A 72,089-nucleotide genomic window follows, 5' to 3' on the forward strand; every position below is an offset into this window, starting at 1 on the left:
CAGTCAGCAAGAGCACTCTGCTTCAGAGTCAATATTGGCTAGTGTGGCCTTTAACCCACTCACCTTACACCACATTAAATAATGCATTTAGCATTCAGATTAACCAAACAATCACCTGCAAATTATTTATTTTCAATATATAATTATAGGCCAGTTGAGTTGGGTATTGTGTGCAAACCTGAATTTTCATGAGAGCACCTCATTTTGTGAATTTGCCAATTATTAAATATAGCACAAAATAAATCAAACAAGCTTATAGAAAAGGTATTCATTTTGTACCATAACTCAAGAAAGGCAGCTAATAGCGAAGATAAATCCAGCAAGGTAAGGAGGAAGACTACAATGGTCAGTAACATCATAAAGGTTGTGTTCTGAAGCAATGGCAGAAGATAGGAACATTTAATCCAGCTCATTTTTCCAGGAATGCAGAGAGCAGCTTTCAAAGGGAACCATTATACAACCATAGCATTATGAATCCTCATTTAGCCTGTCAGGTCAGTCATGATTTCAACATATCCAGGTCAATTACTTAATAAGCATATCCAGTAAACAAGTCATTAGCACATCCAGCTAATTATCATCCATCAAATACCCAATTAGCACATCCTGCTGATATTCATTATATGCACACACACAGTACCTTGTCCAGTGAATCACCATTTGGTAAAAACACTGCTTTAGAATTGACACTGAATCAGCACCTTGATTCAGGGAGAGCAGGGATATGTTTACGTAGGCATGTGGGGCGGAGTTTAAAAGCCATAAGATTTGCAGTCATTGGCTGAGGGGAGCGCCAGTGTCAGCTTTTGGGCCCCACCTGCTCCCGCTTCTCTGACTCGCTGTCCAGGATGGGGCTGAGGCCACAGACCCCTGCGTACGGCCGGTGGGAAACCCCATTCATGACCGAAAGGCCCCCACTGTCTATCGGGCAGATGTAGTCCGCCAAATTATCTGGGCTCCTCTTCCTCAGGTGACTGAAGTGGGTCAAACCAAGCTTCTTGGGCTGAAATAATACAGGAAGACAAGAGCTTAAGCTTGGGTCCTCTGCACACAATACGTATATTGAACAATAACTACTGTGGATTATTTCTAAAACTCTCAATAACAGCATATTAGGCAGATTCCATTACATGTACACAGTATTCACAGCACATCATACAGTAATCATGGGCCTTCTTCCATGGACACACAGCAGTCATACCCGGACTTTGGCGGCGGTAGTGAGGGGTGCATGGCCGATGGCGTTGGCATACTCCCGTTTGTCCAGAGAGGCCTGCGTCCCCACCAGGGCGGTGAAGGCAGTGGCCAGGTGGCGGCGGAGCAGGGTCTTCTGAGGGGGGATGTTCAGCAGCATGGCCAGGGTCTCAGAGCTGAACCGCAGCTCCAGAATCTAAAGTACAAGGGTAGAGGACAGGGCTGGAGCTCAATCAGGTAGGAACATTCTCCAGTCTTCTTCCAAAGTGTGTTCCTGCAGATGACTGGGGGTGTGCAACTGCACACTTCAGAAAAGTTTGAGGAATTGGGACACGTGCATGGTTCTGAGGTGCAGTCCACTCACAATGAGACCTCCATGGACCCCACTGCCCCGTAGGTTGGGTGCATACTCAGCCAGATCCACTGCCCGAAGCCACTCCATCACACGATGGTTGGACCATTGGATCACTTCTGAAGGAGAGGGGTTCCTCTGACCAGGGGAGAGAGAAATGAGAGAGTTCCTCCACTGAGCAGTAAAATCTTATTAAACAAATATGAACTAATTTCTCATCCATCTTGCCAACTTTTGCTTCTCACCTCCTCCTCAGGGTCCCTACCCTCTCACCTCGTCCCCCCACCTCAGGGTCCCTACCCTCTCACCTCGTCCTCAGGGTCCCTACCCTCTCACCTCCTCCCCCCACCTCAGGGTCCCTACCCTCTCACCTCCTCAGGGTCCCTACCCTCTCACCTCCTCAGGGTCCCTACCCTCTCACCTCCTCAGGGTCCCTACCCTCTCACCTCCCTCAGGGTCCCTACCCTCTCACCTCCTCCCCCCACCTCAGGGTCCCTACCCTCTCACCTCCTCAGGGTCCCTACCCTCTCACCTCCTCAGGGTCCCTACCCTCTCACCTCCTCAGGGTCCCTACCCTCTCACCTCCTCAGGGTCCCTACCCTCTCACCTCCTCAGGGCCCCTACCCTCTCCCCTCCTCAGGGCCCCTACCCCCTCCCCTCCTCAGGGTCCCTACCCTCTCACCTCAGGGTCCCTACCCTCTCACCTCCTCAGGGTCCCTACCCTCTCACCTCCTCAGGGTCCCTACCCTCTCACCTCCTCAGGGTCCCTACCCTCTCACCTCCTCAGGGTCCCTACCCTCTCACCTCCTCAGGGTCCCTACCCTCTCACCTCCTCCCCCCACCTCAGGGTCCCTACCCTCTCACCTCCTCCCCCCACCTCAGGGTCCCTACCCTCTCACCTCCTCCCCCCACCTCAGGGTCCCTACCCTCTCACCTCCTCCCCCACCTCAGGGTCCCTACCCTCTCCTCCCCCCACCTCCCTACCCTCTCACCTCCTCCCCCACACTGTAGTTCTCAGGGTCCCTACCCTCTCACCTCCTCCCCCACCTCAGGGTCCCTACCCTCTCACCTCCTCCCCCACCTCAGGGTCCCTACCCTCATCACCTCTCAGGGTCCCTATTCACTCCAGGCCTGCAGTCGGAGGCAGTGGGGGTTGAACTTGTTGACGTGGAGGGGCATATTCGTGGATAGCACACTTTATACTGAGGTGATGGAGCAGACTGGTCACCTTCAGGAAAAGCAGGTCATTCTGGGAAACAGTTTAGATACTGTAGTTCAGTTGGAAAGCTAGGGCATATTCACTGTAGTTCAGTTGGAAAGCTAGGGCATATTCATTGTAGTTCAGTAGGAATATTCACTGTAGTTCAGCTAGGGCATATTCACTGTAGTTCAGTAGGAAAGCTAGGGCATATTCACTGTAGTTCAGTAGGAAAGCTAGGGCATATTCACTGTAGTTCAGTAGGAAAGCTAGGGCATATTCACTGTAGTTCAGTAGGAAAGCTAGGGCATATTCACTGTAGTTCAGTAGGAAAGCTAGGGCATATTCACTGTAGTTCAGTAGGAAAGCTAGGGCATATTCACTGTAGTTCAGTAGGAAAGCTAGGGCATATTCACTGTAGTTCAGTAGGAAAGCTAGGGCATATTCACTGTAGTTCAGTAGGAAAGCTAGGGCATATTCACTGTAGTTCAGTAGGAAAGCTAGGGCATATTCACTGTAGTTCAGTAGGAAAGCTAGGGCATATTCACTGTAGTTCAGTAGGAAAGCTAGGGCATATTCACTGTAGTTCAGTAGGAATATTCACTGTAGTTCAGCTAGGAAAGCATATTCACTGTAGTTCAGTAGGAAAGCTATTCACTGGCATATTCACTGTAGTTCAGTAGGAAAGCTAGGGCATATTCACTGTAGTTCAGTAGGAAAGCTAGGGCATATTCACTGTAGTTCAGTAGGAAAGCTAGGGCATATTCGCTGTAGTTCAGTAGGAAAGCTAGGGCATATTCACTGTAGTTCAGTAGGAAAGCTAGGGCATATTCACTGTAGTTCAGTAGGAAAGCTAGGGCATATTCACTGTATGGGAACATTTTTATACTAATAGTATATTAAATGGTGATGATATCACATGAGCAGGTAAACAGGATTCACTTTCAAATATCTCATTGTTTAGCTTTACCACGGTGAGATACTGGAGCATCCTGCCATCCACTCGCCCCTCGTGGAACTGGTCCTTGTACTGAGGAAGGCCTATGTCATCCAACCATCCTGCATGTGACCAAGCAGAGCTAACCATTTAACCTCCTTTTGAACAAGGAACATTTCCCAGCAAAATATCCTACAGACAATGCAGTTGACTCATTGTGCACCTCAAATACCACACTTCTGGCAATGTCTGAATGTAGTAGATTTTAATAGTACAGCTTAAGTTGTAGACATACGTGTAACCCAAATGTGGTCTAGTTCAGAGGACTTTTCCAGGGCTTTAGTACTGAACCCCCTTAGAGCCAGCTGTAGTTTCTTCCTGTGTAGCGGGTGTTTGATACCCATTTCCTGTGGACACAGAAACATTTACATTAAAATAAGGTTCCCAAACACATGCAAGGTTTTTCTGTGGTTTCCCAAAGCCAATCAATGACGGTTTCTAACTTCAGAACATGATCCTGATTCCTGCTGTGTTACATGTTCTCCAGAGAGTATTATGACAACGGAGTGTCCATATGGAATCCTGCCGAGACTGAAAAGTTCTGAGTGAATGACTTGACCTACTTGCTACCCTGAGGCTGTCCTAATATAGGCACCATAGAAGCAACAATTTTGTATGTTTTTAAGTTCATCATGGTAGAAACCCTCTCTCCCTCAATGACCTTCTCAAAGTCCTGTGGCTTTGCGGACAGGAGCGTCTGTCCGTTGTCGACCCACTGCCGGGTCAGGTTGACGTACTGGCCCAGACCATAGTCCTCCAGCCAACCACACACCTGCTCCCTGGTCCACTGGCCGAATGGTGTGTTCATATCCCTGATAGACAGAATGATAGAAATGATATGAAGAATGTGAGAGCGAGAGAGAATACTGATGGAAAACCTTGTTTTGCATCTGTCTACATGTATTGTATTTGGCCAACTCAACATCTATACTATGTGACCAGTATACCCTATATTGAAACAGTTGCAGTAGCAAACATATGTTACTCATTTCCGTAAAGTAGGCATGTCACATGTCAATACTATACTGGTGAGATTTTTTAATTAAAATTACATATTTTATCAAAAAGCTTTTTTTGCAGAAATGTATTCTGGAACATGTGAACTTTCATGTTCCTTTAAAAACAAATGCCGTCTGTAAATGAAAATGGATTTTGTTAAATTATGAGCCTAGTTGGTTTAACCATGGAAAAACAGTACAGGGGGATAACTAATCAGTTGTACAACTGAAATCTGTTTTCTGCATTTAACCCAACCACTCTGAATGAGAGGTGCGGAGGGCTGCCTTAAATCAACATCAACGCATTCAGAGCATCAGGATTTTTAAATTGTCAGCTTGGGGATTCGATCCAGCAACCTTTTGGTTACTGGCCCAAAGTTCCTACCCGCAAGGCTACCTGCCGCTAGCCATGATTGGCAGAGATAATGGTTGGGCTGGACATGGCGAGAGAGGAGTTCTGATTGGTCTGCCATGTAGCCTGCTTCTGTCTATAACATGAGCTGCTAAGTATGTTAAGATAATACTTTCTAAAGTGGAATTTAGTGAAAGTTTTCACAAAGAACTGCAGTGTTGCTAAGGATCTTCACTTTCTGGGAGGACAGTGTTTTGAAATCAGTGGAATGCCTGGTGGAAGCAGAGTATGATCGCTAAGGAGATGGGGAAAATGCAGGCTTTTGATTGCAAATGCCGAGGGAGTCAAAGAGAACACAGAAGGCTGTAGTATACATTTGTCTGGATTACATTGTCAAACTAAGGGCAACCATGGCATTTGTGACAAAGAGGGAGAAGCGTTTATACGGTACGAGAGTCTAGCTAGCTACATTTTCAGATATTATTATCTTCTAATTTTGTTAGAACGTCATTTTTCATTGCACTTTAAAGTGCAATGGCTAATATTACATGTATGATCTGTGTAAGGATGCTATTTGTATCTCAGAGCCATTTACATCGCTAGTTATAGACTAATGTTAGCTAGCTAGCTAACATTGAACCTAGCTAGTTTGTTAGCTTTAACTACCTGTAGATTCATGCTATATGAGTATTAATATTATGAGTTGGGATTATGGTTCATTGTTTACCGAGCTATATGTCTAAACGAAAGACTGCAAGTAACCATTTCACTGTACCGTTTATACCTTCTAACAAGCTAGAAAACTAAGCAAAAACATTGTTTAGAAAGTTGCCTTTAGTTGCCTGGTTTGCTAGATTGATATATTAAATGCACAGATTTATTGGTGTTAAAATGCACCAGTTATGCTATTGTTACCTAATGTAAAAAAAACATTTCGATTGTTGCTACATAAGACCAAATCGGTTACATCTTGGGCACCCTTTATTTGGATAGTCCGGAATTCTTATCTGTAGATGCTCTACATATGGGCATACTATCAACAAGCCATCTGTTGATAAGCAACTGTTTGATACTGTAAGGTTAATAATAAGGTTTAGGGTAGGGGTTAAGGTTAGTAGAAATCTGTAGATGCTCGAAATTAAGTGTTACTACATTTTTTTTTCATGCCAATAATCTACTGGGGAATTATGTGGTGTCAAGGAGTCATACCCCAAACCCAGTCTTACCGAACAGAGCTGCCAGACTCAGGGGTCCGGGTCAATCTTGGCCCAGCTGTGGCACGCAGCCCCCCTCTCCTAAACTGGTTTGGTTCCAGGTCCTCCCCCTGCAGACCCCCTGACTGGGTCCGCCTGATCCTGGAAGAGAGGACAGTATTTGATTTCATAGACATACTGTAGATAATATACTTGACTTGGGTGTCATTCACATCCCAAAGCTTGCAATTTTAGGTGAGGTACATATGCCTAATTTACTGTATATATATTTTTTATTTAAAAAAATATACCCACTCACTTTCCCCAGAGTTTTCTGATACTGTTATTGTTCTTCAGGTGCTCTGGAGAGCCAATAGTCTGTTGACCTGACTCCGCCCCTGATGACTGGGGTGAAAGGTCAGAGGATGAGGTGTCGTCCATTTTCTCTGTCTTTCCTGTAAGAAGGGGGGAAAGAACAAAAATATTCTTTATTTTCTACTTCTTTATATCGGACATTTACATCTGTGCGAAGGTTCTGGTTTAGCTTTCATTAGAGTTGCTTTTGAAAATGAAAGAAATCAACTTGTTCAAAAAAGTCATTTCTTTCCAGGCCCGCAACACAAATAGCTGTTTCATACAGGCGGGGAACCGTCAGTCTTAATGATTGAATTATGTTTATTGCCAATAGCCTGTGGAGAGATGAGTAGCAAACATGTTAATTAACTCATGGCTAGTGTCATGGACACTCTTACGTGTGCATATCCCTGAAAGATAAGACACATGAATGTATTGGAAATTCCAAGTTGTATGCAGTCAACTTACACAGCGCTGACACACACACTTACCCCACCAGACATGTCACCAGGGGTCTTTTCACAGTCCCCAGGTCCAGAACAAATTCAAGGAAACATACAGTATTATACAGAGCCATGAGTGCATGACTCCTTCAATCTTATATAGTGCAAGTGAACAGCAAACCTGGTTTTAAAAAATAACAAGTAAAGCAACACCTCACAGCACACTGCCTGTCCCCCATGTGACCATCTTGTGTGTATGTACCGACATGTATGTGTAAGTGATTGATGATCACACACGCACTTAAAAGCATTAACATGTTTTATATGTAAATTGTAAAGTATTTTGTCTAATGTCTTTTTAGTTGTGTGTGTCAGACCCCAGTAAGACTCACTGATAGGCCCAGGGGATTGGTAGCGCTTTGCTTTCTCATGTTTGTATTGGAGGCCTTAGGCTCAAACCGACCACCCAACAGGAGTGAGAGCACATAGAAAGGCGCTCCAGCTGCTGGGCCTGTGCCTGTTTATGTGCGCAGCACAAAATCCCACCACTGCATCCATAATATATGGCACCATTTAAAGCCAGGAGGCCAAAATAGATTCATTTTGTGGGAGGATCATACACTCATGGGCTTGATTTGCCACTCCAAAGCCCAGGGTGGAGTTGGGGTGAGTGTGGTCCGTGAGAGAGGGTGGAGTTGGGGTGAGTGTGGTCCGTGAGAGAGGGTGGAGTTGGGGTGAGTGTGGTCCGTGAGAGAGGGTGGAGTTGGGGTGAGTGTGGTCCGTGAGAGAGGGTGGAGTTGGGGTGAGTGTGGTCCGTGAGAGAGGGTGGAGTTGGGGTGAGTGTGGTCCGTGAGAGAGGGTGGAGTTGGGGTGAGTGTGGTCCGTGAGAGAGGGTGGAGTTGGGGTGAGTGTGGTCCGTGAGAGAGGGTGGAGTTGTGTGGACTTTGATCATTTAGAAAGAGAAGGTGGAATTGAGGTAAGCGACCTTTGCTCTGGCTGGGACCTCTCCATTATTAGCTTTGATCACAGTGCCACTAGCCACTGATCAGAGACCTGTGTATATGCCCTGTCTCAAAGGGAGGACCAGGGCTTGGTCTGATCTACCAGGGGCTTTGTGCTCTGTGGTGTAGAAGGAGCCAGAACTAAGCACATATGTTTTCTCAGAGCAGGTCTGTCCACCATATAAACACAAGACACAGGGAAACCTACAGTATATTCTGAGGTGAAGGTGTCTGAAGCACCTATGGACAGTGTGGGGGTAGTGCTTCTTCAGACTTACTTGAGTCTCCGTCTTCACTCCCCTCTAGAGACCTCTGGCTCGGTGTCTCACTGCACTCTCCATTATGCTCTGGTAGGGAGGACTTCACCGGCAAGGTCTGGCACCTGTTATCTACAGGCCCATTCTGGAGAACAAACAGATCAATTAAACAATTAGACCAATACAATGTTTCATTTTACTTTAAATTCATTGATTTTTTTCTGTAAAATTCTGATTGTCAAGACAAAACAATGTGGTCAGAAGTGTGACCCAAACAAAGGGAACAGTAACGGTTAGATATGAAAGTGAAGAGTTTTGTTCACAGTTATAATACCGCAGTAGACACTTCAGCCTCTACAGGAATCACAACTACATGCTAGAGGTAGGAAAGGTGAGGAACAGTCATTAGATGACAAGGAGTCAGTGCTGTGATACAGATTGGGGAGACAAGTAATGCCCTTTCTAGTCAGATTTTCCTACTCTGGTCAGTAAATGTTAACAAGTGAAAATGTCTCCACTACCTTCGATGCAGATCCATTCTGTAGGTTGTCCATACTGCTTGATAAAAGTCGGGGATGCGTCCTGATAAAAATACATTATCATCTGATCATTCCCAATGAAAAATATTGATTAGTGCAGTCAATTGTGCCCTTGTGTGTGCAGTCCCTTGTGTGTGCAGTCCCTTGTGTGTGCAGTCCCTTGTGTGTGCAGTCCCTTGTGTGTGCAGTCCCTTGTGTGTGCAGTCCCGTAAAAGGTGTTCCATTCCCCAGAGTCTCACCAGATTTCTCTCCCCTTCTGGGTTGGCAGGTTGGACACAAGCTGGGGGGACGAACCGCTGAAGGACATCTGGACCAGAGGAGAGATAGAGATAAGGACAGGGAACAAGGAATATGACTTTAGCGCCACAACCTCTAGTTCAATAGAATACTTGTGGGAAAATGAGACTTCTGAACCATATTGGGCAGGATCAATCATGTTTTAATCCAAAGGCTCTTTCAACCTTCATATTATGCTGATACTGAAAACTGGAGTAATTGTCAGTGTATGCTTGGGGCTGAGAGAACAATGTGTTCCCCCATCTGAACATTCCCCTTCCTCTGACCCACCTCAGTCTTTGTGTTCTCGGGGAGTGCACTGGGAGGAACTGTCATCACCACTCCATGCTCCTCTTCTTCGCTGCTGCTCGACAGAGTCCTCTCATTGGATTCTGAGAGGATAGTGGGTGGAGCTATCAAAGAAAGTGTCTTTGCTTTATACCATCATGAGTAATGGAAATGTTCTGCTTTATTATATATTTGAATGTAAGGAATATTTTACCCTTTCAGTGGCTTTTAATAAATTAAATAAAAATCAATAACTAGAGTATGGTAGGGAAGGTTGTTACCTTGTCTTGGGGTCACAACATCTCTGAACTGTCTGCACTGGACTAAGAGCAGTGTGAGCTCCTCAATATGCCGGTCCTGTAACAGGGAGATTAATCCATACAGTACCTTTCAAAAAGTATTCAGAGTATTTCTCATTTTATACTAGAAAGTGGTATTAAAATTGAATTGTCAATCTACACAAAACGCCAAAGTGGGAAAAAAACTCAAATATTCAGCTCCAAGAGTCAAAACATGTTAGAAACACCTTTGGCATCAATTACAGCCATGAGTCTTCTTGGGTAAGTCTAAGAGCTTTGCACAGCTGGATTGTGCAATATTTGCCTATTCTTTTTTAAATAACTATCGTCACTTCTGGTTTAACATGAAACGAGGAAGAGCTCGGTTGTGTTTTGAAATGTTTCTTAGTAGCTAGCTAACTTTTTAGTTTGGATCCCGTGACACAGTTGGCATCAGTTGCTGGGACTGCTAGTCTCTGTCCAGTGATCTTGCCAACTAAGGCAAGGTCTGAGGAGCAATTTACCTAGCGGGGTTGAGGGCAGACCGCGAAGCGGTTAGCCATTGTGGCTGGGACCGCAGATCGTCCCGAGTTTGTGGCCGTCTAGATCCCTGCTGTTAGGTTCAATCGTCCCTGTGACCTGCCCTGTCTGGATCTGCGAAGAGAAACAGCGTAACCTGTGTTGCTAGCTACCATGACAAAGTTCTGCAAGCAGTTGTTACAAGAAAATAGCTTTGTGTTTTGTCAAAATACAGGTGGATTCAAGTAACTGAAGAACAGTTTGCAGTTCTCCCAGTCAGCACGATGAGTAGAAACAGAATGGTAAGATGAGTCATTGAGAGAGAGGAAGGGTCAGGACAAGTCTCTGAATGTCCTTGAGTGGCCCAACCGGAACTCGGACCCGATCGAACATCTCTGGAGACTTGAAAATAGCTGTGCATCGACGCTCCCCAAACAACCTAAGAGATTGAGAGGATCTGCAGTGAAGAATGGGAGAAAAGCCCCAAATACAGTTGTGCCAAGCATGTAGCGTCATACCCAAGAAGACTCAAAGCAATGTTTTTGCTTTGTCATTATGGGGTATGTGTAGATTGGCGAGGTTAAAAACAATAAGTATTTTTAGAATAAGGCTGTAACGTAACAATTTGGAAAAAGGAGACTATACTTTCCAAATGCACTGTATATTCAGTCATATCCCTGTAATGCTTAGAGAAGAGCTTACGTCAAATCTTATTGAAGTGTTGTGGTTGCAGGTTCACTTGGCAAATCTAAAAAACTTTATTTGGGGTGTTGCTATAGCCCACCAAGTGCTAACAGTCAGTATCTAAATGTGTAAAAAACTTGATAGTGTGATGTAAACAGAGGTCTACTTTTATGGGGTCCTGAAAATTGACTGGGATTCATCAAGCGGTCTGCTCAAGAGGAAGCTTCACTGTAACCAGTGTTTTTAATCTGGTTCAAGTTATTAAATCAACCTACGAGGGTGTTTAAAAACACCAGAGGAACAAGATCCACATGTATCGATCACATTGTTAAAATACTGTAGAACTTTCTTTAAAAGCTGTGTCCGTACCCATTGGATGCAGGGATCACACTAGTGGCTACAGTCAGGACAGCAAACTTTTCAAAAGCTAATCCTAAAATAGTGTATAAGATCATAGCAAAATATTTTGTATGACTCTTACGTGGATGTTACATATGTTTGTCTGATGTGATTAATGAAAGGAGCAACCAAACGCTGCACTTGATGAATTTATGAAATTGCTTCTTCCAATTATTGATAAACATGCACCTGTTAAGAAACCAGACTGTTAGAACTGTTAAGGCTCCATGGATTGACGAGGAACTTAAACTGTATGGTTGAAAGAGATGGGGCAAAAGGAGTGGCCAATAAGTTGTCTATGCAGCCGACTGGCTGACGTACTGCAAATTGTGACTAAACTCAAAAAGAAACTGCGTTATGAAGCCAAGATCAATTATATGAATGGAAAAACTCAGATGGCTTATTCAAAGCCATTTATTGTTGGCAATTATTTTAATGACTTTATTGGCAAAGTGGGCAAACTTTGGCAGGAAATGCCAAACAGTGAGCCATCGTATTCATGTATAAATCTATTTATTCATTTTGTAAAGTTTGAGTGGGAGAGGTGGAAAAATTGTTACCAATCAATGGCAAACTTGGCATTGACAACTTCGATGGAAAGCTACTGAGGACTCTAGCCACTTCAAAGCGGTCAGGTCAACTGTGCCTAGAGGAAAGTCTTTGTCCTCAGGCTTGGAGGGAAGCCAAAGTACACTGCTCCAAAAAATAAAGGGAACACTAAAATAACACATCCTAGATCTGAATGAATGAAATATTTTTATTAAATACTTTCTCTTTACATAGTTGAATGTGCTGACAACAAAATCACAGAAATTGTCAATGGAAATCGAATTTATCAACCCATGGAGGTCTGGATTTGGAGTCACACTCAAAATTAAAGTGGAAAACCACACTAAAGGCTGATCCAAATTTGATGTAATGTCCTTAAAACAAGTCAAAATGAGGCTCAGTAGTGTGTATGGCCTCCACGTGCCTGTATGACCTCCCTACAATGCCTGGGCATGCTCCTGATGAGGTGGCGGATGGTATCCTGAGGGATCGGGCGGGCCAGTCCATAGCATCAATGCCTTCCTCTTGCAGGAACTGCTGACACACTCTAGCCACACGAGGTCTAGCATTGTCTTGCATTAGGAGGAACCCAGGGCCAACTACACCAGCATATGGTCTCACAAGGGGTCGGAGGATCTCATCTCGGTAGCTAATGGCAGTCAGGCTATCTCTGGCGAGCACATGGAGGGCTGTGCAGCCCCCCAAAGAAATGCCACCCCACACCATGACTGACCCACCGCCAAACCGGTCATGCTGGAGGATGTTGCAGGCAGCAGAATGTTCTCCATGGCGTCTCCAGACTGTCACGTCTGTCACATGTGCTCAGTGTGAACCTGCTTTCATCTGTGAAGAGCACAGGGTGCCAGTGGCGAATTTGCCAATCTTGGTGTTCTCTGGCAAATGCCAAACGTCCTGCACAGTGTTGGGCTGTAAGTTCAACCCCCACCTGTGGACATCAGGCCCTCATACCACCTGCTGGAGGTCATTTTGCAGGGCTCTGGCAGTGCTCCTTCTTGCACAAAGGCGGAGGTGGCGGTCCTGCTGCTGGGTTGTTGCCCTCCTACGGCCTCCTCCACGTCTGATGTACTGCCCAGTCTCCTGATAGCGTAGTGTCCAGAGCATGGAGGTGCTAACAGACACAGCAAACCTTACCACAGCTCGCATTGATGTGCCATCCTGGATGAGCTGCAATACCTGAGCCACTTGTGTGGGTTGTAGACTCAGTCTCATGCTACCACTAGAGTGAAAGCACCGCCAGCATTCAAAAGTGATCAAAACATCAGCCAGAAAGCATAGGAACTGAGAAGTGGTCTGTGGTCACCACCTGCAGAACCACTCCTTTATTGGGGGTGCCCTGCTAATTGCCTATAATTTCCACCTGTTGTCTATTCCATTTGCACAACAGCATGAGTGTATTGTCAATCAGTGTTGCTTCCTAAGTGGACAGTTTGATTTCACAGAAGTGTGATTGACTTAGAGTTACATTGTGTTGTTTAAGTGTTCCCTTTATTTTTTTGAGCAGTGTATTTCCACTACCCAAGAGTGGTAAAGCAGCCTTTACAAGTCCTAATAGCACAACTATAAGCTTGCTGCAGCTCTTAGCAAATGGTTGGAGGAAAAAATAATAATAATAATTGACCAAATACAATGCTATTTCTCTAAACAAATGAAGACTTAACATGCTTATAGAGAAGGGCAATCAACATATACTGACAAATTACTGATGATAAGTTGAAAGAAATTGATAAGAATATTGTGGGAGCTGTACTGTTCAGTATAGCCTATGATAGACTATAGCCAGTTGAGAAATATTAGGATTTTTCAATCTCAGCTCTGAATCCATGACATGGCAAACTAATTGAACTCAGAAAAGCTACCATTAAAAACTCTACATTTTTGACCAAGTGTGGTGTACTACAGGGCAGATCTCCAGGCACTCTACTCTTTTTACCAATTAACTGCCACTAAACCAAGTGTCCATGTATGCTTATGATTCAACCATATATGCATCAGAAATCACAGCTAATGAAGTCAATGATCCCGTTAACAGAGTTGGTCTGTTTTGAAAAGGGTGGCCGGTAATAAACTGGTCCTGAACAGCTAGAACTAAACACATTTTTTTTTTTTTCCCAAAGACAATCACCAATGGCCTCATGGTAATATCGCTGAGCAGTGTCATTCCTGTCCTGCACCTCAGTAGGACTAAGATGTGTCTGGGTGGTTTAATAATCAACCAGATCATGCTTGAAAGACTTTCATTGTCAGATCGGTTGTTACCCATCACGACCCTTTGAGGCTTTTTGTTCTTGAAATTCAACATTTGATTGTGGGACCTTAAATGTGTGTATGGGGGACAGAGAAAGCATTAGGGGTTGACTGGATTTTTGAATGACTATTATTTCAGTGCGAGTCCAGGTAATTTGTGATATGTTAAGCCATATTTTACTCCTGAACTAATTTAGGCTTAGCTAAACAAAAGGGGATGAATACTTGAATACTCTAGATTGCTGACAATTTTAATCCCACTAAAAACAAACATTGAAATAATCCAAAGGGTCTGAATACTTTTGCAAGGCACTGTAATTGGCTTTCTCCATATGCTTTTAACATAAGAGTTGAGAAATGTGGTGTGACATGGGCACAGCTGGAACTCAGTAGTGGTAACAGAGTGCATGCATGTGTTTTGAAGTGGTGCCAGTGCCCCTGGCCTGGTCTAGTTTCTCTTAATGGACCAAACTCCAAAATTAGGTCTGGCATATCCAAGACTCATTAATTGTGGCTTTGCCTAAAACGGATGGCTGCGGAGAGAGCGAGAACGCATGGGGCCTATTTGGTCAAAGATTCCACCCGTGTGTGCAACTAAGAGTACAAAAGCTCTGTGCTGTAAACTGCGGTGCTACAGGTGTGTGGTTACGTACGACATCAGCCTTCCAGCAGCTCATGCCATTCTAACAGTGATGGTCCTGCTGTGTATGCCTACATTGCTTAATGTATACAACGGCACCCAACTGTATACACTGTACAAAGCAATGGAATCAGTCAGGTCAATGTTTTATTTTGTGACGTATAGCAAATTCTCACTACTGGACCAAGAGAGACAAACATGCATTAGTAGTAACCTTTGACAGACACCTACTCACCTTTTCATCATTGGCAACCAGCAGCGTCTCCATCCCAGTCTTTAACCTTTGGAGCTCCTGGTCTGTAGAAAGGAGTCATACTGTAGTTGCCATCTTGTACCTCATGTATGCAGTACCATAATATGACAATGTATTTGCAATCTTTCATTTTCTACCCCATTTATGCATATAGTTTTGTAAAAATCGATGGAGCAGAGCTTTTCTCAGATGGGAAAACATCTCACCTAGCCAGGGAAAAAGCAACAATATGAGCTAGGGGTCCATACAATAAAGCAGAAATTAAGTAGAGAAAGTTGACAGGCAGCCATAGGCAATGGAAAAGATTCCTGAAAATGAAACTTACTTAACCATACTTCTAGTAGCAAGAGCATGATGACATCAAGGCTGTTACTGGACACCAGTTGGCTGACATTCACAGATCAAGAGTCCCTTCCCAGTGGAAATTCTGTATTCTGATCAGGGATTCAATAATCTACTCAGCTGAAGAACATGAGCTCATAAAATGTTACCAGACCGAGGAAGCAAAGATCCATTCCTGGGTTTGATTTTCTTGGAGCCCCACAACAGGGTATGAACGAGTGAATTCATGTAAGGGACAAGATGTTGAAGCAGTGTTTTAAAGTTGTTAAAATAGTGTTAAGGCTTGTGCTTATTGTTGAGCCTTCTCCTGTACATATCCTGCAACAGTGGAAATGCAAGGTGGAGAGAGAACCATTGTTAGCACCACTCACCGGCACAGTCGCAGCATGTTATTGATCCATGACCGACAAAAGCCTATTGGCTAGTCACCAACAAAGGACATACAACCCCTTCATTACAGAATAACAAACCCTGAATACAGTTTTGAAGTGCTTACCTCTCTCGGAGGTCTCAGCAGACAGTGGTCTGGCCAGGAGCTGTGCGTGCAGGCTGTCTATCTCTGCATTCTTACTGAGCAGGAGCTGCTGGAGGTCTGATATCTGTGCCTGTGTGGGATAGGGGAACAGGGTAAGATCAGGAGCATGCATAAGATAAAAACACATACTCATAGAAAGACAAAGTCAACACTCATAAAAACCTCCACATAAAACTGTTGGAGACTAAGTTTATTGGTGGCGTAAACTGTTTAGCAGATATAATAGTAGGTGCAGAAAAATGCACCTGAAGCAGATATTTACATGATTTGTCTTGTTCATCTTTCGAGAGCAGGCTATATGTTCACAGTAACGCAGCATGACCATGTATAGCAAAACAATACATTTTAGGAAGGCTGAGCTACACTAGCAGTGATTGAAGTTAAAATGCATAGTATGAGCGAAAAGCAGATGGGACAGATGAAGCGAGTGAAAGTTTTAAAAAAATATAGAGAGAGCCAGCGAGGTATGGCAATGGGGTGTGTTAACCAAGGTATTGTAATATCGCCAAGAGACAAGGACCTAACCACCATTTAAATCCATTTCTACAAAGAAAATGGCCTGCAGATTTGTTCAGAAAAAAGCCTTTTGTGAATGACTTGTCTGTAAATGACACGTCTCCAACTGGGCAGAAAAGCAGATTGGACATAGTTTAGGAAAGCTGTAGATAGCAGAGGAAACTGGGCACTACTAGTACAGTCTAGACATAACAGGAGATGAGGTAGGCTAACATGTTTAACCTTTGCTGCTTTGAGTCTCCTCTCATACTGGGACTTCTGGTCTTCAAGATGGTCTACTTTCTCCTTGAGAAGTCTGAGCTCTTGAAGTATGACCTGGGGACATTGATAAAAGGATTTACAATTGTACATGTCATTGTCACACATGTACATCAACAGATAATGGATTGTTTAAATAGTCTGGAGACTATCAATTAGTCCATGAGTTCTATCTGCCAACTACTCAAAACACCACAGTGAAATGCCTCTTAAACGATGCAGTACAGTGCATGCAGCAACCCCCTTATCTACACAAGTCATGGGATAGCATTGGGTTTGGGTTTCATGAACTACACAAGTTGTGATGAGGGGTTCCTTAGTGCAGTGTCAGAGCCTTGGGATCATTCTATAAACACCCTCTGGGCCTGTGAAATTGTCTTGTCTAAATATGCTTTTGACCTAGTGGAGTGAGAACAGGTACCTAATCTCACACGTGTGTGCGATACTGCCACACGAAAGGAACTGTCCAGTCCATTAGAGCAGGGCATGTTATCATACTTAGAGTGTAACAACCACAGAGCTATACCTGGACTGTGGAATTATCACATGGTGTCCAGTATAGAGGATATGACATGTATGGAGAGCTGTCCACAGCTATATATAACCATGAGCTTAGGGACTCCGCTCCACAGCAGGGAGGCCTAAAAAGAGTGTCAGTGTGCGTGCGCATATTCACACACATACTATACGCTTGAATGGTCACACATGGCACATCAGAGGAATGTTCAAAGCAGAGGTTTCATTCTCTCCAGTCAGCTGTAATAATAATAATATAATATATGCCATTTAGCAGACGCTTTTATCCAAAGCGACTTACAGTCATGTGTGCATACATTCTACGTATGGGTGGTCCCGGGAATCGAACCCACTACCCTGGCGTTACAAGCGCCATGCTCTACCAACTGAGCTACAGAAGGACCTGTCATAGGGAAGGCAGTGTGTGTACATGACCAGAGCATAAAGACTATCGCAACACATGTCCTTACATTACTAAGTGTACCGAATATCCTCTACATTACAAACCACAGGTATGGATAATTTCCTGTCTAAAGGGTTGTTACCCGGGCTTGAAAGGGGTGGAGTTTCCTCATTTGGAAACCACCTGCCTCTGCAGCTCATACAATAGGCCAGTCATGATTTCATAAACATCAGGACTTGACTAAAACGTTACACTAAAAACTAAAACCTTAAACCTGTCGCCGAATTAAAGCCTACTCACCCTCAGGTTTACCCAGTCAACCATCATGGCTTCACATAGTACTGGATGTGCTCTGTGTCACAAAGGCTCTTTGACAAGTCATGTTTTTACAGTAACTACATAACTGTATCAGGTTTTGCAGTAGTTCTGAGGAAAAATGTTAGACCTTACCTTCATGTGGTGATGGGTGTAGGTAACCAAACATACCATATGGGCTTAAGCAAACACACATTTCAGGTTGAACTAAAACACAGAGCCATGACTCCATGGAGAGTAGTTTCATTCCTAGGTAGTCCAGGAAGAGGGTGGAGTACATTTTACTGTCTTTAGTGTATGTTTGTCAACATCAGCAGCATTGTTATATCTCCCAAAACATGATCAGGACTTGTACATGCACTCCTGTCATTTCCTGGCAAAGCTCACTTCACTACATATAAGTATCACAAGGGATGTGAAACAAACCCCCTCAGGGAAGCTGAATTATTTCACTACTCTATAGATGTATATATACATTTTTTTTAAATCAGTCTTGCTACAGTACAGTCTGTCTCAGGGACTCAACTCCAACCGCCTCAGTCATATATAAAAGTTTAGGATTACACTCATCACCCCTCGTGTGTATGTCCTTACCTCTGCTTTATGCTTCCTTGCTACTCCATTCATCTGTTTCTCCTCCATGTCCACCAGCTTCATTTTCAGGTAGGACACCTCTCCCATCAGGTCCAACTTCTGACTCTCCAGTGATGTCCTGCTAAGGAGCTCCTGCCACCAGGGGAGACACTTGTTAACACCAATCATGCAAATGGAGAAAAATAAAAATAATAGTACAACCACACCAAGCCCAAACAGAACTTTTACACTGGACACTAAAGAAGCTACCGTCTAGCTCTGTTAAGTTCTCTCAAAGTCAGACACTGTCCATACGGCTAAATATACTCAGCCTCTGGGCACTATTTTTACTGCCCCTCTCACAGGCAGACACACAACTACAAATCATGCAGAGGACACAGAACCCTGCACAGTTGCCATACAACTAGAAATACTGCAGAGGCTCAGCACTTGCCTTCCTATTTAAATGAGGATTGCTATCAATCTAACATGATGCTGATTAGGACCTTGCTTGGGCCACTAATTATCCCTCTTTATCAGAAAAACAGTCTGCTTTGAATGTCCCTATTTCACTCAACAGCTAACTAGGTTGATTTCAGGCAGGTGCAAAGTCTCAGAGGCTGCCCAATCTCTTTAAAATAAAAAGCTACATTTTTAAATGCCCATGGTTGGACTGCCTCAGTGCTTCAGATATTTTCTTTGGACCTTTTTAAGGCTGTGTTTACACAGGCAGCCCAATTCTGATATTTTTTTCACTAATTGGTATTTTGACCAATCAGAGCAGCTCTGAAACAGTGCTGATGTGAAAAGATCTGATGTGATTGGTCAAAAGACCAATTAGTGAAAAAAATATCAGAATTGGGCTGCCTGTGTAAACACAGCCTTAAAAAGGTCCAAAGAAAATATCTGAAGCACTGAGGCAGTCCAACCATGGGCATTTAAAAATGTAGCTTTTTTTAAAAGAGAAAATGGTTTGTTTTCTAAGGTTTCTGGGAGAGTGCACATGGAAAATATTAGAGCTGTGTCACTAATAAGAGATTTGCGGCTCAGGTCCAACGCCTCATAATGACCACGTCTCAAGGAAACAAACCCGGCCCTTCAGAACAACCCTGCTGTACAGAGTTAACCAGGGGTGTATTCATTATGGAAACCGTTTATCCTTTAACCTCTACGGGATTGGTGTCTTCCCTGTGGGACGGTTGAGCTAATGTGATTAGCATGAGGTTGTAAGTAACAAAAAAAATCTCAGGACATAGACATATCTGATATGGGCAGAAAGCTTACATTCTTGTTAATCTAACTGCACAGGCCAATTTTCATTAGCTATTACAGTGAAATAATACCATGCTATTGTTTGAGGAGAGTGCACAATTATGAACTTGAAAATGTATTAATAAACCAATTAGGCACATTTGGGCAGTCTTCATACATCATTTTGAACAGATATGCAATGGTTCATTAGATCAGTCTAAAACTTTGCACATACACTGCTGCCATGTAGTGGCCAAAATCTAAATTGTGCCTGGGCTAGAATAACTATGGCCCTCCTCTTGCATTTCAAAGATGATGGTGCAAACAATGTTAAAAAACTAGTTTTTTTCTTTTTTACCAGATCTATATCTATTCTCCTACATTCATTTCACATTTCCACAAACTTCAAAGTATGGGTATCCTTGCTTCAGGTCCTGAGCTACAGGCAGTTAGATTTGGTTTATGTCACTTTAGGTGAAAATTCTAAAGGGTTGGAACCTTGAATGGAAACAAACGGAGCAAATCAAAAGTTTATTTTGAACAAATTCAGGTAGGTCCCTCCCCATTTAATTTATTTTGCTTCTGTTTAACAAACTTTTTGCAACAGAATCGAAGTTTGCAATGGCTAGCAAATTAAATGCATTGTTGGCATTTAATGACAGTCTAACAAAGATGGCCTACTATACAGAATTTGTTCAGGGGAACTTTGGAGCAGTTGAAAGCCTCTCCCTGGAATGATGATATACTGTAGCAAAAATGCTTACTAGTATACAAAGTTTGTCCTACCTCAGTTTTCAGTTTGTATGGACTGACGATAGTCCTTTTCATGCATGTTGCTGTCATGAAGTTATCTTAGCTTAGTTGTAAAGAGGATCCTTGATTCTGACTGAGATTCCATGTCTGCTCTGAGCTTGAACTCTACTGCACCTCACAGGAGTGGGAGACATGGACACACCACCTCTACTGATGACAGATCTGTCTCTCTCTCTGTCACACTCACACACACACACGCCGGGGGGTTAGGGGTGTGACCGACTATGCTCCCTGTCCTGTGCACACATGCCCAGACAGACCAGCCCTAGAGCAGAGCACCACGACCAAACCTGCCAGAGCAGACGGCCACTGCACTCCAAGAATCAGTTCTGGACGGGAACAGACCACACTAAATATTTGAGTTGTCAGAGACTTTGGAGCCCGGCTAACTGGAATGCCAGGGAGGAATTTCCTCCTGGGAAGCTGGCCTCTCTAGGACGCAGACTGCCATGAGACTCAGCATGTCTAGACAGTCTGCTAGGAGACAGAGCATGTCTAAATCTAGGCTGCTAGTGGACTGAATATAAGACTATTGTATGAGGAGTCTTTTGTGCCATGGGTGTGTGTGCTAGTCTTAAAATACAAATTATTAGATGAAAGCTTTGGATGTCCCCTGCTCACACATGCATTATTTTAAAGCATTATAGTCATACATAAAGCAAATTTCATTATGTCAGTCTAAGGGAGAAGGCATAATAGTTGTGCTGCTGTGATGCAGACTTTCAGATCCCAAATTGAATAGAAACGGGAAGATACGGAAGTGAACCTGATAACCACACAAATCGAGGAAGTTGATATCATGCTGAAGCCAGTCTAAACTGAGACTGTAAATACGGTTGGTGCTAAAGGTTTGTATGAATGGAAGAGGAGCAGAGTGAGGTCCTTACCTGCTGCAGCATCTCTTCTGTAGAGTTGAGCTTGTGTTGGTGTTCCTCCAGAGAACTTTCAAGATCACTGATCTTTACTCCCTGAGCTTCCACCTGGTCCGTCAGAACGCTCACCTGTGTGTGTGTGTGTGTGTGTGTGTGTGTGTGTGTGGGGGGTAGAGTAGAAACTTAGTCACACCAGTAGACAGCAATACTTCAACATTTCTGACCCCTTCTTTCAATGTTGTCAACCCTCTTGACCTCTGCTCATCCTTCATTCCCACACTCTCTTTCTCCCTCCCTGGCTCCATCCTTTACTCCTCCAGACCTGGGAAGTTATCTAACCCCACCATCCATATGCACTTTCTCAAAGTCATTCAAATCACCTCTCTTTGCCTGCCATCCATTTCGCAACATATCAGCTCCTTAATTGATATAGACTTAACACTGCCAAATTAAACAGTGCAAATATTTCCAAAGCTGAATGAAGGACTCTTTGTCCTTCAGGAGTTTTTCTCAGTTCAGCCCATCAAGCTGGCTCTGCACTACTCATGATGTGGATAAAGCTGTTGAGAAAACAAACTAGCGAAAGAGCCAATCAGTTACAAAAGGCAGAGCTCAACCAGCCAATCAGATGGAGTTTAGTGGAGGAATGTGGTAGTATGTACATGAGACCTATACACAACAACAAGACATCGCATCTGTCAATGAACAGAGGTGTGTTGTAGCCAGCAAGTCTGGACCTGACTGCAGAAAAACCCTTACTCAACAGCCTTGAGAACTAGTGTACACACACACACACACACACTTAAGAAGTACTGCCCTTGTACCTAACCCTTGTTGACAACAAAAAAAAACAGCAATTAAGGCCAACCACTGGATTAGCACCCCACCTCTCATATATTTACATATATATATATATATATCTTTCTCTCTACATCTCTCTCTCTGTATCTTTCTCTGCCACCCTATCTTTCTATCTCCTTCCCTGTTCCTCTCTCTTTTTCTCTCTTCCTCTCCCTCCCTCCCTTTCTTATGACTGATACATGATAGAGATACTACTGTTTATATTTTATAGAGGGCACCAAGGGGCCAATGCGGTGTAATGTATCCTCTTGTATTGCAGTAGGCTCAAATTCAACTCTCTCCGTCTCTCTCTCTCTCTTCCTCCCTCTCTTATGACTGATACATAAGGGGGCCAATGCAGTGTAATGTATCCTCATGTATATCAGTAGGCTCATATTCAACTCGGGGGATTCAACTTCAGCTGAATTTAAATCATTTCTGTAGGTGAAGAATATATCCATTAACACAACTCTTATTTTTTTATCCGTTATTTTACCTTTGACTTTGACTGAGAACACGTTCTAATTTGCAGCAACGATCTGGGGAATAGTTACAGGGGAGAGGAAGGGGATGAATGAGCCAATTGTAAACTGGGGATTATTAGGTGACCATGATGGTTTGAGGGCCAGATTGGGAGTTTAGCCAGGACACCGGGGTTAACACCCCTACTCTTACGATAAGTGCCATGGGATCTTTAATGACCTCAGAGAGTCAGGACACCCGTTTAACGTCCCATCCGAAAGACGGCACCCTACACAGGGCATTGGGATATTTTTTTTAGACCAGAGGAAAGAGTGTCTCTTACTGGCCCTCCAACACCACTTCCATCAGCATCAGGTCTCCCATCCAGGGACTGACCAGGACCAACCCTGCTTAGCTTCAGAAGCAAGCCAGCAGTGGTAGGCAGGGTGGTATGCTTCTGGATATATGCTAATGTGCAGCAAAACACACTATTCTCTCCCATACAAACACACAAATGCAAAACATACACATGCATGCACTGTTTATGCCATAAGGTAATCTTACCTGGAGGACAAGGAACTCTTTGTCTCCCTCTAAGCGTGTCAATCGTTCTTGGTTAGTCTCACCGTTCACAGGGGACCGCTGGTTTACCTACAGAGGAGTGGTCAGCTACTGGTCAATTTGTGGTCAGTACAAATACAACTGTGAAGTGAGAGGAGTTACCCACAGTGTCAGCTCTACCTTGAACCAGGGCTCTCTGAAATGAAAGCTCAGACTCTGGAGAGAACAACAAGAACACACACAGCACTGGTATCACATTTTAAATAACCTATTGTGGCCGTGAGTGTGGAATTCTGTAAGAGGTTTATGCTTCTTAAGCTTTCATCAAATGATGTTGAACCTTTTAGCATTCTAATAATTTGATATTTGCTTCTCGGCCAAGTGTGCAAGACCTCGGGCCTTCCTAAATAATGGCTTAGCCGTTCATATAAAGAATGAAACAAAATTAGAGAAAATTGCTGAGAAATCCAAACTTTTTTAAACCACAACCATTGTAAGTTTGTGGCGCAGTGACCATGAGGACTATGTAAGAATAGACTATGTAAGAACACTCTTCAGATCTAACTGTTTTAGATTCAGAATCCACAGCATGTGGCTGGAGTTTAACTTCCTTCACGGGTCATAGGAAAAAGAAGACAAAGTATGCATATAGCCATATATCTTTTGAACAATAGAATATGCAAATACATTCTCTCTTCAGCTATTTCAAGTGCTGCAAATAACACATTTCTGCGCAACATAAACATCCTGTAAACAAGTCCAAATTAGCAAGTTAGTTTGGTAAAAGAGAGAAAGAGACTTCGTATATAATCATCTATCAGGCCATTTTGTGTCCAAGTTAACCCCGTAACAACGAGGTCCAGATGGTACGAGCCAGCAAAGAGTTAATCACATCTCCCTAATGACAACAAGATGGTGAAGGAGAATTCAGGAATGGGCTGATCGTAACTGCATCCAGTCTCGTCCTATCAGGTCTATTTCAGGTGCTTCCTGTACTGTACCTCCCAGAGGAAGGACAAAGTCTGAAGTGAAAACACATGTTGCCCATCCATTCATCTATTCTCCTCAGGTACTATGACCTCTTGACCTGTCTGTTGTTTATCTTTCACACATTCCAGTAGGCACTTCTCCCGACACATGTTTCCTGCCCCTAATTGGTGATTGGTCACTGGGACCTTGATTGCTGATTGGCCACAGGGACCGTGAAACAGGTTAAGCCTGGTGCACAAGCTCACCATACCAGATCTGGTTCCCATTTAGTGACTCGGTTAAGTATGTTCCTCCTATCCTAGATAACATCCATTCAGCCACAGACTCAGATTAGCCTACACATTCTTCACTGAAATGCAGTAAAAGTTCCTCAACAGATGGATTGACAGATTAGCCATATAGCTATTTGAACCATACGGAAATGAAATGTTCCTGTTATGGTACCATGTATGAATCGCCTGCAGAGTTATGGATATAGTTCCCTTATGGAAAAGCACCTTTAGTCTGTTTTCTCTGTGAGAGCTTCCCATGCCTGGAACCCACTGTCATCAGACACGCATAACTGCACCACCTATCCCACCTTCACAAAAAAACTAAGAAGTGGTTAAAGGCCAATCAGACTTGTGAACATAATCCCCAGCTGTGTATTGCTGCTTTCCATGTTGTATGTAGCATGTGAGGTGTGGAAACACTTGCTTTTATGCATTTTGTTTTGTTGCTTTTGGTGCTATTGTTCCATGTTGCTCTGCATGTGCTCACTGCTCATTGTGTGTCTGTATTGTAATTGTTTTAAGAACCTGCCCAGGGACTGCGGTTGAAAACTTTTACTGAATCGTTGATTAATGTGCACTGTCCCTGTAAAAATACAAATGAGCTAAACATCTATTAGTAAAATATTATATTATTCCTGTTCAGTAAAGAAACACAGGGAGAGTTGGGTCCTGTGTGACTCAGTTGGTAGATGCCAGGTTTGGATTCCGATGGGGGACCAGTACGACCAAGATAATAAACAAGGTATGGAAATGTATGCTCTCACTACTGTAAGTAGATACGAACGTCTGCTTAATGACGAAAATGTTCATGTAAATGACAGTTCAATGTTTTTTCCATAAAGCTGGTTACCATGTTTTATTGAATACTACCTGTTGCTCTTCAACAATTCCCAAGCTTTTCCCTATACCGGCCTTTTCTGTGAAGGTGTAGAAATTACAGACAACAGAACAGGTGAGTACTATGCTGCCCTATCAAGCAAAAAGGCAGTAGCTGCTCATTTAGTTGAAAATTAGTTCATGTAATTTCTTGCTACATTAAATACATGATTAATCATGTGGACAAGTATCCTGCCTCTATTGTATTGTGTTATGGAGAAAATGGGGGTCATGTTAGTAGTAAATGCATAAAGTTACTGTGAAACCAAGGTAAATAAAAGCCATTTTTCTCAGTTTCACGCTATTAGCATTTACTGCCTTTATGCTTTTTAGGACAGCATGACGCACAAATTTCCAGTTTACGGTCAAAACAGGTGAGTCTGTACTATCAATGTTGCCAACTGTGTTACAATGAGCAACTCCACAATACACGTCTTTCTCCATGTGCATCACCAGTATGCAAGGAATTTCACTGTCTGTGTACAATAACAAAAAACAGATTCCTCTATACAGATGTATAAGCAAGGTAAATATATGAAAGTGAAACCTCAAAAAGCCTCTTACCTTTTTCAACCAGGCAAAATGCTTATAACAATCGATGTTATACTCCATTCTGTTGGCCCATTGTAGCTTTGACTATTTCCTTCCTCAAACTCTACACTGCAACTTATCCCGGCTAGGCAGTGAGGCTCCACACACACAGAGAGAGAGAGAGAGAGAGAGAGAGAGAGAGAGAGAGAGAGAGACAGAGAGAGAGAAACAGAGAGAGAGAAACAGAGAGAGAGAGACAGAGAGAGAGAGATAGAAAAGAGAGTGATTCATAAAGTAGGGATCAGAAAGAAAGATACTATATCACTGTTAATCTCCCTGAAACCTTCTATGTTCTTCTTCCCCTCCTTCCCTCTCTCTTGCTGCAGAGAGACTGTAGTGGAGACCCTATGGTGTGCTGTGTCTGGTTCGGACCCTGGCTGTGTGGTCTGGAGCCCAGACAAAGGCAGGCTGAGAAGTGGCTAGTCTCTAATATCAGACTGCAGCTCTACGACTCAAGACCACGCCAGCTGGCTCCTCTCCCTCCCTTTCTTTTCCCTTTTCTCCTTCCCTCTCTCTCTCTTATTCTCTTTCTCTCTCTCTCGCTCTCTCTTACACACACACACACACACACACACACACACACACACACACACACACACACACACACACACACACACACACACACACACACACACACACACACACACACACACACACACACACACACACACACACACACACACACTCTCTCTCTTTCTCTTGCTTTCTGTCTGTCTCTCTCTTTTTATGCCTCACCCTCTCCGTCTCATACACAAACATTAAGACTTTGTTCTTTTGGCTCTCTCCCCCCCTCTCCTCTCTCCCTGAAGTACCCGTCGATGTAACTACTTTTGTGATCTCTCTAAAAGGGGCACGGGAGAGAGGGAGCATTCTGCTACACATGTCACAGATGTGGTACAGACCAGGAGTGGTAGGTAGACAGAGAGGAGGGGGAGGAGGAAGAGAATGAGGAGATTAAATAGGCATGAGGAGAAGGATGGAGGGTAGGTGAGGAGAAAGAAAGGTGAATAGGAAGTGTAGTTAGGTGGGAAGATTATTAGATGTTCCTTTCCTTACCCTGAATGTGCATGGTAAGTATGTGATAAAGTTTATGTGCAAATAAAATCAACATCAAAATGCAAGCAGGAAGGAGTGGATAAGGAGAAGAAAGAGGAGGAAGGGATGGAGGAGGGGAACTAACTGCTCCCAGTCTGAGCAGCAGCAGCTACCTCTGGATCTCATTACAAGTGGCAGATCAGAGACCTCTTTTCTGGCTCCTACTTCTGGGTGGAGAGGAGATGGGAGGGGGCATCCACCCCTGAATAAAGACCACCACAAAACAGACCTTATGCCTTCATGTACCCTATAAATACTGTACATGATCTATAGTTTTGTTCACCCAGAGATTTTGCCTCATAGTGGAGATACAGCCATCAGAGGCTCAACGCTAGCTATCCCAGAGTCTAGCAATCCATTTTGACTTGTTTTGATTTTCTGAAATCGGATAACTATAAACTGTTCGGTGTTGAATATATTGTATGTGACCACTCCACAAACAGGCTGTCAGGATTGCTGAGTGAAAGTATTATGTGCTGATGAATGTCTCATGTAGGTTTGATGTTACTGAATACATCAACATACTGTGTGAAATAATTGAAAACATCCAACTGCTACCTAGCCAGACCACTAGAGGGCACACTCTCACTACAACGCTATCTTCTACAGTGCCTGAATGCTGTCAGCTTTGAAAGTGTTCTCTATAGGGATATTGTAAAGACATTGTATGTTGTATTGACCGCCTCTATGAGTAAATGCAGTGGGTCAAAGTGCTGTGCTCTGATGGTATTTTAAATATTACACGGGTCTGCACAGATATATATTCATGATCTCATGTCACCTTAGTTGTAGCCCTATTCCGGGAATTGCTAGAATTTTCATTATTAGCATTATGCTAGCCTGTATTACCATCTCTATGGGTGATGTCACTGTTTTCTCAGTCTTAGAGCAGTCTGCTGGGGGTCATTAGAACTATGCTATCTTCATTATTAGAGCCGTGTGTCTTGTGCCCCTTACGGGAAAGAGAGTGTGTGTGTGAAAATATAAATCAAACCTTACTGTTGTATTTGTCGTTCTTGCAACGATTTTGCTGACAGCTGCTTTACTGAGGAGCGTTTTTACATTCTATGACTATGACATGTGATGTTATGGACCTTAGTTGAAGCAATTGTAAGTTGCTCTGGATAAGAGTGTCTGCGACCAATTGGGCCAGTGTCGTCCTAAATGTAAATGCAATAAAAATGATAGAGTATAAATGGAATAGATCAGGTGGGGGAAGAAGAGAGGCAGCTTCAAAGACAAGCAGAACGGTTGATGTACAGTAGCCTACTCTAGCCTAAGATATCCCTCTAGTGGTGTGGGGGCTGTGCTTTGGCAAAGTGGGTGGAGTTATATCCTGCCTGTTTGGCCCGGTCTGGGGGTGTCCTCGGATGGGGCCACAGTGTCTCCTGACCCCTACTGTCTCAGCCTCCAGTATTTATGCTGCAGTAGTTGATGTGTCGGGGGGCTTGGGTCAGTTTGTTATATCTGGAGTACTTCTCCTGTCCTATTCGGTGTCCTGTGTGCATCTAAGTGTGCATTCTCTAATTCTCTCCTTCTCTCTTTCTTTCTCTCTCTCGGAGGACCTGAGCCCTAGGACCATGCCCCAGGACTACCTGACATGATGACTCCTTGCTGTCCCCAGTCCACCTGGCCGTGCTGCTGCTCCAGTTTCAACTGACCTGAGCCCTAGGACCATGCCCCAGGACTACCTGACATGATGACTCCTTGTTGTCCCCAGTCCACCTGACTGTGCTGCTGCTCCAGTTTCAACTGTTCTGCCTTATTATTATTCAACCATGCTGGTCCTTTATGAACATTTGAACATCTTGGCCATGTTCTGTTATAATCTCCACCCGGTACAGCCAGAAGATGACTGGCCACCCCACATAGCCTGGTTCCTCTCTAGGTTTCTTTCTAGGTTTTGGCCTTTCTAGGGAGTTTTTCCTAGCCACCGTGCTTCTACACCTGCATTGCTTGCTGTTTGGGGTTTTAGGCTGGGTTTCTGTACAGCACTTTGAGATATCAGCTGATGTACGAAGGGCTATATAAATTAATTTGGTTTGATTTGATTTACTGTCAAGGACCATCTTATCAAAACCTGCAGTTTCCCCCAGGAAATATGCTCTAGTTGTAACAAACTCAATCCCAGTATCTCAAACTTCAAAATCACAAGAGGAATTCCTCATTTCATGTAAAATCTAAAGTACACAATTTTTTAGATTATGCATAGAAAGAACTGAAGACATTGTAACATTCCTACTCTAAGTTAATCTATTTAAAACTCAATTAAACCTTCAACACATTATCAAATACCAGTCTAGAGAGAGCAGTAATTGCAAACCGGATTGTCTTTGAGGAGGTCTTAATAAAATTTGAAACTTACATTTGCTCCAAAGCTTCCTCCAGCATGTGGCTGGCATCTGACGCCATGGCAACGGGCTACTTCATACACTGTTACTCACCAGATCACCATGCACTGGTAGGAGAAATTGAAATAGAGAAAGAGAGAGAGGGGGATGGAGGGAGTGAGAGTAGAGCTGGAGAGAGGAAGGTTTGAGAGAGACGGAGAGGGGCAGAAGGAGCAGAAGGGAGGGGAGTAAGAGATGGGACAGTTTACAATCATGAACTAAAATGCAAAACCAGTCAAAAAGATTCTAATCAGCACTCAGATGACTGCAGCTTTAAGGAGTACTCTATACCTCCATTTACAGCAAAACAACAACAGCTTTTTCCCCCATGTAAATATCCTCCATGGATGTGGCTTTTGACTTTTCTTGCCATTGTCAGCAGTCCTATCCAAATGGGATGGGAGCGCAACCTTGGCATTATTTCTGTTTTTGTTTTTGTGGGCCTCCCGAGTGGCGCAGTGGTCTATCGCACTGCTAGCTGTGCCACTAGAGATTCTGGGTTTGAGTCCAAACTCTGTTGTAGCCGGCTGTGACCAATTGGGCCAGTGTCGTCCACTTTTGGCAGGCACCAGCGACTCCTGTGGTGGGCCCAGGTTCAGTGCACGCTGACATGGTTGCCAGGTGTATGGTGTTTCCTCTGACACATTAGTGTGGCTGGCTTCTGGGTTAAGTGGGCATTGTGTCAAGAAGCAGTTTGGGTTGTGTTTCAGAGGACGCATGGCTCTCGACCTTTGCCTCTCCTGAGTCCGTACTGGAGTTGCAGCGATGAGACAAGACTGTAACTACCAATTGGATACCATGGAAAAGGGGTGGTTAAAAATGTTTTCTTGTTCAAGTACTCCATTTGTCTTCCCTTTATTCTCTTTATGTCCTGAAGGTAACTGAACTAAATGACTATCGCTCTGTAGCCCTCTCATCTGTCATCATGAAATGCTGTGAGAGACTAGTCAAGGATCATATCACCTTCACCTTACCCGACACCCTAGACTCAATACAATTTGCATACCGCCCCAAAAAATCCACGAATGACGCAATTACATTCGCACTGCACACTGCCCTATCACTGCCTGGTATAGCAACTGCACTGTCCGCAACTGCAGGGCTCAAGAGGGTGGTGCGGTCTGCCCAACTCCTGGTGGCACAATGCCTGCCCTTCAGGACAACTACAGCACACAGAGTCACAGGAAGGCCTAGAAGATCATCAAGGACCTCAGCCACCCGAGCCACAGCCTGTACACTCTGCTACCATCTATAAGGTGTAGACAGGTACATCAAAGCTGGAACCAACAGACTGGAAAACAGATTCCAGGCCATCACACTGTTGAAACCTTAGTCACTGTTACTAGTCGGCTGCCATCCAGTACTCCACCCTACACCTTAGAGACTTATATTCCCGACTGACATTGCTCGTTTTAATATTTCTAGATTTCTTAATTGTCTTGTGTTTCTTTATTTTTTCATGTCTGGTATGATTCTTATGGCTGTTATTTGGCCCTTAGGCTGAGAATACAGAAGTTATAAAATACTGTCTTACTGGAAACAAGGTTGAATAAGTATAAAGATGGTACTGACCAGCAGGACGGACATACAGTAGGAGGACAGGATGACAGATAGTTGGATACTGATAACCAATGCAAGCATGGACCAGTGGCTGTCATAACAAAGTCCAAGTGAAAACCCTATGGGTGGTGTAGACAGAATGGTGAAACTATTTGCAGTATAATTACATGCAAACGCGTACACACACAAACCTACTCACAGGAAAATGTATATAAATCTTTAAACCTAATGCACATTGTCACATTATATTACATCCTCTGTTCACAGATGTAATAATATAATCCTCTTATTTCATCTATATACAAATCAAATCAGACCTTACCGTGGAATGCTGACTTACAAGCCCTTAACCAACAATGCAGTTCAAGAAATAGAGTTAAGAAAATATTTACTAAATAAGCTAAAGTCAAAATAAAGTAAAAAGTAACACAATAAAATAACAATACTGAGGCTACATACAGGGTGTACGTGGTTGCAAAGGGCATCAGTGTCTTATTAACAGCGCGATTTACCAAGGCAGGATACTCTGAGCGCAGCCCAATCCAGAAATCTGGCAGTGGCTTCTGATTCAATTCAATTTTCACAGAACCGCTTGTTGCAATTTCGATGAGTCTCTCTTGTTCAGATATCAGTAAGTTTCAGGGCATGAAAGGGATAACAATCCAGTTGTTTGTGTCATCCGTTTTGGGAAAGTTGTGCACCCAACTCACTCAGGTGCTTCGCGATATCACATTTGACATTGTCTGTAAGCTTGAGTTCATTTGCACACACAAAATCATACAATGAAGGAAAGACCTGTGTGTTGTCCTTGTTAATGCAGAAAGAGAAGAGCTCCAACTTCTAAATCATAGCCCCAATTTTGTCCCGCACATTGAGTATAGTTGAGGTGAGTCCCTGTAACCCGAGATTCAGATCATTCAGGCAAGAAAAAACATCACCCAGATAGGCCAGTCATGTGAGAAACTTGCCATCATGCAAGCGGTCAGACAAGTGAAAATGTTGGTCAGTAAAGAAAACTTTAAGCTCATCTCTCAGTTTAAAAAAAAGTGTCAATACTTTGCCCCTTGATAACCAGCGCACTTCTGTATGTTGTACAAGCGTTACATGGTCGCTGCCCATATCACTGCACAGTGCAGAAAATACACGAGAGTTCAGGGGCCCGAGAGTTCAGGGTCCTTACTTTAACCTATTAGGGGTCAGTGTTCGGAAGTTTGGATAAATGACGTGCCCAAAGTAAACTGCCTGTTACTCAGGCCCAGAAGCTAGGATATGCATATAATTGGATAGAAAACAATCTGACATTTCTAAAACTGTAAAAATAATGTCTCTATAACAGAACTGATATTGCAGGCGAAAACCCAAGGAAAATCAATCCCAAATGTTTTATTTTGAGGTCACTGTCAATCTCAACGCTTGTCTATAGGATATACACATAAATATCTCCCATATTGCAGTTCTTATGGCTTCCACTAGATGTCAACAGTCTTTAGAAAGGGTTTCAGGCTTGTTTTTTGAGAAATTAGCTAGAATTTGTAGTTTTTCAAGGTGGATGTCATTTGGACTGTAGTCTTGATTTTGATCCCGTTAACGGGATCCGTGCGCTAAGATGAAAAAAGTTAACCATTTAACTGTAGTGTCCAAAATGTAAATTATGTAGTCAGGCATTCCCTTGGCAGCAAGAGCCTCTCGGTGGACGATGCAGTGTACCCAAGTGGCGTCGGGAGCAACTGCTTGCACGCGCGTTACCCCCCACCATATCTCCCTGTTATGGCTTTTGCGTCATCAGTACAGATACCAACATGAGCAGCAGCTACGATTGGCTACATACGGACCTTTAGTGGAATTCCTGCGAGAGAGTAACGGTTAATGTGATTGGATCTTAATTATTTGACTCGGCTACCAGTATTTTACATTGTGTTGTTACTTTGCTGGACACTAGATGGTTTCATTTTATTTTTGGCAGTGAAACGAGGCTACTCAGGCAAGAAAAAAACCTCACCCAAATGTTGGAAAATATAAATTGACTATTTGATTAAAAAACAAAAAATATGAATCAAAAAAAAAAATTGGCGTACCCCCGACCCCAGTTTGGGAATACCTGCTCTACAGGATTGGTGTCCCCCTACGTGGGAAGGTAGAGTTCATGCAGACTAACGTGATTAGCATGAGGTTGTAAGAAACAAGATAATTTCCCAGGACATTTCCCAGACATCAAATTCGACAACATCCGGTGAAGTTTGAGAGTGCTAAATTCTAATTATAAAATCGTAATATTAAACATTCATGAACATACAAGTGTCTAACATAATTTAAAAGCTTAACTTCTTGTTAATCCAACCGCGTTGTCAGATTTCAAAAAGGCTTTATGGCGAAAGCATACCATGCGATTACCTAAGCACAGCGCCCAACATCAAAATACATTTTCAAACCAGCACAGGCGTCAAAGAATCACAAATAGCGATGAAATACATCACTTACTTTTGAAGATCTTCCTCTGGTTGCAATCCCAATGGTCCCAACTACACAATGAATGGTCGTTTTGTTCGATAAAGTCCTTCTTTATATCCAAAAATGTCAGTTTAGTTGGCGCCATTGATTTCAGTAATCCACTCTTTCAACATGCATGCAAACGATTCCAAAAGTTACCGGTAAAGTTCGTCCAAACAAGTCAAACGATGTTTCTAATTAATCCTCAGGTACTCTAATATCTAAATAAATGATAATATTTAAGATGGAGAATAGTATGTTCAAATGGGAAGATAAATAACAAAGAGCATGCGCCTCATTCACACGCATAACAAGACTCATTTTCTAATGACGGACACCTTGGATAAACTACAACTACTTGTTCATTTTTCAAGAAACAAGCCTGAAACCCTAGACTGGTGACATCTAGTGGAAGCTATAGGAACCGCAATCTGGGTCCTATTTATTTGTATATCCCATAAGCTAGCATTGAAATTTCCGGATGGATTTTCCTCTGGTATTCGCCTGCCATACAGTTATGTTATACTCACAGACATTATTTTAAACGTTTTAGAAACTTTAGTGTTTTCAATCCAATGCTACCAATTGTATGCATATCCTAGCTTCTGGGCCTGAGTAACAGGCAGTTTACTTTGGGCACGTCAGTCATCCGAACTTCCGAACACTGCCCACTGCCCAATCAGTTGTGTTGTGACATGGTAGATTGCGGTTTCTATACAGACGACAGCCCTATTTGGTAATGTTTGGTCTATTTGGTAATAGACCGAGTCCATATTATGGCAACAGCTCAAATAAGCAAAGATAAATGATAGTCCAGACATGAAGACATGAAGGTCAGTCAACATGGAACATTTTAAGAACTTTTAAAGTTTCTTCAAGTGCAGTACCAGAAACCATCAAGCGTTATGATGAAACTGGCTCTCATGAGGAAACCCCACAGGAAAGGAAGATCCAGATTTACCTCTGCTTCAGAGGATAAGTTAAATAGAGTTACCGGCCTCAGAAATTGCAGCCCAAATAAATGTTTCACAGAGTTCAAGTTACAGACACATCTCAACATCAACTGTTCAGAAGAGACCGCCTGAATTAGTTCTTCATGGTCAAATTTCTGCAAGGAAACCACTACTAAAGGACACCAATAAGATGAAGAAACATGAGAAATGAACATTAGACTGGTAGAAATCTGTCCTTTGGTCTGATGAGTCCAAATTTGAGATTTTTGGTTCCAACCGCCGTGTCTTTGTGAGTAGGTGAACGAATAATCTTTGCATGTGTGGTAATGGAGGAGGAGGAGGAGGTGTGATGGTGTGGGGGTACACTGTCTGTGATTTATTTAGAATTCAAGGCACACTTAATCAGCATGGCTATCACAGCATTCTCCAGCGATATGTCATCCCATCTGCTTTGCACTTAGTGGGACATTGACAGGACAATGACCCAACACATCTCCAGACTGTGTAAAGGCTATTTGAAGGAGAGTGATGGAGCGCTGCATCAGATGACCTGGCCTCCACAATCACCCAACCTCAACCCAATTGAGATGGTTTGGGATGAGTTGGACCGCAGAGTGAAGGAAAAGCAGCCAACAAGTGCTTAGCATATGTGGGAACTCCTTCAATACTGTTGGAAAAGCATTCCAGGTGAAGCTGGTTGAGAAAATGCCAAGAGTGTGCAAAGCTGTCATCAAGGCAAAGGGTGGCTAATATATAAATATATTTTGATTTGTTTAACACCTCTTTGGTTACTACATGATTGCATATGTATTATTTCATAGTTTTGATGTCCTCGCTATTATTCTACAATGTAGAAATAGTCAAAATTAAGAAAAACCCTTGAATTAGTAGGTGTGTCCAAATTTTTGACTGGTACTGTATGTTTGCCAATGTGTTGTAATCACACACACCCAAGGGTCGATACGTAGACTACTTACTGAATCGCAGACAAGGTTGTTATTTCATAGCACTCTGGCTCCATAGTGGCAGAGATGCAATCCCTGGAGGAGTGATAACCTACCAACTGAACTGCACCACAACAAAATGTATCAGATTAGTCAGATTATATCAAGTCCTTGACAAGAACCAGAGTACAGCATCATCCTACCACCCCTATCTTGTCGTTAGTTCAAGGTCTTTGGTACACTATTAGAAAGAAAAGTGCTATCTAGAAACTAAAATGGTTATTTGGCTGTTGCCATAGGAGAACCCTTTGAAGAACCTCTTTATTTTCCAATTAGAACCCTTTCCACAGAAGGTTATACATACAACCCAAAATGGTTCTGCCTGGAACAAAAAAGGGTTCTCCAATGGGGACAGCTGAAGAACCCTTTTTTAAACTTTTTTTCTAAGAGTGTATAATGAACATTTCGACTTGTAGGCCTATTTTAGTCATAACCAGTCAGTTGTTGGCAAAATAAAGGCTTTTTGTCTTGTCAGGGAATAACAAAAGCACGTTAATGATATGGTACACGCACTGTGTTTTCTCCCACAAACCTCTGCACCGCTCAACACAATCCAAGAGGAAAGAAACAACCTTCTGGGTGTCCTGTGAAAAACACAGCTCCGCTAGCTGTTAAAGTGGGAAGACGGCATCATAACATTGTTCTACAGTTGGAGAGGTTGAGATATTATCGACACACCCTCCCCTACCACCTGCTCTATCCCTTCCCTGTCCTCTCCCCTCTCCGGCCCCGCAGGCTCGACAAAACATACCTTCTGCTGTTTCATCTCCAGTTGACTTTCCTTCCTTTCAAGTAAGTACATTGAATCCCATTCCATACAATGTAACCATGAATCTGTCTTTGGGAATTGACTGAAATGCATCATTTCTATTTGATTTGACCTACATTGACATATGCCGTTGGGAGAATGTTCACTCGCCGTGATATTGCCCCATGGTTAGCATCTGTTGGGGGCAGGATGGCTCATTAACAGTGTTATAATGTACATTTAGCCAGCGGGCTGCTACAATTAATGGTACATTACACACTATCGCAACATACTGTATGTTGATCTGTTTATCTTCTGTAGTGTAATGTGTTCACATAACCCAATTGAAATGGTATTGTGTTGCAGATTCATTTGTAATAGAGCATTTATGTTCAACTGTTGCTTCTCTGTTCCATTTGCATTCACCTGTGTGTTCATTTGACAGTGTCTCATTAGCAGAGATCGTAGAGAAAGCGAAACATCTCACAGGCAATTTATTTTCTGATTGGGCAGGGTGGGGTGAGCGGGGGTGAAGGGGGACGAGGTAGACCAGAGCCAGCTGTTATCTGGCAGATTCCCGTTGAAAACAATTGTGAAGGTTCCTGTCTAAGTGGGCGTTCCCTCTCCTTTGTGACCATCTTTGAGAATGCACGGCGGAAACGCCCACTTACACAGACAGGAACCTTGACCTTTTTGTTTTTATGCTAAACAGCCTTTATGTAGCATCTTCATTACCCACCATCTTTGCTATCTGTATAGGAGAGCATGGGGAGGCAGTGATGTGCTGCTATGCCTTACAAGGCCACCAGAGAGCATCAAATCACTGCATACAGTATGTCAATGACCAAATGTTGTGTGTATGGCAATCATGAATGGTGTTCTGTCTAATATACCGTTTAGCAAAAAACACATCATAAAATAGTCTAGACATCATAACATAGGCTACACATCATAACATAGGGAACACAACTGCAAGATGGAGTGGGGTAACTGAATTTATTTGCTTAAAAAATGTCAGTCCATTTATCCAATGAATCCTCCTATTCTCTCTCTCTCTCTCTCTCTCTCTCTCTCTCTCTCTCTCTCTCTCTCTCTCTCTCTCTCTCTCTCTCTCTCGCGCGCTCTTGTGCTCTCGCTCTCTCTGTCGCGCTCTCTTAAATGGTTGCACACAAAGATTGGCTTGGAGAGATCAGACTGGTGCCTCCTGGGTAGTGATGATGTACAAACCTTGGCCTTTCCTGAAGACCATAACAAATGCCGTCATCCTCCAGCCAAGACCATTAGCAGCCAGATACATGCAGGGTGTGTGTGTTTCATATGGGTTTACATGTGGGTGTGTTGGTAGGAAGTGTTTTGTAGAGGGACGACGTGTGTTTTCTTCTATGTGTGTCTGTCAGTGTGTTCATGCACTCTACCCAGTCTTCCTTTCAGACCTATAGACACTTGTATTGCCACAGGGTGTATCCTGATGGCTTATTGGATTCTTTTTAGTGATGGCCATTAGCTAAACAAATAAAGGCCATGTCTCTGTGTTACGACCTCCACCACTGTGGTCACAGGCATGATCCACCGTTGATCACAGGATCAACATTTTAACTTCATACATGAAACCAAGCAGAACTAGGTCGGGTGAGGAATCATATACAGGTGCTTCTACACCTGCATTGCTTGCTGTTTGGGGTTTTAGGCTGGGTTTATGTACAGCACTTTGTGACATCAGCTGATGTAAGAAGGGCTTGATAAATACATTTGATTGATTGATACTGTACCTTGGGACTATCCTTGGTCTAGAGGTGTTATCTCAGTGAATGTTGCAAAGTGTTGTAATAACAGAATCAATACACAAATATATCTGTGTGTGTGTAGTCATGTCTGCTTATCTGCCTGCATTTGTGCGTGTGTGTGTGTGTGTGTGTGTGTGTGTGTGTGTGTGTGTGTGTGTGTGTGTGTGTGTGTCTGCCTGCATTTGTGTGTGTGTGTGTGTGTGTGTGTGTGTGTGTGTGTGTGTGTGTACGTGCATGTGTCTGCCTGTGTGATTGACTGCTGGGTTGAGTGAACTTGACGTTCCGTCATCATGATGACACTGACCTTCTCTCCACAAATGTGTTCTGGCTAATGCAGTTCCCAGAGAGTGGAGAAATCAATTGCTCAGTCAGGACAGGATGTGGACTGGTTCACGATGGTCAGTTTACTGACTGCTGCACTGAGCACAGCGTATCCCCTCTTGATTTGATTTGATTTATTAGGATCCCCATAAGCCAACAGCAAGGTTGGACAGCTAGTTTTACTGGGGTCCGACATATAATGAACAAGATATTACAGACAAAATACTTTACAATTGACATACATTTAGAAACATGAACATGTAGTGTGTGTGTGCATCTATCAGTTACACTTACATGTCAGTACAAACACACAACAAGTAGGTCACATGGGGAGATGCATTGTGCTATGAGGTGTTGCTTTATTTGTTATTTTAAACCAGTTTTGCTGTTCACTTGAGCTATATAAGATTGAAGGAGTCATGCACTCATGGCTCTGTATAATACTGTATGTTTCCCTCAATTTGTTCTGGACCTGGGGACTGTGAAAAAAACTCAGGTGTCATGTCTATAGGGTAAGTGTGTCAGTGATGTGTGTACAATGACTATACAAACAATTTGAAATTTCCAACACATCAATGTTTCTTATAAAAACAAGAAGTGATGCAGTCAGTATTTCCTCAGCCAAGAGAGACTGGCATCCATAGTATTAATATTAGCCCTCTAATTACAATGAAGAGCTAGATGTGCTGCTCTGTTCTGGACCAGCTGCAGCTTAAATAGGCCTTTCTTTGCAGCACTTGACCATATGACTGGACAATAATCAAGATAAGATAAAACTATAGCCGGCAGGAATTGCTTTGTGGAGTGTGACGTAAAAAAAGCAGACCTCTATCCATCTTTACAACCATTGAATCTATATGTTTTGACCATGATAGTTTACAATCTAAGGTAACACAGAGGAATTTAGTCTCCTCAACTTGTTCAACCGCCACATCATTCATTACAGGATTCAGCTGAGGTCTGGAACTTAGGGAATGATTTGTACCAAATACAATGCTCTTAGTTTTAGAGATGTTCAGGACCAGTTTATTACTGGCCACCCATTCCAAAACTGACTGCAACTCTTTGCTAAGGGTTTTAGTGACTTCATTAGCTGTGGTTGCTGATGCGTATATAATTGAATTCTCAGCATACATGGACACACATGCTTTGTTTAATGCCAGTGGCAAGTCTTGGTATGAATAGAAAAAGGTGAGAGGGCCCTGCGATACACCACACTTTACATGTTTGACATTATTTTTAATTTTTAATTTTTAATTTCACCTTTATTTAAGATAAAGGCCAAGATAAAGCAAAGCAGTTCGACAGATACAACGACACAGAGTTACACATGGAGTAAAACAAACATACAGTCAATAATACAGTATAAACAAGTCTATATACAATGTGGGCAAATGAGGTGAGAAGTGAGGTAAAGGCAAAAAAGGCCATGGTGGCAAAGTAAATACAATATAGCAAGTAAAACACTGGAATGGTAGTTTTGCAATGGAAGAATGTGCAAAGTAGAAATAAAAATAATGGGGTGCAAAGGAGCAAAATAAAGAAATAAATTAAATACAGTTGGGAAAGAGGTAGTTGTTTGGGCTAAATTATAGGTGGGCTATGTACAGGTGCAGTAATCTGTGAGCTGCTCTGACAGTTCGTGCTTAAAGCTAGTGAGGGAGATGTGTTTCCAGTTTCAGAGATTTTTGTAGTTCGTTGAAATCATTGGCAGCAGAGAACTGGAAGGAGAGGCTATGGTGACCAGCGAGTTGAGATAAGGGGGGTCTTGTAGATGACATGGAGCCAGTGGGTGTGGCGACGAGTATGAAGCGAGGGCCAGCCAACGAGAGCGTACAGGTCGCAATGGTGGGTAGTATATGGGGCTTTGGTGACAAAACGGATTGCACTGTGATAGACTGCATCCAATTTGTTGAGTAGGGTATTGGAGGCTATTTTGTAAATGACATCGCCAAAGTCGAGGATTGGTAGGATGGTCAGTTTTACAAGGGTATGTTTGGCAGCATGAGTGAAGGATGCTTTGTTGCGAAATAGGAAGCCAATTCTAGATTTAACTTTGGATTGGAGATGTTTGATATGGGTCTGGGAGGAGAGTTTACAGTCTAACCAGACACCTAAGTATTTGTAGTTGTCCACGTATTCTAAGTCAGAGCCGTCCAGAGTAGTGATGTTGGACAGGCGGGTAGGTGCAGGTAGCGATCGGTTGAAGAGCATGCATTTAGTTTTACTTGTATTTAAGAGCAGTTGGAGGCCACGGAAGGAGAGTTGTATTGCATTGAAACTCGTCTGGAGGGTTGTTAACACAGTGTCCAAAGAAGGGCCAGAAGTATACAGAATGGTGTAGAAGCTTCCATTAAAGAAATATCTCTGGAAGAAAGAAAGAAAGAAAGAAAGAAAGAAAGAAAGAAAGAAAGAAAGAAAGAAAGAAAGAAAGAAAGAAAGAAAGAAAGAGAGAAAGAGAGAATTAGAGAGAGCATACTTAAATTCACACAGGACGCCGGATAAGACAGGAGATATATTCCAGATATAACAGACTGACCCTAGCCTCCCCAACACATAATCTACTGCAGCATAAATACTGAAGGCAGAGACAGGAGGGGTCGGGAGACACTGTGGCCCCATCCAACGAAACCCCCGGACAGGGCCAAACAGGCAGGATATAACCCCACCCATTTTCAATGTGTTGTCAGTAGTATCCCCCTGAGGATAGACTGGTCACTTAAACCAATGATGGCCCAGGTCAATGGATACTCGTAGCTCAGGATCTAGAATAGCCGTCGGCATAGATAGCCTACCGAAGTGTGAAAAGAGTATGGATCTCTATTAATGGTCCTCACTGTAGTAATACGTATCTAACTGTGCAATCATATGAAAAGTACTTGGATTAAAATGATGATGTAGTCTTTTTGTTTCACAGACTTGTTGGAGACCTCATCAATGTTACAGTCTCTAGAGGAAAGAAATGGCTTCTCTCAATGTCCTTGTAACTAGATCACTGTGATTCCCTGACGACTTCATGTGGTTTGAGCGTGTGTGTGTGTTTTTGTGTGTGTAGGTGTGTGTACGTGCATGTCTGTGTGTACATCTGGGTGAGAGACACTTATGTTCTGCATCTTTTCTAGATTAACAATCATCAAAAATGTACAGTATCTATGTTATGTTGATTTAGTTCCAAGTCCACTTTGTCAACAGTATGTTGATGTCAGGCTGATCTTTATTGTGGAGAGTGCACTCATGTACAACTAGGGGGTTTCTCAGGTGAGGGACAGCTTGGCCCTAAACGATGTGCTGCTACTACTGCTTCTCTCAGCTCATTATCCATGCATGTAGGCCACTGGAATATGCACTGGAATATGTCTGTACAGCTGGTGACCACAGGCATGACAGAGACAGAAAAGTGCAGTTTGACCGAAATCTTCCCCGTGAGAATTCATAAAATACCTAAATTCTCAAAGTGATTTTCTAGCGGAGTATTATTCACCTGGTATTTTTTATTTGTATTTTATTTCATTTTGTATTTTTTTGCAGGAAAAAAGTTTAATCACAACGATAAAAATACTGTAGGATTTTACAATAGTGGTGATTGAACACCAGTTTGGACAGGTTAACTTTACAGTTAAACAACAGCTTACTTTGGGTTAACATCTCGAACCACATACCTCAGTCCCTTTAACCAAAATGTGACCAACAATGATTGTCACATATAGAGCAGAGAATCTCATGTATTCTGAGTTCTACAGTCTAAGAATTGACATGTCAACAGCTTCAAAATGATAGGGTAGTACACCAGTGGTCAGCATTAGAATGACACATTTCATGAACAAATTCAGTGATATCTGCTAACCAGACGCGTAGACCTCTCATTAAGCGATGGTCAGACGATGGTCTTGTATTGCTAAAGAATTCATTTATTAAGGGCTGGGTTTCATCCATATCGCAGAAGATCCAGCTTCAAATGTAAAGGTCATTTCCGATTGCGTCGACGTATACAGTGTTTACTGTGAATGCAGTCTCCGCAAACGCAGGAAAATTCACTAACTTTAGATTGAGAAATAACTCGGATCTTCAACCATACGGACTGAACCCAGTGATCAGGCAGAATTACTAAACATCAACGTCTCTGGAAAGAAGTTTTGATTCATCTTAACTCATCCCGAAAAACTTGAAAACATAGCCCGTCACACCCTTCTTCATCGAGCACAGACAAGGCCTTCTGCCTTCGAGTCCATTAGTGTGACAGAAATCAAGACAGACTGGATTCTAGCGTTCAACAACCATCCGAAGACCAAGAGAGAAATAGGCACGGTTCCAAACAAGCATAATTCAGTTTCTCTAAGAACACTATAGCTCTTCCAAGCAAGGTTGCCAACCTAACCTGGTAATTTAACACTTGTTTCAAAGCTCTCTATTCTGTCACCATTCAAGGTGATAAAATGACACATACAGTATGTGTGCTAATCAATTACTCTGATGACACCAATATATCCTCCCCTCCTGTAATATAGGCAAAGAGAATGATGAGGATGTTCCCACTATCCTTATTTAGGTTGACTTACTTAACCAATCTCCCTGTAATCTGTTGGAAACCCACCAGTAACAAAGCATCTTCAGGTGGCTCAGATATGTGGTGACAGGAGGACTCTATTTGATGTATGTGTAACAAAGGTAATTAGGACCTGAGTTTGCGAGCTGTTATTAAAATGCTAAACAGTTTAAGGGCTGGATAACATGACGATCTAAACCTGATCAGGATGTGGGAGGGAAGGACAGAGGGAGAAAATAAAACACGTCTGATTTGTATTCGCTGTGGGTGAATGTTATTTCATACATTACAGAATGCAATATGCTTATGGATCATTATTGTCCAAATGAACTCTATGCTGATATATTCACTCTCCCCTACCTGTAGTGGTTTGATTTTTCCCTTGGCAGTAATATTTATTATTTTTGATGAATTCAAACAAATAGGTCTAATCTAAACATGCTGCGTCACATATCAACAGTAGTGAAAATTCGCTGCAGAAAAAATGCTTTATTAATTGATCAAAGTATAGCTTTTGCTACATTGAAATGTTCATTAGGCCTATTGGCTCTTCAGAGATGCAGAGGCAGCTCGGTCTCCACTGTCAACATGTAATCAGTCAAAAAGTGCTGCAATCTCCAGCAGCATTGCATCCTCATTGTCATTATCAGTAGCAGGGGTAGCGGAGGCAACCATACCCTTCAGCTCATTGTCATCTTCATACTCAGCGATGAGGTCTTCCAGGCTGGTCTCACTGATGGATTTCTTCATAGAGGTGTCTGTTAGGGTGGAGATCAAATCTTTAGCAGAGTCATCCTTCACATCCTCATCAGTAGTGATCATGTCCTTAGTGCTCTCAGGGGTCAGTGCCATGTCAAGAGTGGAGGTCTGGGTAATGGAGTCTGACGTGTGAAGATCTATCATGGTCTCTGATGAGACCATGGAGATCTGGCTCTGAGAGGTAGAAGTGATCCGTGTGTCTGTGTTCATATCTGATGTCTGTGTTTCCATCTGCGCATGTGTCGAAGTGTTGGTAGAGGATGGCATTCTCTCTGTCCTAGTTGCCATAGACGAGGTGGGCAGAGGGACTCCGGGTAGCTGCCAGTCCAGCGGGAGGATGGCCAGGTTCCGAGCCAGGGAAAACTGAGAGAGGGAGCTCTACCCGGAGGAAAAGGGTGGTGAGGTTGAGGTCAGAGGGGAAATTGTCTAGATCCTTTAATCTCTGTCTGTCTGTATAGTAATTTAGGTTTCAGAAACTTACGTGGGCACATGGTAGAGTCGGAGAGTCAGGTCTTATGTTAATTTCCTCCACAGGGGTCTTCACTTGCCGGCGTGTCCTTCGATTTTCCTGCACAACACAATTATAACACCCAATGATAACACAGCATTATCAGAAAGATATTTTGCTCACAATAAAATGATACAGCGTGTTTGGTTGTCTCACAGAGTTAGGTCTTTGTCCTGAATTAGTTCCCTTGTCTGTTTCTGGTGTTGTACTTACGGGTTCGTGGTCCTGAGATGATTTCAACAGCTGAACTTTAGTCTGGTCTTTCTCCCTCCCCACCTTTCCATTAATCTTGTCCTTGACCCTTTTGGTTGTAACATCACCTCCAGACAAGTCTGAACCTGTGTAGATTAGACATTGTGATTTTGAAGACACGTTCTTCCAAGTGGAGCCAATCTCATTCTATATCTAATCAGCAGACACCCCATAACACTCACCAGTATCAGATGCATTATCTTTGTCCTGGTCCTTTCTACTCTGTCTGTTCTGAGAGGGACGAGTCTTCCTCAGCTTGACTTTCCCACCACAGCAGAAGAGAGTGAACAGCTGCAGGGCCGCCACAGCTGGATGGATGCTCTTCTTCTTCTCTTTCTGCTGGGTCTTCTTTGCTTGCTCCTCAGGGAGACCTCAGTGTCGCAATCAGTAAGTACATCAGTTAGAAATCTACTGACATTTCAAACTACAATATCAATGTTGAATATACGTAGCCAATGAGCTCTCGCTTGATTGGCAACAAATAGTATTTCCTAAGTGTGTTTCCATGTGAAAATGTTACCCCATAATAACTAGGGTTAGTGCTGTCCGTGATCCTTGGGACGTCCCTACCCTAAACCCTAACCCTAACCCTTACCTTAACTATTTCAATTTCAACATCAAAGGTCAGAGTTGGGACGTTCCATGGATTCTGTTTAGACTGTTCCTAATAACTATTAGGGCCTACCCCATCCGAAGGGCATTGTGACATTATCACATTTGTCAAGCCATGTCAAAGAATCAGATTCAACACAATATGCTGTGTTTTCCTTATCAGTTGTCAAATGCATTGGTTAATCCTCATTTATAAGCAAGTTTGGATGTCTTACCGAGTTAGGTCTTTGTTTAATGTCGTTTTCTTTTTCTTTTTCCTGTGTCGTTCTGCATTTGTGGTCCTGAGATTCAATGCTATGTTTCTCTCCCCCAACCTTTCCTTTACTCTTGTCCTTGATCCTTTTCACGTCACCTGCAGAGTAGTCCAAGCCTGTAAGTGAAACATTTCTAAGACACATGACCTGTTTTTTTCCAAGTGGAGCCTAGATAATTGTACAATGTAGCAGCACTAATCAATATACACCTCCTAACACTCACCAGTATCAGAGTAATTATTGTTGTTTGTATCATTTATCGTTGTTCCCTTTCTCCCATCACCACTCTGGGAGGGATCAAAGGGTGTTTTCTTCACCTTGATGCAGCTCAGCAGTGTAAACAGCTGAAGAAAGGTCAGGGCTTGAGGGATCCTCTTCTCCTTGGGTTTATCTTTATGTTCCTGTGTCTCCTTTGGTTTCTCCCTATGGGATACCTCAGGGACAGGGTCACTTAGTCTCTGACCCATGTCACGACAAGGTAGTGTACCGTTGTAATCAATCAAATCAGTTATAGGTTGGGAGATCGTTCGAATGTAGCTAATGCGCTCTACCTGAGCTTGTCTGACCGTTTTAATGTGGTCTGAGATTATGACATAAGTGTGTTTCCGTGGCAACATGTTACCTCATAATGTTCCCTTATAACAACTAGTTCTCCTTCCCTGGTAAAGGGGCATTGTGACATCACCACGTTAGTTACCTTCCACATATCCACCCAGAACACTGGAACAGCCTATTTCTATGGACCATATGAGTGGACCAAGTAATAGGGCGTCACTCTAAAGCGGGAAGGTGGAATAAACGAGTCAGGAGTAGGTTTTCTTGATTTAACACAGTTCTCTATTGAGGGCATTTGGTCAACAAAAACATTTCAACATAATCAATGAAAATCTTCCAAGGAAAAAAACATACATCTTCTTCTCCAGATGAAACAGGAACACAATAGGATTATCTTTAAGCTACAACAAAAAGTCACGGGCTTGTCACCGTCTTAGTGGTTCTTCCTGGATGGCTCCTCTCTCTCGGTGGCCATCTTCCAGAGATAGTTTTTTTCTCTGCTGGTTCCATTCTCTCTCTTATAGGGGAAGGAGAGTATGTCATTAGTACCGTCAGCTGTGATTAATTGCCTCTGGTTACCTTGTCTCCCATGCCTTGTTGGGCTACTATCCATGAGCCCAGCCTGCCCTCTGGTGGTCCTTCCAAAACCATGTCTGCCTGTATGTCTGTATTTTCCTGCTGGATCAAATTAAGAATAACTGTATGTCTGTCTGTCTCTCTCTCTCTCGGTCTGTCTCTCTCTTTCCTTCTCTCCACCTCTCTCTCTCTCTGCCTGTACTCATATTCAACCTCTGCCTTCACCCTATTGCAGCAGTTGATTTTCTCATAATTTGCCTGCATCATGTTGCAAGGAGAGAGTGGCTGAGCACAGGTCAATCACTCCACAATGAGTATGATTATTCAGTTGATTATCAAGTGCCACATTCAACAGACTACTACTGTTGGCAATCAGAATACAATGTTGTTGTAGTCCAAGAGTCGACTCATTGAATACATGCAGCCCAGTGGGCAAGAGTCATGGCAACACGTCTATTCATACCTCCTATATGTTTGCACTATTAAAAGCAGATCGCCGCCACATGTAGCATTAGAGACAGCAAGCCTCCTTGGCTCAGCACCTGTTAGTGTCAGCTTTTAAGTGCTACATGTCAGCCTGATAATTACTCTGTGTGTCATCAGCTGAGGTGATTGGTGATAAAAGCTCACAGAACATGATATGCTAACACTTCTGTAGGCACCTGGATGAATCACAGTAGTTTATCCATTTCACTCAGACCACTAACGATAGGTTTGCAGGAATGCAAGCACACACACACACACACACACACACACACACACACACACACACACACACACACACACACACACACACACACACACACACACACACACACACACACACACACACACACACACACACACACACACACACACACACACACACACACACACACACACACACACACACACACACACAGACAGACGTTATGCTATTCTATCCCCATGACGACCTAAAATTAATTTCCATTCAAAATCCTATTATCCTTAACTCCTAACCCTAAACCTTACCCTTACCATAACCCTAACTTTAACCTTAACCCTAACCCTAACCCTAACCCCCCACACACACACACACACACACATACACACACACACATTTATGTGTTTGCAACCACACATTCATTTCTAGGAACGCATGCACACACACATTACTGCAGACACGGACACACACACACTGTCCATCATGTCCTATTAGCAGGGTAAAGACAGGGCCAGCAAAAACAGCAGCTGACAGACCGTAATAGAGCCTGTCTGTCAAATCAAATGTATTTATAAATCAAATCAAATTTATTTATAAAGCCCTCCTTACATCAGCTGATATGTCAAAGTGTTATACAGAAACCCAGGCAAAACCCCCAAACAGCAAGCAATGCAGGTGTAGAAGCACGGTGGCAAGGAAAAACTCCCTAGAAAGGCCAGAACCAAGGAAGAAACCTAGAGACGAACCAGGCTATGAGGGGTGGCCAGTACTCTTCTGTTTGTGCCGGGTGGAGATTGTAACAGAACATAGCCAAGATGTTCAAATGTTCATAGATGACTGTCAAAGGTGTTTATCGGGAAGCAAAGTCAGGTGCAGGAGATTAGAGTATAGTGAACAGGCACACTTTAATTACTTCCCAAAATACATAGCACATAAAAACAATAATGTGCCAAAGACACGGAACATGACATAAGTAATAATCAATCCACAATACCAAACAAACAATTACACACAAGACAAAACAAATGGATATATGAAAAATGGAGAGTTGGTGGCTAAAGAGCCGGTGACTTCAATCGCCAAATGTATCCCAAATAAGGAGAGGAAATTACTTCGGCGGAAGTCGTGACAGTACCCCGCCCTTGACACGAAGTTCCAGTGTCGCGCCTACACCGGCCTCTGGGACAACCTGAAGGGCGAGGTGAAGGGCGATCCGGCAACGGTGAAACTCCCGCAGCAGTTCAGGATCCAAAACATCCACAACCAAGAACCCAGCACCTCTCCTCCAGACCCTACCCCTCCCATTCCACGAAGTACTGAAGGCCCGACACCTCGAATCTAGGATGGAACGAATGATGTACCCTGGGGCCCCCTCGACCCCCTTTGAGTGGACCAGCCACAACCGGCCTGAGGATAGACACATGGAATGAGGGGTTAATACGGTAATCAGAGGGAAGCTGTAATCTGTAATATACCTCATTCACCCTCCTCAGGACTTTAAAGGGCCCCACAAACCGCGAACCCAGCTTCCGGCAGGGCAGTCGGAGGGGCAGGTTACGGGTCGAGAGCCAGACCCGGTCTCACTGTGGTGACGGTCCGCTCTAGTTATTTGTCAGCGTGTGGCTCGCTGGAGGTGTACACGGGTGGCCTCCCACCGCAGGAGCTTCGGTCTGACCCTGATGCCATGGCGCCAGAACCGGCTGGTACCCCAATATGCACTGAAAGGGGGAGAGGTTAGTGGAGGAATGGCGAAGCAAGTTCTGTGTCATCTCGTTCCAGTGCACGAACGCAGCCCACTCCCCCTGCCGGTCCTGGCAATAAGACCGCAGAAACCTGCCCACATCCTGGTTGACTCTCTACCTGCCCGTTACTCACGGGGTGAAAACCTGAGGTAAGGCTGAAAGAGAACCCCAGACGTTCCATGAACGCCTTCCATACTCTTGACGTGAACTGGGGACCCCGATCTGACACTATATCCTCAGGCACCACGTAGTCCTGGAAGACGTGAGTAAACAGGGCTTCCGCAGTCTGCAGGGCCATAGGATGACTGGGCAGAGGGAAGGAGGAGGGAGGATGGAGGAGGGAGGAGATGACAGGACTTAGAAAAACGATCCACAACGACCAGGATCCAAGTGTTCCCCTGTGAAAGAAATAGATCTGTTAGGATATCCACTGACAGATGTGACCAAGGTCATTGTGGAATGGGTAAGGGATTAACTTACCTCTGGGCATGTGTCTTTGAGCCGTACACTGGGCACACACTGAGCAGGAGGAAACATAAGCCCTCACGTCTTTTGCCAAGGTGGGCCACCAGTACTTTCAAGTCAGACAGATCACCGTCGCCACTTGCGGTGGTCAGTCCAGATGAGGAAAGGGTGTTTAGCCCCCTCAAGCCAATGTCTCCACAACTTCAATGCTTTAACCACAGCCAACAACTCGCGGTCCCCCACATCATAGGTACGCTCCGCTGGGATGAGCTTCTTCGAGAAGAAAGCACAGGGACGGAGTTTCGGTGGTGTACCCGAGCGCTGTGAGATCACGGCTCCTACCCCAGCCTCGGACGCGTCCACCTCCACTATGAATGCCAAAGAGGGATCCGGATGGGCCAGCACGGGTGCCGAAGTAAACAGAGCTCTTAGCTGCCCAAAATCCCTGTCCGCCTCAGCCGACCACTGCAACCGTACAGGATCCCCTTCAGCAATGAGGGAATGGGAGCAGCAACCTGGCCAAAACCCCGGAAAATTCTCTGTTAGTAACTGGCAAACCCTAAAAACCGCTGCACCTCCTTTAGCGTGGTGGGAGTCGGCCAATTACGCATGGCTGCAATGCTGTCACTCTCCATCTCCACCCCGATGTGGAAATGCGAAACCCTGGGAAGAAGACGGCCTGCTGAAATAACAGGCTCTTCTCGGCCTTGACATACAGGTCATGCTCCAACAGTAGTCCAAGTACCTTGCACACCAATGACACATGCTCGGTGCGTGTAGCAGAGTATTTCAGAATGTCATTGATATACACCACTACACCCTGCCTGTGCAGGTCCCTGAACATCTCGTCTACAAAAGATTTGAAAACTGATGGAGCATTCATCAACCCGTACAGCATGTTGAGGTACTCATAATGCCCTGTGGTGGTACTAAACGCTGTCTACCACTTGTCTCCCTTCCGGATACGCACCAGTTTATACGTACTCCTGTGATCCAGTTTCGTGAAGAAGCGCACCCCATGCATTGACTCAATCGCCGTGGTGATAAGAGGTAGCGGCTAACTGTATCTCACCGTGATTTGATTGGGTCCTCTATAGTCAATGCACGGGCGTAAACCTCCATCCAACTTCTTCACAAAAAATAAACTTGAGGAGGCGGGTGACGCAGGGATTCAGAGACATATGTATCCATAGCCACTGTCTCCGCTTGCTACAGGGGATACACGTGACTCCTAGGAAGCACAGCTCCGCCGGGCCAAGGTCCGGAATTCCAGAGCAAATTCCTGGGCGCTCCTTGTCCCCTGCCTCAAATGGAAGAGCCTTTCTCCCGCCGCTCTGCCTTCGGGTGGATGGACGTAGACGGCCCGGAAGCAACGGGTGAACTCCTCGAAGTGGTCCAACGCCGCGTCCTCCTCTCTCCACACGGCGTTTGCCCACTCCAGAGCTCCTCCTGTGAGACAGGAAATGAGGGCAGCTACTCTCTCCCTTCCTGAGGGAGCTGGGTGCACAGTGGCCAGATAGAGGTCCAGTTGAAACAGGAATCCCTGGCACTTTGCTGCCATCCCATCATACGCGTATCAAATCACATCAAATCAAATTTTATTTGTCACATACACATGGTTAGCAGATGTTAATGCATGTGTAGCGAAATGCTTGTGCTTCTCGTTCCGATAATGCAGTAATAACCAACAAGTAATCTAACTAACAATTCCAAAACTAATGTCTTATACACAGTGTAAGGGGATAAAGAATATGTACATAAAGATATATGAATGAGTGATGGTACAGAGCAGCATAGGCAAGAGACAGTAGATGGTATCGAGTACAGTATATACATATGAGATGAGGATTGTAAACAAAGTGGCATAGTTAAAGTGGCTAGTGATACATGTATTACATAAGGATGCAGTCGATGATATAGAGTACAGTATATACGTATGCATATGAGATTAATAATAATAATATAATAATAATGTAGGGTATGTAACATTATATTAGGTAGCATTGTTTAAAGTGGCTAGTGATATATTTTACATCATTTCCCATCAATTCCCATTATTAAAGTGGCTGGAGTTGAGTCAGTGCCAGTGTCAGTGTGTTGGCAGCAGCCACTCAATGTTAGTGGTGGCTGTTTAACAGTCTGATGGCCTTGAGATAGAAGCTGTTTTTCAGTCTCTCGGTCCCAGCTTTGATGCACCTGTACTGACCTCGCCTTCTGGATGATAGCGGGGTGAACAGGCAGTGACTCGGGTGGTTGTTGTCCTTGATGATCTTTATGGCCTTCCTGTAACATCGGGTGGTGTAGGTGTCCTGGAGGGCAGGTAGTTTGCCCCCGGTGATGCGTTGTGCAGACCTCACTACCCTCTGGAGAGCCTTACGGTTGTGGGCGGAGCAGTTGCCGTACCAGGCGGTGATACAGCCCGCCAGGATGCTCTCGATTGTGCATCTGTAGACGTTTGTGAGTGCTTTTGGTGACAAGCCAAATTTCTTCAGCCTCCTGAGGTTGAAGAGGCGCTGCTGCGCCTTCTTCACGATGCTGTCTGTGTGAGTGGACCAATTCAGTTTGTCTGTGATGTGTATGCCGAGGAACTTAAAACTTGCTACCCTCTCCACTACTGTTCCATCGATGTGGATAGGGGGGTGTTCCCTCTGCTGTTTCCTGAAGTCCACAATCATCTCCTTAGTTTTGTTGACGTTGAGTGTGAGGTTATTTTCCTGACACCACACTCCGAGGGCCCTCACCTCCTCCCTGTAGGCCGTCTCGTCATTGTTGGTAATCAAGCCTACCACTGTTGTGTCGTCCGCAAACTTGATGATTGAGTTGGAGGCGTGCATGGCCACGCAGTCGTGGGTGAACAGGGAGTACAGGAGAGGGCTCAGAACGCACCCTTGTGGGGCCCCAGTGTTGAGGATCAGCGGGGTGGAGATGTTGTTGCCTACCCTCACCACCTGGGGGCGGCCCGTCAGGAAGTCCAGTACCCAGTTGCACAGGGCGGGGTCGAGACCCAGGGTCTCGAGCTTGATGACAAGCTTAGAGGGTACTATGGTGTTGAATGCCGAGCTGTAGTCGATGAACAGCATTCTCACATAGGTATTCCTCTTGTCCAGATGGGTTAGGGCAGTGTGCAGTGTGGTTGAGATTGCATCGTCTGTGGACCTATTTGGGCAGTAAGCAAATTGGAGTGGGTCTAGGGTGTCAGGTAGGGTGGAGGTGATATGGTCCTTGACTAGTCTCTCAAAGGACTTCATGATGACCGAAGTGAGTGCTACGGGGCGGTAGTCGTTTAGCTCAGTTACCTTAGCTTTCTTGAGAACAGGAACAATGGTGGCCCTCTTGAAGCATGTGGGAACAGCAGACTGGTATAGGGATTGATTGAATATGTCCGTAAACACACCGGCCAGCTGGTCTGCGCATGCTCTGAGGGCGCGGCTGGGGATGCCGTCTGGGCCTGCAGCCTTGCGAGGTATAACACGTTTAAATGTCTTACTCACCTCGGCTGCAGTGAAGGAGAGTCCGCATGTTTTCGTTGCAGGCCGTGTCAGTGGCACTGTATTGTCCTCAAAGCGGGCAAAAAAGTTATTTAGTCTGCCTGGGAGCAAGACATCCTGGTCCGTGACTGGGCTGGTTTTCTTCTTGTAGTCTGTGATTGACTGTAGACCCTGCCACATGCCTCTTGTGTCTGAGCCGTTGAATTGAGATTCTACTTTGTCTCTGTACTGACGCTTAGCTTGTTTGATAGCCTTGCGGAGGGAATAGCTGCACTGTTTGTATTCGGTCATGTTACCAGTCACCTTGCCCTGATTAAAAGCAGTAGTTCGCACTTTCAGTTTCACGCGAATGCTGCCATCAATCCACGGTTTCTGGTTAGGGAATGTTTTAATCGTTGCTATGGGAACGGCATCTTCAACGCACGTTCTAATGAACTCGCACACCGAATCTGCGTATTCGTCAATGTTGTTATCTGACGCAATACGAAACATATCCCAGTCCACGTAATGGAAGCAGTCTTGGAGTGTGGAGTCAGCTTGGTCGGACCAGCGTTGGACAGACCTCAGCGTGGGAGCTTCTTTTTTTAGTTTCTGTCTGTAGGCAGGGATCAACAAAATTGAGTCGTGGTCAGCTTTTCCGAAAGGAGGGCGGGGCAGGGCCTTATATGCGTCGCGGAAGTTAGAGTAACAATGATCCAAGGTTTTTCCACCCCTGGTTGCGCAATCGATATGCTGATAAAATTTAGGGAGTCTTGTTTTCAGATTAGCCTTGTTAAAATCCCCAGCTACAATGAATGCAGCCTCCGGATAAATGGAATCCAGTTTACAAAGAGTCAAATAAAGTTTGTTCAGAGCCATCGATGTGTCTGCTTGGGGGGGGCTATATACGGCTGTGATTATAATCGAAGAGAATTCTCTTGGTAGATAATGTGGTCGACATTTGTTTGTGAGGAATTCTAAATCAGGTGAACAGAAGGGAAGGGAGAGATGCATCCCTCTGTAATTCTCTCCGGATGGGACGGGTGGAGGCAATCCCGGTTGTACTGGTCGAGGCGCTGGATAGACTCCCTGTCTCTCCCATGGTTTGAACAACGCGATCCATCATGGCACCAGGTTGATTTAACATTGCCAAATGTTCCTGGACGCGTTCCTCGACTCCTCTAACCGGTATACCTTCTCCTGCTGACTACATGGTTTGGTGTGTAATTCTGTCAAATGTGTGTAAGAGAGGCAAAGTCAGGTGCAGGAGAGCAGAGTGTAGTGAACAGGCACACTTTAATTGCGTTCCAAAATACACAGCACATAAAAACAATATCGTGACAAAAACACGGAACATGACAAAAGCAAAGCGCCCGACAATAATCCACAATGCCAAATAAACAATTACACACAAAGACATGATAGGAAACAGAGGGCTAAATACATGTAGAATGATTAGTGAATGAAAACCAGGTGTGTATGGGACAAGACAAAACAAATGGATATCTGAAAAATGGAGAGGTGATGGCTAGAAAGCGGGTGATGTCCATCGCTGAACGCCGCCCGAACAAGGAGAGGAGCCGACTTCGGCAGAAGTCGAGACAATAACCAGCAGGGTCAAATAATAGCAGCAAGGCGTCATCAGGCCAGGTAGTTCTGAGGCATGGTCCTAGGGCTCAGGTCCTCCAAGAGAAAGAAAGAAAGAAAGAAAGAAAGAAAGAAAGAAAGAAAGAAAGAAAGAAAGAAAGAGAGAGAAAGCGAGAGAGAATTAGAGAGAGCATACTTAAATTCACACAGGACGCCGGATAAGACAGGAGAAATACTCCAGATATAACAGACTGACCCTAGCCCCCCGACACATACTCTACTAGAGCATAAATACTGGAGGCTGAGACAGGAGGGGTCGGGAGACAATGTGGCCCCATCCGACGATACCCCCGGACAGGGCCAAACAGGCAGGATATAACCACACCCATTTTCAATGTGTTGTCAGTAGTATCCCCCTGAAGATAGACTGGTCACTTCTTGTTGGAGACCTCATCAATGTTACAGTCTCTAGAGGAAAGAAATGACTTCTCTATATGTCCTTGTAACTAGGTCACTGTGATGCCCTGTCACGACTTCTGCTGAAGTCCTTGCCTCTCCTTGTTCGGGCGGTGCTCGGCGTTCGACGTCACCGTTCTTCTAGCCATCATTGATCCATTTTTCATTTGTTTTGTCTTGTCTTCCCACGCACCTGTTTTCAATCCCATTCATTTACCTGTTGTGTATTTAACCCTCTGTTTCCCCTCATGTCTTTGTCAGAGATTGTTTTATTGTCAGTGTTGTTTATTGTTGTATTGGTGGGCGACGGGTCCTCGTACCCATGTTTGTTCATGTCTGTACTTTTAGTGTTATGGAGCATGTTCCGTGGACATTTATTAAAAGACTCCATTTACACTCCATTTTGACTCTCCTGCGCCTGACTTCCCTGCCACCTATACACACGACGCTGACACCCTGACCACTTCATGTGGATAGAGGAGTGTGTGTGTTTTTGTGTGTGTAGGTGTGTGTACGTGCATGTCTGTGTGTACGTGCATGTCTGTGTGTACATCTGGGTGAGAGACACTCCTTATTGGGTAAATTAATATTTGAATTCATAGATGGATACATCTCACCATCCCTCCTACTGTCTCTCCTCTATATCCACCCAGTCATCCCCCTCTCTTCTCTCCCTCCCCTTTCAGAGTTAATATGTTCTGCATCTAGATTAACAAGTCTCAAAAATGTCATGCTTAATTACATACATGTACAGTATCTATGTTATGTTGATTTAGTTCCAAGTCTACTTTGTCAACAGTATGTTGATGTCAGGCTGATCTTTATTGTGGAGAGTACACTCATGTACAACTAGGGGGTTTCTCAGGTGAGGGACAGCTTGGCTGTAGCCCTAAACGATGTGCTGCTACTACTGCTTCTCTCAGCTCATTATCCATGCAGACCACAGGCATGACAGAGACAGAAAAGTGCAGTTTGACCGAAATCTTCCACGTGAGAATTCATAAAATACCTAAATTCTCAAAGTGATTTTCTAACGGAGCATTATTCACCTGGTATTTTAATACTTAATTCAATAGTTTCAAAGCTCTCTATTCTGTCACCATTCAAGGTGAATAAATGACACATACAGTATGTGTGCTAATCAATTACTCTGATAACACCAATATATCCTCCCCTCCTGTAATATAGGCAAAGAGAATGATGTGCTGTAGTATGAGGATGTTCCCACCATCCTTATTTAGGTTGACTTACTTAACCAATCTCCCTGTAATCTGTTGGAAACCCACCAGTAACAAAGCATCTTCAGGTGGCTCAGATATGTGGTGACAGGAGGACTCTATTTGATGTATGTGTAACAAAGTTAATTATGCCCTGAGCTTGCGAGCTGTTATTAAAATGCTAAACAGTTTAAGGGCTGGATAACATGACAATCTAAACCTGATCAGGATGTGGGAGGGAAGGACAGAGGGAGAAAATAAAACACGTCTGATTTGTATTCGCTGTGGGTGAATGTTATTTCATACATTACAGAATGCAATATGCTTATGGATCATTATTGTCCAAATGAACTCTATGCTGATATATTCACTCTCCCCTACCTGTAGTGGTTTGATTTTTCCCTTGGCAGTAATATTTATTATTTTTGATGAATTCAAACAAATAGGTCTAATCTAAACATGCTGCGTCACATATCGACCGTAGTGAAAATTTGCTGCAGAAAAAATGCTTTATTAATTGATCAAAGTATAGCTTTTGCTACATTGAAATGTTCATTAGGCCTATTGGCTCTTCAGAGATGCAGAGGCAGCTCGGTCTCCACTGTCAACATGTAATCAGTCAAAAAGTGCTGCAATCTCCAGCAGCATTGCATCCTCATTGGCATTATCAGTAGCAGGGGTAGCGGAGGCAACCATATCCTTCAGCTCATTGTCATCTTCATAATCGGCGATGAGGTCCTCCAGGCTGGTCTCACTGATGGATTTCTTCATAGAGGTGTCTGTTAGGGTGGAGATCAAATCTTTAGCAGAGTCATCCTTCACATCCTCATCAGTAGTGATCATGTCCTTAGTGCTCTCAGGGGTCAGTGCCATGTCAAGAGTGGATGTCTGGGTAATGGAGTCTGACGTGTGAAGATCTATCATGGTCTCTGATGAGACCATGGAGATCTGGCTCTGAGAGGTAGAAGTGATCCGTGTGTCTGTGTTCATATCTGATGTCTGTGTTTCCATCTGCGCATGTGTCGAAGTGTTGGTAGAGGATGGCGTTCTCTCTGTCCTAGTTGCCATAGACGAGGTGGGCAGAGGGACTCCGGGTAGCTGCCAGTCCAGCGGGAGGATGGCCAGGTTCCGAGCCAGGGAAAACTGAGAAAGGGAGCTCTACCCGGAGGAAAAGGGTGGTAAGGTTGAGGTCAGAGGGGAAATTGTCTAGATCCTTTAATCTCTGTCTGTCTGTATAGTAATTTAGGTTTCAGAAACTTACGTGGGCACGTGGTAGAGTCGGAGAGTCAGGTCTTATGTTAATTTCCTCCACAGGGGTCTTCACTTGCCGGCGTGTCCTTCGATTTTCCTGCACAACACAATTATAACACCCAATGATAACACAGCATTATCAGAAAGATATTTTGCTCACAATCAAATGATACAGCGTGTTTGGTTGTCTCACAGAGTTAGGTCTTTGTCCTGAATTAGTTCCCTTGTCTGTTTCTGGTGTTGTACTTACGGGTTCGTGGTCCTGAGATGATTTCAACAGCTGAACTTTAGTCTGGTCTTTCTCCCTCCCTACCTTTCCATTAATCTTGTCCTTGACCCTTTTGGTTGTAACGTCACCTCCAGACAAGTCTGAACCTGTGTAGATTAGACATTGTGATTTTGAAGACACGTTCTTCCAAGTGGAGCCAATCTCATTCTATATCTAATCAGCAGACACCCCAGAACACTCACCAGTATCAGATGCATTATCTTTGTCCTGGTCCTTTCTACTCTGTCTGTTCTGAGAGGGACGAGACTTCCTCAGCTTGACTTTCCCACCACAGCAGAAGAGAGTGAACAGCTGCAGGGCCGCCACAGCTGGATGGATGCTCTTCTTCTTCTCTTTCTGCTGCGTCTTCTTTGCTTGCTCCTCAGGGGAGACCTCAGTGTCGCAATCAGTAAGTACATCAGTTAGAAATCTACTGACATTTCAAACTACAATATCAATGTTGAATATACGTAGCCAATGAGCTCTCGCTTGATTGGCAACAAATAGTATTTCCTAAGTGTGTTTCCATGTGAAAATGTTACCCCATAATAACTAGGGTTAGTGCTGTCCGTGATCCTTGGGACGTCCCTACCCTAAACCCTAACCCTAACCCTTACCTTAACTATTTCAATTTCAACATCAAAGGTCAGAGTTGGGACGTTCCATGGATTCTGTTTAGACTGTTCCTAATAACTATTAGGGCCTACCCCATCCGAAGGGCATTGTGACATTATCACTTTTGTCAAGCCATGTCAAAGAATCAGATTCAACACAATATGCTGTGTTTTCCTTATCAGTTGTCAAATGCATTGGTTAATCCTCATTTATAAGCAAGTTTGGATGTCTTACCGAGTTAGGTCTTTGTTTAATGTCATTTTCTTTTTCTTTTTCCTGTGTCGTTCTGCATTTGTGGTCCTGAGATTCAATGCTATGTTTCTCTCCCCCAACCTTTCCTTTACTCTTGTCCTTGATCCTTTTCACGTCACCTGCAGAGTAGTCCAAGCCTGTAAGTAAAACATTTCTAAGACACAGGACCTGTTTTTTTCCAAGTGGAGCCTAGATAATTGTACAATGTAGCAGCACTAATCAATATACACCTCCTAACACTCACCAGTATCAGAGTCATTATTGTTGTTTGTATCGTTTATCGTTGTTCCCTTTCTCCCATCACCACTCTGGGAGGGATCAAAGGGTGTTTTCTTCACCTTGACGCAGCTCAGCAGTGTAAACAGCTGAAGAAAGGTCAGGGCTTGAGGGATCCTCTTCTCCTTGGGTTTATCTTTATGTTCCTGTGTCTCCTTTGGTTTCTCCCTATGGGATACCTCAGGGACAGGGTCACTTAGTCTCTGACCCATGTCACGACAAGGTAGTGTACCGTTGTAATCAATCAAATCAGTTATAGGTTGGGAGATCGTTCGAATGTAGCTAATGCGCTCTACCTGAGCTTGTCTGACCGTTTTAATGTGGTCTGAGATTATGACATAAGTGTGTTTCCGTGGCAACATGTTACCTCATAATGTTCCCTTATAACAACTAGTTCTCCTTCCCTGGTAAAGGGGCATTGTGACATCACCAAGTTAGTTATCTTCCACATATCCACCCAGAACTGGAACAGCCTATTTCTATGGACCATGTCTGCCTGTATGTCTGTATTTTCCTGCTGGATCAAATTAAGATCCTACCACTGTATGTCTGTCTGTCTCTCTCTTTCCTTCTCTCCACCTCTCTCTCTCTCTGCCTGTACTCATATTCAACCTCTGCCTTCACCCTATTGCAGCAGTTGATTTTCTCATAATTTGCCTGCATCATGTTGCAAGGAGAGAGTGGCTGAGCACAGGTCAATCACTCCACAATGAGTATGGTTATACAGTTGATTATCAAGTGCCACATTCAACAGACTACTACTGTTGGCAATCAGAATACATTATTGTTGTAGTCCAAGAGTCGACTCATTGAATACATGCAGCCCAGTGGGCAAGAGTCATGGCAACACGTCTATTCATACCTCCTCTATGTTTGCACTATTAAAAGCAGATCGCCGCCACATGTAGCATTAGAGACAGCAAGCCTCCTTGGCTCAGCACCTGTTATAGTGTCAGCTTTAAAGTGCTACATGTCAGCCTGACAATTACTCTGTGTGTCATCAGCAGAGGTGATTAGTGATAAAAGCTCACAGAACATGATAGGCTAATGTTACGCCCCTGAAAACAGGGGAGAAATAATCACGAGAGTGATACGTTGTTGTATTCTCAATTCAATGTTTAGTTCAATGAGAAAAGTCCGCGATTTCCCCAGGAATATGGGTGGAGACCAGAGCAATCGATCTCCGGCTCATAGATTAAGAGCATTTCGTAGATCACAGATTAACACTTTTTGGCACCACAAAATAAAGTAATCAATATAATGTTTTCACATTACTCTCACAATTCGTACTCCTTGTACACTTGACGGATTTTAACACAATTATATGAATGTTATCAATCTCTATCAACTAATACTGAATGCATCTTTTTAACCTTAGATGTTTTAAAATCCTCACATACTATGAATTTACTAATACCTTTTAATGTATAACAGGCTATGAATATTTCCTTTAACCTGTCACACTCTCCCAGACAAAATAAATGTTGTCCCAACATTACCAACATTGTCTTCTTCAACAGTCCGTATGCACTGGACCAAGTGGTTAGAGTGTTGGACTAGTAACCGGAAGGTTGCAAGTTCAAACCCCCGAGCTGACAAGGTACAGGCAGTTAACCCACTGTTCCTGTTCCTAGGCTGCCATTGAAAATAAGAATTTGTTCTTAACTGACTTGCCTGGTTAAATAAAGATCAAATAAATAAATAAAAAACTTGGTGCAACTCAGGCAAATTTTCAGCAGGCAAGTCTTTAACTGTTGTTGTCTCCTCCAGCCGCTTTTCAACAAGAGGCTGTGCTGGTAGCATATCAGGGACTGGCACTGCAACTGTCTGTCTCACTGCTGGGGGCCTGTGTTCCCACTCTCTCGCTGTTTCAGCATTCCTCTCCTCAGGTACTGAAGGAGATGTCGGAACCTGTAGCGGCTCATGATGAAGGTCATATTCATCCCCGCTGTCTTCATCAGAATCTAGAGGCTGTGATGCAGGCTGGTGTCTCCTCCTCCTCGTTTTCTGACATTTGTCCACTTTGGTAATTTCTGGTTGTGTCTCAAAAGGTAAGTGGTCACAGGACATGAGCAGGTTTCTGTGCAGGACCCTGGAGCGTCCCCTACCCCTTTCTGGTCTCAATTCATAAATCGGCAAGGCTGAACCCATTTGTCTCACCACTGTGTGAATTGTATCTTCCCAATAGTTACATGGAGTTTTCCTGGTCCTCCTCTTGGTGTCAGGTTTTTAATCAGAACTCGCTCGCCAGGCTGTAGCACTGGACTCCTAACTTTAGTGTCATAGTACTTCTTACTTCTTTCAGCGGCTTTCTGAGCATTTTCATTTGCAATGGCGTATGCTTCTTCCATCCCTCGTTTCCAGTTCTCCACGTATTCTCGCTGGTTACTGGAATCTGCCTCTGTGCACAATCCAAAGAGCATATCAACTGGAAGCCTGGGTGATCTCCCAAACAGAAGATAAAATGGTGAATAGCCAGTCACTTCACAACGGGTGCAGTTATAGGCATAAACCATTTTGTTCAGAGACTCCTTCCAATTTGACTTTTGTGTCTCAGTTAGTGTCTTTAACATTTGCAACAATGTTCTGTTCATGCGTTCCGCTTGACCGTTTCCCATCGGGTGATAGGGTGTTGTTCTGGACCCCGCCATGCCACTGAGTTTCTTTAACTGATGGAACAACTGGTTTTCAAATTCTCCCCCTTGGTCATGGTGGATGCGGGATGGGAACCCAAACTTCAGGGCAAAGTCATTGAAGATGAGATTTGCAGCGGTTTTACCTGACTTTGTTGTGGTGGCGTAGACTTGAGTGAAACATGTCAAATGATCAACAATCACGAGGATGTACTCATATCCCCCTTTGCATCTGTCGAGATGAAGGAAGTCTATACATACCAGTTCAAATGGCTGTGTTGTCACAATGTTTGTCAGAGGAGCTCTTGTTGCATGGGCTGGCTTTTTCTGTTTGACACAGCTTCAAGTTTTAGTCACATAGTGCTCAATGTCAGATTGCATATATGGCCAGAAGAAGCGGTCACATACTAGTGGTACAGCGTGCGGTCAGTACCTTGGTGTCCCATGTTATTGTGCAACTCTTCCATCACTTTACCTTTGTACTGCTCTGGTAGAACTAACTGCTTGCGGGCTTTAGTGATTCTGTACAGAATGCCATCACTGTCTATTGTCAATTTGTCCCATTCTCTGAATAGGCATTTTGTCTTTGGACTGAATTTCTTTTGCTCTTTAACTGGCGGTTTGGAACCAGACAGTTTGAAATTGAGCACAGGACGGATGACCGGATCAGATTCTTGTGCTTCTCTTATCCCATCTTTTGGGATCGAGCTGGTTGTTGCAGTGGTTGTCTCACCTAATTTTTAGAACACACTCAAGAACCTCCAGAAGCTAACCAGCTAACTAGCTACAAGCTATTTCGTCATTGTTAGTTTTTTTAACCTGGATAACACTCGCCAGTCCAGCCCCCCTGCCCCATCCACCGCTGCCCCCTGGACTCTGATCACTTGGCTACATAGCTGATGCACGCTGGACTGTCCATTAATCACGGTACTCCATTCTGCTTGTTTGTTTTATCTGTCGGCCCCGTTGCCTTGTCAATGCCATTTTACCTGCTGTTGTTGTGCTAGCTGATTAGCTGTTGTCTCACCCACTGCTTCAGCTAGCTTTCCCAATTTAACACCTGTGATTACTGTATGCCTCGCTGTATGTCTCTCTCAAATGTCAATATGCCTTGTATACTGTTGCTCAGGTTAGTTATCATTGTTTTAGTTCACAATGGAGCCCCTAGTCCCACTCCTCATACCTCCTTTGTCCCACCTCCCACATATGCGGTGACCTCACCCATTACAACCAGCATGTCCAGAGATAAAACCTTTCTCATCATCACCCAGTGCCTGGGCTTACCTCTGCCGTACCCGCACCCCACCATACCCCTGTCTGCGCATTATGCCCTGAATATATTCTACCATGCCCAGAAACCTGCTCCTCTTAATCTCTGTCCCCAACGCTCTAGGCGACCAGTTTTGATAGCCTTTAGCCGCACCCTCATACTACTCCTTCTCTGTTCCCTCGGGTGATGTGAAGGTACACCCAGGCCCTGCATGTCCCCAGGCACCCTCATTTGTTGACTTCTGTGATCGAAAAAGCCTTGGTTTCATGCATGTCAACATCAGAAGCGTCCTCCCTAAGTTTGTTTTACTCACTGCTTTAGCACACTCTGCTAACCCTGATGTCCTTGCCGTGTCTGAATCCTGGCTCAGGAAGGCCACCAAAAATTCAGAGATTTCCATACCCAACTATAACATCTTCCGTCAAGATAGAACTGCCAAAGGGGGAGGAGTTGCAGTCTACTGCAGAGATAGCCTGCAAAGTAATGTCATACTTTCCAGGTCCATACCCAAACAGTTCGAACTACTAATTCTGAAAATTACTCTCTCCAGAAATAAGTCTCTCACTGTTGCCGCCTGCTACCGACCCCCCTCAGCTCCCAGCTGTGCCCTGGACACCATTTGTGAATTGATTGCCCCCCATCAAGCTTCAGAGTTTGTTCTGTTAGGTGACCTAAACTGGGATATGCTTAACACCCCGGCAGTCCTACAATCTAAGCTAGATGCCCTCAATCTCACACAAATCATCAAAGAACCCACCAGGTACAACCCTAACTCTGTAAGCAAGGGCACCCTCATGGACGTCATCCTGACCAACTGGCCCTCCAAATACACCTCCGCTGTCTTCAACCAGGATCTCAGCGACCACTGCCTCATTGCCTGTATCCGCTACTTTGCCGCAGTCAAACGACCGCCCCTCATCACTGTCAAACGCTCCCTAAAAACTTCTGTGAGCAGGCCTTTCTAATCGACCTGGCCCGGGTATCCTGGAAGGACATTGACCTCATCCCGTCAGTTGAGGATGCCTGGTCATTCTTTAAGAGTAACTTCCTCACCATTTTAGATAAGCATGCTCCGTTCAAAAAAATGCAGAACTAAGAACAGATACAGCCCTTGGTTCACTCCAGACCTGACTGCCCTCGACCAGCACAAAAACATCCTGTGGCGGACTGCAATAGCATCGAACAGTCCCCGCGATATGCAACTGTTCAGGGAAGTCAGGAACCAATACACGCAGTCAGTCAGGAAAGCTAAGGCCAGCTTCTTCAGGCAGAAGTTTGCATCCTGTAGCTCCAACTCCAAAAGTTCTGGGACACTGTGAAGTCCATGGAGAACAAGAGCACCTCCTCCCAGCTGCCCACCTGCACTGAGGCTAGGGAGCACGGTCACCACCGATAAATCCATGATTATCGAAAACTTCAATAAGCATTTCTCAACGGCTGGCTAGTAAAACCAAATGCATGCTTTTCAACCGATCGCTGCCTGCACCCGCATGCCCGACTAGCATCACCACACTGGATGGTTCCAACCTTGAATATGTGGACACCTATAAGTACCTAGGTGTCTGGCTAGACTGCAAACTCTCCTTCCAGACCCATATCAAACATCTCCAATCGAAAATCAAATCAAGAGTCGGCTTTCTATTCCGCAACAAAGCCTCCTTCACTCACTCTGCCAAGCTTACCCTAGTAAAACTGACTATCCTACCGATCCTCGACTTTGGCGATGTCATCTACAAAATTGCTTCCAACACTCCACTCAGCAAATTGAATGCAGTTTATCACAGTGCCATCCGTTTTGTCACTAAAGCACCTTATACTACCCACCACTGCGACTTGTATGCTCTAGTCGGCTGGGCCTCGCTACATATTCGTCGCCAGACCCACTGGCTCCAGGTCATCTACAAGGCCATGCTAGGTAAAGCTCCGCCTTATCTCAGTTCACTGGTCACGATGGCAACACCCATCCGTAGCACGCGCTCCAGCAGGTGTATCTCACTGATCATCCCTAAAGCCAACACCCCATTCGGCCGCCTTTCGTTCCAGTACTCTGCTGCCTGTGACTGGAACGAATTGCAAAAATCGCTGAAGTTGGAGACTTTTATCTCCCTCAACAACTTCAAACATCAGCTATCTGAGCAGCTAACCGATCGCTGCAACTGTACATAATCTATTGGTAAATAGCCCACCCATTTTCACCTACCTCATCCCCACAGTTTTTATTTATTTACTTTTCTGCTCTTTTGCACACCAATATCTGTACCTGTACATGATCATCTGATCATTTATCACTCCAGTGTTAATCTGCAATATTGTAATTATTCGCCTACCTCCTCATGCCTTTTGCACACATTGTATATAGACTCCTCTTTTTATCTTTTTTTGCTTAATTACTGTGTTATTGACTTGTTAATTGTTTACTCCATGTGTAACTCTGTGTTATCTGTTCACACTGCTATGCTTTATCTTGGCCAGGTCGCAGTTGCAAATGAGAACGTGTTCTCAACTAGCCTACCTGGTTAAATAAAGGTGAAATAAATAAATAAAATAAAACCTTCAGCAGATACTGACATAGATGCAGCTGAAAGTGACCAAGGTACAACAGCCTCTTTCTGTACCTCAACTGCTTGTATCGCGGCGGCAATGGTGTCTGGTGGAAGCTCCTCAGAACATTCTCTCGTCAGTGACTCTACATCCAGTGGCATCCTTGACAAAGCATCTGCATCACCGTTCTTCTGCCTGGCCTGTACTTTATTGTAAAGTGGAAATCAGCCAAGTCTGCAACCCATCTGGAAGTGGTTGCGTTCAGTTTTGCAGTAGACAGAATGTAGCAGAGCGGGTTGTTATCGCTGTATACAGTGAAGGTCGGAGCATAGTACAAATACTCATGGAACTTATCAGTGATTGCCCATTTTAGAGCTAGAAATTCTAGCTTGCTCGAGTGGTAGTGATAGTTCTTCTTAGCTGCTGTTAAAGTTTGAGAGCCATAAGCAATGACCCTAAGCTTCCCCTCTTGCTTTTGATAAAGAACTGCTCCCAAGCCTTGGTGTGACGCATCAGTGTGTACAACAAATGGTTGAGTGAAATCAGGGAAACCTAAAACTGGTGGGTGAAGCAAACACTCAATCAGCTGTTCAAGTGCCTGTTGATGCTGGTCAGTCCACAGGATTGGCTTGTTTGAGGGCACCACATGACTTACTTTATTTGCTTTTGTTTTCCGAGGGTGGTCAGGTAATTTCTCTGAATCTGCTTTCAGGATGTCATACAGGCAGCGGGCACTTTGATAGAAAAGTCTTTGGTACTGTCTGTAGTAAGTGAGTAAACCAAGCATTTTTCTGAGCTGGCCCACAGTCTCTGGTCTGATTTCTTTCAATGCTCTTACTGCTTCAAGATCGGCTGGGTCAACTCGGCTGCCCTCTAAAGACACTATTCTGCCCAAATAACGGACCTGGGGTTTAAAGAGATCACACTTACTTGGTTTGCGTTTAATGCCATACTCTCTGAGCCGCTGCAAAACTTTTCACACATCATTCACATGGCTGTCGAATGTTTTACTGAAAACTAGCGTGTTGTCCAGATAAAATGCAGATGTTATCCCGAGCCATTCCAAACACTCCTCCATACACTGCTGAAAAGCTGCAGGAGCGTTCATGAGGCCGAATGGCATACGTATCCACTCATAGAGTCCCCATGGGGTCACAAATGCTGTCAGTGGTCTGCTTTCTTCAGAGATGAACCCCTGGTGATACGCTTTTCCCTGATCTAAGAGGGAGAACCAGGAATTACCACCTAAACTGTCCATGATGTCTTGGACCCGAGGGATGGGCTGGCGGTCGGGATGTGTCTTTCTGTTCAGGTCTCTGTAATCTATACACAACCGGAGGGTCCCGTCCTTCTTACGAACGCACACGACAGGTGAAAAATATGAAGAGTTTGACTTCCTAACCCAGCCCTGGACTATGAGGTCATAAATGTAACCCTTCATCTCCTGATACAGTGGCCTGGGCACTGACATGTATGTGCGCTTTACTGGTTCAGTTGAGAAATAGTCATTTTCAATCGTTCAATGCAGCCAATGTCATTGTCTGATCTGGAGAAGGAGAAGACACTCTTCTCTAAGCATTTGCCTAACAACCTCTCTGCTCTTCAGTTAGGTGAGTTAATCCTACTGGTGGATCCCACTGTTCAGTAGCAGTACATGGGGTTCGAACGCTGGTGTGATTCACTGTGGCTGGGGTGACAGTTTTTCAAAGACTTGGGCAGTCATAATGGTTTGTACTGTATCGATTATTGTGCGTCCTAGCAGGGCAATGTCGTGGTCAGTGGGGTTAGAGACATCAAGCAGGATAACTGGAAAAACACCTTTCCTGACTCTGACTAGCGTGTCAAAGAACTCAAGGTCGTCTGGCCACTGCGGGTTCAGGTCTGGCTGGAAAAGCATTGTCATGTCATCTTTGAAAGGCTGGGAAGCTACACAGGCACTCAATCTGAATGTTACTGTGTTTTCCTGCAGCAACCTTCTCTTTCTTGGTTTTCACAGCATTCATCTGTCTGTTCTGCGCTAACAGCCTGTATAAAAGCTCTCACCTTGTTTCTTTTGAGGCTTGGGAAAGCTGTTTTTACTGTACTGTTCGTTTAGTCTTTTCGGTCATTGTCAGGATGTGCTCCTGATAACATTGAAAACTATGATGGGATGAGATAGGTGACAGCCTTTCATTACCAGCACCGGGATGATCAGTTCCTTTGTTTGGTCAGTTTCAGAGGCTAGTCGAAAGTTGTTTCAATCCATCCCAGGTTGACGGCATTTCCGTCCCATTTGCTGCAGTCAACCTTAGATCATCAGGTGAGTTCATGATTTCTGAAACATCTCTCAGCCTTGCGTTTGGGAGAGATTCCTCTTTAAGATCCTGTGTCCCATAGAGCTTGGAGGTGGTGGAGATTCAGGTGACACTCAATAAGGCACTGTCTGCCGACTTGCAGAAGAGAGTGACCACGGGGGGCAACCTTGAGCTAGGGATGGTAAGGAGTGGGAATTTTCCTCTGTGCAGGAAAAACCTTTCACTATTAGAGTCAATTTTCAGGTGAGTGCATTTTTCCTCATGTTTAGTCCAATGTTGGTTTTGACATACTTTGGAACAGTACAGTGTCTCTTTACATGATGAACATTGTTTCAGGTTCTCAAATGACTCTTCTCTGGCACAATTTGCACATTTCTGGGACTTTTTTGGTAGCTACGGAAAATGTTACCTCATCAGTAACCCGTTTCCGTTTAAAGTGGCCTCCTTGATGGTCTGGCTCCCGGATTTTACATCCAGCTTGAAAATGTTCTCCACTCCCACATCGGAAGCAGTGTGTGCAGCGTGCATCTGTTCTGGCCTGCTGGCAGACAAAACACCTCCTTGGAGCTTGAGCAGAGTGGTTGGTATACCGGTTAGGTGAATATTGATGCTGCGCAGGGTCAGGTGCTTGGGACCGACTGTAGTTGCTGTAATTCTACTGCTGGGAAACAGGTGGCTGGGGGTCCCTATTTCCTAACTGGGGTGGGGCATAGGCACAAGGCGGTGACTGAAACATAGGCTGCTATAATGTCTCCTTAATCTGAGCAATCTCTGCACTGAGACCTGTAGAGAAGCTACACCTGTCTTAAGTTCAGCTAACTCTGTTAACAGTTCTGTGGGTATCTTAGCTTTGGCTTCCTTCACAGGACACTGCAGATGGCGTATCTTCTAACTGGACTACACTTACACTTGTAGCAGGCTGTGGGGCATTAAACCACTTTTTGTTTCGTCTTTCTATCTCATTAGCACAAGCAATGTTAAGCTTCTCTAGCAAAACCTCATCTGATGTTTCACTCTCTAGCAGGAGAGGCTGCATGTCTATCCTGATACTGTCACTCTGGAGACCTGTAAGGACTGTGTGTAAACACATGCTCTGGACTAGAGCAGGGTCATACTTAAGCCCTGATTCTGACTCCTGGGATGCAAACAGTACTTTCTGTCTCAAATCTAAAACGCGCATCAGGAAGCTTTGAGGGTCTCCTTGCTATGCTGTGCTTCTGAAGCTAGCTGTTTGTAAAGCTCTGTTGCACTCTTCTCTTGGAAGTGGGAACGCAGGAAACATCTAAGTGTGGGAAGAGTTAGTTGGGGTTTACCTTCCAAGTAGCTGCGTAGTTGTGAGCCTGGAGAAATAGCCCTGACTACTGCATCTACTATTTCTACCTCAGGATAGCCTCTGTTAAGTCCATTCTCAATCTGATGGGCAAGGCTGGAAAAAATAAGTTTTTCTTTCTGGCCCGGTTCACCTATCTGACCAGAAATGTTTAACTCTTTGCGCCAGTATGAGCTGGGCTGTGCATTGGGTGAGAGCACGCTCACCTGAAGATTGGCATGGTGTTGGGGTTCGCAGAGAATCACTGGCTTTGGCTGCAGAATCTGCTCAGTTCCCACCCTTGTTTTTACAGTTCTCAGTACCTCTATTCTGTGATGTGTTCCGGCTGGTTCAATATCATGGTCAATTTGCCCTGTTTTGTTATCTATGCCACTGATCATCTCTGTCATTTCGTCTCTAAGTAGCAACAATTCTGACATTCCGCTATCTTCTAACTCTGCGACTTCCTCTCTTTCAAGGAACATCATAATGTGAGTCATTAATGATATGGGGATTTGTCTTTAACATCTCTTCTCTGTTCGCCTGATATTTCAAGGAAATCACATATCTCTAGTAATTTACCTCTTCCTGGAGTTCTTCCAAGGCGCTTGCTTGTCATGTTGACAGAACAGGAGGAACTTTTACTGTGCAGGAGTTGACTCTGAATTAGATGGTCCTTACTGTCTCTGATGGTCGATCAATGGCCTCAGTTGACCCGCCACATGTAACTACGAACTGCCAGCTTCCTCGAACAGCAACACTTTCCTCACTGCAGCCTGCCTGAGTTGTTATGCAGGGATTTAGCTGGCTCGGAATTCAGCGACCAGGATGTGGAAACTGGACATCTGAGCAGCTATCTCAGCGGAGCCTCCAAAATGTTACGCCCTGAGAACGGGAGAAATAATCACGAGAGTGATACGGTGTTGTATTCTCAATTCAACTTTTAGTTCAATGAGAAAAGACGGCGATTTCCCCAGGAATATGGGTGAAGACCAGAGCAATCGATCTCCGGCACATAGATTAAGAGCATTTCGTAGATCACAGATTAACACTTTTTGGCACCACAAAATAAAGTAATCAATATAATGTTTTCACATTACTCTCACAATTCGTACCCCTTGTACACTGACGGATTTTAACACAATTATATGAATGTTATCAATCTCTATCAACTAATACTGGCATCTTTTTAACAAAAAAAGAATTTACTAATACCTTTTAATATAATGTATAACACACTCTCCCAGACAAAATAAATGTTGTCCCACAACAACATTGTCTTCTTCAACAGTCCGTATGCACTGGACCAAGTGGTTAGAGTGTTGGACTAGTAACCGGAAGGTTGCAAGTTCAAACCCCCGAGCTGACAAGGTACAGGCAGTTAACCCACTGTTCCTGTTCCTAGGCTGCCATTGAAAATAAGAATTTGTTCTTAACTGACTTGCCTGGTTAAATAAAGATCAAATAAATAAATAAAAAACTTGGTGCAACTCAGGCAAATTTTCAGCAGGCAAGTCTTTAACTGTTGTTGTCTCCTCCAGCCGCTTTTCAACAAGAGGCTGTGCTGGTAGCATATCAGGGACTGGCACTGCAACTGTCTGTCTCACTGCTGGGGGCCTGTGTTCCCACTCTCTCGCTGTTTCAGCATTCCTCTCCTCAGGTACTGAAGGAGATGTGGGAACCTGTAGCGGCTCATGATGAAGGTCATATTCATCCCCGCTGTCTTCATCAGAATCTAGAGGCTGTGATGCAGGCTGGTGTCTCCTCCTCCTCGTTTTCTGACATTTGTCCACTTTGGTAATTTCTGGTTGTGTCTCAAAAGGTAAGTGGTCACAGGACATGAGCAGGTTTCTGTGCAGGACCCTGGAGCGTCCCCTACCCCTTTCTGGTCTCAATTCATAAATCGGCAGGGCTGAACCCATTTGTCTCACCACTGTGTGAATTGTATCTTCCTGGTCCTCCTCTTGGTGTCAGGTTTTTAATCAGAACTCGCTCGCCAGGCTGTAGCACTGGACTCCTAACTTTAGTGTCATAGTACTTCTTACTTCTTTCAGCGGCTTTCTGAGCATTTTCATTTGCAATGGCGTATGCTTCTTCCATCCCTCGTTTCCAGTTCTCCACGTATTCTCGCTGGTTACTGGAATCTGCCTCTGTGCACAATCCAAAGAGCATATCAACTGGAAGCCTGGGTGATCTCCCAAACAGAAGATAAAATGGTGAATAGCCAGTCACTTCACAACGGGTGCAGTTATAGGCATAAACCATTTTGTTCAGAGACTCCTTCCAATTTGACTTTTGTGTCTCAGTTAGTGTCTTTAACATTTGCAACAATGTTCTGTTCATGCGTTCCGCTTGACCGTTTCCCATCGGGTGATAGGGTGTTGTTCTGGACCCCGCCATGCCACTGAGTTTCTTTAACTGATGGAACAACTGGTTTTCAAATTCTCCCCCTTGGTCATGGTGGATGCGGGATGGGAACCCAAACTTCAGGGCAAAGTCATTGAAGATGAGATTTGCAGCGGTTTTACCTGACTTTGTTGTGGTGGCGTAGACTTGAGTGAAACATGTCAAATGATCAACAATCACGAGGATGTACTCATATCCCCCTTTGCATCTGTCGAGATGAAGGAAGTCTATACATACCAGTTCAAATGGCTGTGTTGTCACAATGTTTGTCAGAGGAGCTCTTGTTGCATGGGCTGGCTTTTTCTGTTTGACACAGCTTCAAGTTTTAGTCACATAGTGCTCAATGTCAGATTGCATATATGGCCAGAAGAAGCGGTCACATACTAGTGGTACAGCGTGCGGTCAGTACCTTGGTGTCCCATGTTATTGTGCAACTCTTCCATCACTTTACCTTTGTACTGCTCTGGTAGAACTAACTGCTTGCGGGCTTTAGTGATTCTGTACAGAATGCCATCACTGTCTATTGTCAATTTGTCCCATTCTCTGAATAGGCATTTTGTCTTTGGACTGAATTTCTTTTGCTCTTTAACTGGCGGTTTGGAACCAGACAGTTTGAAATTGAGCACAGGACGGATGACCGGATCAGATTCTTGTGCTTCTCTTATCCCATCTTTTGGGATCGAGCTGGTTGTTGCAGTGGTTGTCTCACCTAATTTTAGAACACACTCAAGAACCTCCAGAAGCTAACCAGCTAACTAGCTACAAGCTATTTCGTCATTGTTAGTTTTTTTAACCTGGATAACACTCGCCAGTCCAGCCCCCCTGCCCCATCCACCGCTGCCCCCTGGACTCTGATCACTTGGCTACATAGCTGATGCACGCTGGACTGTCCATTAATCACGGTACTCCATTCTGCTTGTTTGTTTTATCTGTCGGCCC

The 72,089-nt window shown here is 44.1% G+C and overlaps 1 protein-coding gene and 1 pseudogene across 3 annotated transcripts; both read right to left on the reverse strand.

Moving 5' to 3' along the window:
- Nucleotides 1-383: 383 nt before the first annotated feature.
- LOC118360024 (liprin-beta-2-like) lies at nucleotides 384-24,402 on the reverse strand (annotated as a pseudogene).
- An 18,979-nt stretch (nucleotides 24,403-43,381) lies between these two features.
- On the reverse strand, nucleotides 43,382-59,962 carry LOC118362884 (DNA ligase 1-like). 3 transcript variants are annotated; one of them, XM_035743605.2, is made up of 6 exons: nucleotides 58,666-59,962; nucleotides 58,404-58,540; nucleotides 57,758-57,947; nucleotides 57,537-57,661; nucleotides 57,297-57,383; nucleotides 43,382-44,037 (listed from the first exon to the last, which is right to left on the reverse strand). In XM_035743605.2, the coding sequence occupies exons 1-6, from the start codon at nucleotides 59,057-59,059 to the stop codon at nucleotides 43,495-43,497; spliced, it is 1,476 nt and encodes a 491-aa protein (XP_035599498.2). In that variant the 5' UTR covers nucleotides 59,060-59,962; the 3' UTR covers nucleotides 43,382-43,494. The 3 variants fall into 3 exon arrangements, with proteins under 3 accessions (XP_035599498.2, XP_052338795.1, XP_035599489.2); XM_052482835.1 differs by having other exon boundaries at nucleotides 58,404-58,558; XM_035743596.2 differs by lacking the exon at nucleotides 43,382-44,037 and adding an exon at nucleotides 56,564-57,193 and having other exon boundaries at nucleotides 58,404-58,558.
- Nucleotides 59,963-72,089: the final 12,127 nt, after the last annotated feature.

The sequence above is a fragment of the Oncorhynchus keta genome, chromosome 2, assembly GCF_023373465.1.
Source record: "Oncorhynchus keta strain PuntledgeMale-10-30-2019 chromosome 2, Oket_V2, whole genome shotgun sequence".
NCBI classification, from domain to species: domain Eukaryota; kingdom Metazoa; phylum Chordata; class Actinopteri; order Salmoniformes; family Salmonidae; genus Oncorhynchus; species Oncorhynchus keta.

What these genes read in the sequence shown, in the direction of transcription:
- LOC118362884 (XM_052482835.1), bottom strand. Translation starts at nt 59,059, where the DNA reads ATGTTGCCACGGAAACACACTTATGTCATAATCTCAGACCACATTAAA. An exon ending in CAATAATGACTCTGATACTG is followed by an intron (nt 58,559 to 58,665) that starts GTGAGTGTTAGG and finishes TTTTACTTACAG; the next exon opens with GCTTGGACTACTCTGCAGGT. An exon ending in CGACTCTACCACGTGCCCAC is followed by an intron (nt 44,038 to 57,296) that starts GTAAGTTTCTGA and finishes TCCTCCGGGTAG; the next exon opens with AGCTCCCTCTCTCAGTTTTC.